This window comes from Astatotilapia calliptera, chromosome 2 (assembly GCF_900246225.1).
Source record: "Astatotilapia calliptera chromosome 2, fAstCal1.2, whole genome shotgun sequence".
NCBI lineage: Eukaryota > Metazoa > Chordata > Actinopteri > Cichliformes > Cichlidae > Astatotilapia > Astatotilapia calliptera.
Genome location: NC_039303.1, coordinates 24,308,402 through 24,377,439, shown reverse-complemented (window position 1 = coordinate 24,377,439; position 69,038 = coordinate 24,308,402). Strand labels below are relative to the sequence as shown.

General features: G+C 40.0%; 3 protein-coding genes across 7 annotated transcripts; all 3 read right to left on the bottom strand.

The window, feature by feature from the left end:
• Positions 1-16,209: 16,209 nt before the first annotated feature.
• On the bottom strand, positions 16,210-30,412 carry LOC113034619 (homeobox protein MSX-2-like). Of its 3 annotated transcripts, none has more exons than XM_026189347.1 (6): positions 30,024-30,412; positions 27,652-27,728; positions 26,823-26,947; positions 18,298-18,475; positions 17,539-18,188; positions 16,210-16,982 (listed from the first exon to the last, which is right to left on the bottom strand). In XM_026189347.1, the coding sequence occupies exons 5-6, from the start codon at positions 17,840-17,842 to the stop codon at positions 16,546-16,548; spliced, it is 741 nt and encodes a 246-aa protein (XP_026045132.1). In that variant the 5' UTR covers positions 17,843-18,188; positions 18,298-18,475; positions 26,823-26,947; positions 27,652-27,728; positions 30,024-30,412; the 3' UTR covers positions 16,210-16,545. The 3 variants fall into 3 exon arrangements, with proteins under 3 accessions (XP_026045132.1, XP_026045150.1, XP_026045141.1); XM_026189365.1 differs by having other exon boundaries at positions 30,172-30,412; XM_026189356.1 differs by having other exon boundaries at positions 17,539-18,475.
• A 5,641-nt stretch (positions 30,413-36,053) lies between these two features.
• LOC113034606 (cytoplasmic polyadenylation element-binding protein 4-like) lies at positions 36,054-44,100 on the bottom strand. 3 transcript variants are annotated; one of them, XM_026189315.1, is made up of 11 exons: positions 43,866-44,100; positions 41,859-42,978; positions 41,652-41,750; positions 40,694-40,787; positions 38,556-38,579; positions 37,989-38,165; positions 37,626-37,715; positions 37,411-37,529; positions 36,788-36,902; positions 36,521-36,702; positions 36,054-36,389 (listed from the first exon to the last, which is right to left on the bottom strand). In XM_026189315.1, exons 2-11 carry the CDS (start codon positions 42,921-42,923, stop codon positions 36,162-36,164), a joined length of 2,193 nt encoding a protein of 730 aa, XP_026045100.1. In that variant the 5' UTR covers positions 42,924-42,978; positions 43,866-44,100; the 3' UTR covers positions 36,054-36,161. The 3 variants fall into 3 exon arrangements, with proteins under 3 accessions (XP_026045100.1, XP_026045117.1, XP_026045108.1); XM_026189332.1 differs by having other exon boundaries at positions 40,694-40,784; XM_026189323.1 differs by lacking the exon at positions 43,866-44,100 and adding an exon at positions 43,418-43,851.
• A 4,081-nt stretch (positions 44,101-48,181) lies between these two features.
• stc2a (stanniocalcin 2a) lies at positions 48,182-54,644 on the bottom strand. The gene is made up of 4 exons (XM_026189303.1): positions 54,307-54,644; positions 52,160-52,302; positions 51,339-51,550; positions 48,182-51,128 (listed from the first exon to the last, which is right to left on the bottom strand). Exons 1-4 carry the CDS (start codon positions 54,446-54,448, stop codon positions 50,765-50,767), a joined length of 861 nt encoding a protein of 286 aa, XP_026045088.1. The 5' UTR covers positions 54,449-54,644; the 3' UTR covers positions 48,182-50,764.
• Between the last annotated feature and the right edge of the window lie 14,394 nt (positions 54,645-69,038).

Below are 69,038 nucleotides of genomic sequence, written 5' to 3'. Positions count from 1 at the left end.
TTTTTATGTGTGAGTGGTTATCATGTCAGTATTAAGTAGATCAGGGGTGTCAAACTCAAATACACAGTGGGCCAAAATTCAAAACTGGAACAAAGTCGCGGGCTAAAGTTAATATTTATTGAAATATATTTATTCCTCCAGATATGAGAATGAATCTTTTCTTATGGACTCAAACACGTTTTGCTGAAAAACTGAATATGGAACAAACAAAGCTTAATACTAAACAATATATATATTAGCTGTATAATACCAGTAGGCCAGCTCTAATAGTAATTTGGTATGGCTTCACGGGCCAAATGTAATTAGGCTGCGGGCCAGAGTTTGACACCTATGAAGTAGATCAACAAAAAAAATATCCTAAGGTACAAAGACAGGTCTGAAAATGAGTGAAAATTTACAATTATCCAAGGCAAAGAAATGTGTTGCGTCACGAATGGCAGAAAATTTTAAACAGACCACAGTGGAAGACAAAGTGAGTAAAATCTGGCAGATGGCAAATAAAGGTTGTGTTTATGTGGCTCAGGACCATGTTCATGCTGTTTGCACCGTAGAATGTTACACTAGGACACTGCGTGACTTTCTTACCCTGGTCGATGAATTCACACACACAAAAAAAGCCTAAAAACTTGCAAAAGCAAGTTTGGTTGTTTTTGTTTGTTTGCTTGAAATATATTTCAAGCAAACAAACAAAATATTGGTGTGCACAAATATGCTGTCAAGTATCACAAAGAAACTGAACATGAGTACTTAGAAGTCCTGCTGATTTTCTGCTGCTCATGTATGTCTGAGTAGTGATGTGCAGAACAATGTTAAGTATGTAAAAGTGTGGAATTCTCAGTTTCTGTATCCCATCTGAGCTTATTCTAAAACCTAGCCAGAGATTAGTTGATGCTGCTGATGGTGAAGAGGTGTATACTTTAGGTAATCCAGATTCTAGTAAAATGCTTTCCGCAAAATGCCATCACCACGGCTTTGTAGTCGCATCAATCACATATAAATCTGTGATGTCAAAGCAAGTTTTAAGATATTAAACTGTCAGATAACAGAAGAAAATAGTCATACTCATGTCTTTCTCTATTTGGCTTCTTTCTAGCAATCTCTCTTCAGGCCTTAGTAAATAAAAGGAGTACAAACACTCTTACCATTTAATTTTCATATTTTTCAAAAGTGCATGAGAGCAGCACAAGCATGACTCAGCACATGCAGTCATCAGCTCCAAAGCTCTCACATTCAGCACTGCTCACTGTTTAGCTCATTTAGGCCAGACAAACAGCAGCCATCATTAAGCCCATGAAGCAGGGCAACTATCCCCCAGTTCCCAGTAGATTTGGCAGTAATCACTCAGTTGCTCTGTGTCTGACAGCTCATTCAGCTGATGATGTTTTTTAAAAAGACATCTTCTCCTGCACAAGCTAGCTGATTAGCATTAGCATCACCACAATTCACCTCTGGGGCATCCTACCAGCAAGAACATCAACATTAGCATCATTAATAGCATTTTCTCCACTTAGAGCTGTCTCTGCCAGACAGCACCTCTTCTCTCCCCAACTAAGCTGCAGAGCGTGGCTGGAGTGGACAACATCCCTGCTGAGAACACTGTTCACCCTCCAAACTCATTTGCACCCAGCTTATTATTCAGTGTATAATTTGATTAGCTTCCACTGCTTTGGCTTGTTACTCATTTAATATGCTTCAGCAATGTTTCCTTCTCCACCTCAATGACAGTTTGTGATATGCTAGCAAGGCAATATAAGCCGTTTTTTAGCCAACATTAAATCTGCTTTCTATAGTGGATTGGGTCAGGACAAATCAGGTCAGTTTATTTTTTTAGCTCATGTCCCCTGGAGGTCACTCCATGAGACAAAATGACCAACCACTGGTTTGTGAAGTTCCGATCTGGAACCTCAATGTTAGCAACATGGCTGCTTTTGCGCTGCCTTGCTAACACCAGAAGCGATTGTATTTGGAAGAAAAAGTGGAGTGCTAAATCCTCAGCTAATGATAGCAAGCTTGATTAACCATGGAGATTAACTAGCTTTTGGAGTCCGCCTCAGGACCGCCTCACCTGGAAATGCCATTTTTGGCACCAGCCCCGGAGGTTGCTGCCTGAGTCAGATATGACGCTGAATAATAATACCATCCACAGTACCTCTGTATGTGACTGAATAAATGCTTAAGCCTTGATTAGACTTTGACTACATTTGGGGCGATCGTGGCTCAAAGAGTTGGCAGTTCGTCTTGTAACCTGAAGCCCCGGCTCGGACAGTCTCGGTCGTTGTGTCCTTGGGCAACACACTTCACCTACCGCCTACTGGTGATGGCCAGAGGGGCCGATGGCGCAATATGGCACCCTCGCTTCTCTCAGTCTGCCCCAGGGCAGCTGTGGCTACAACTGTAGTTTGCCTCCACCAGTGTGTGAATGTGAGAGTGAATGAATAGTGGAATTGTAAAGTGCTTTGAGGGTCTCGAAATGCGCTATATAACTGCAATCCATTATTATTATTTATTGGGGTTAGGTTAATTGGTGATTCTAAATTGCACACAGGTGTGAATGGTTGTCTGTCCCTCTCTATGTTAGCCCTGTGATCCTTGTAATCTGTCCAGGGTTTACCCTGCCTCTTACCCTATAGTAGTTAGGCTCCAGTAAGCTGGATAGACTTTCTGCATCTGTAAGTACGCTAGGGTCCACTTGTGTCCAAACGATGGAAATTTTGTCATCGGATGAGTATGTGAGGGTCTGTATGGATATGGGTGTGCTGCTAATTTTTCTTTGTTTTTGTTGTTTTTTTCTGAACGCGTGGACTTGACTGACCACAAAGAAGTTACATTGTAATGCACCAACTACAGTGCATGCCAAGTGGTGAACATTAAGCACACTTCAAGCGCTTTACTCATCTTAACGTTTTCAGTTAAAAGTTAAAAAAAAACAAAAAAAAAAAACCAACCCAAAACTAAATGAAAGCATTAAGCAACCTGATGGATACAAATGCACAGACAATGCTGTGCAAGTTAATGTTACATAAGATGTAGCTCAAAATTTAGTTTCTAAAGTCAACTAGATAACAATCACTTCTGATTTTGCTTGTAAAATGAGCTGTTTTTTGCTAGCAACCACTGAGTCATTTGCTATGTCTACATGACAAAGAAACCACGTGTTTTGCTTTTGCAAAAGGAAAAGATGTTTCACAGATGGGTAATGTGTTACTCTTGCACATAAGTGAAACCCCCATATGAGGTGGTGAGAAATGCACTCTCATTTGAAAGCAACTAGTTTCTGCTTTCATTCACAGTTTCTCTAATCTGGCAACACGAAAAACCAGTGACAGCATAGTTTGACATTTTCATCAATTGTACCAGTTTCTTGTGAACTTTTTCATTTCTCTAGACCCATACCATTCTTATTTATAGTTTTTAGATTTTCGCTGGCAATTAAAGGGGTTCTCCACTATTTCACACATTTAGTTCAGTTTAGTCATTACTAAGGTCACTGTTACAGCAGCTGTAATAGTAACCTTAAGGAGAAGTGGAGGGGCAGTCAGCTTTGATTTTAAAATTTTTGTATTAAACCTTATTAACCTTAACCTTAATAATAACCTTATTATTCATCATAATTAAGTATGTATAAAGGAAAGAAAGCCTATAATGAAGCTCTATAATGAACTGCACAAAGCAAAGGGAAAAGCTTATTTAAACTGTTTTCAAGAGTCAATGTATTACCTGATAAAATGTGAAATATGAATGACAATTTTTTAAAGGAATGACTGAATTAATGGCTGAGCAAAAAAAGTTATTATGATAATTATATAAATATGAGTGTTGTATATATATTATATATATTGTCATGCATGTGACACAAAAAACGAATAGCGAGGTAAGGGGATGAAAAACAACAACCCGAATGAATGTAATGCCAGGCATAAATTTTAAGTCCTGCTCTATGCATGTGAAAAGGAGATTAACAGAGCGGGAGGACAGTACAGGCGACCACTCAGCAACAGACATCCCACTCGAGCGATGGCACTGTGACAAGCTGAACAAACATCCCCAAGAGAGAGACAGAAAGAACAGGAAGGAGGAGTACGGGGGGAGGGAGATAAGGACAACGAGATGAAAAGACGGTTTGAGAATTAAAGAAGAAACTGGGAGCAGATTGAGGCAAGGTCTATAATAAGAGAGAAAATTACAGGGCTAAAGAAGTAAAGAGTTAATCGTAGAAAGAAAATAAGTGGCTTTTATTGTATCTGTGTTAACTTAGTTGATCCGGATCCATATGCTGGTCAGGGTATACGAGGAGTCGTTTACGCTTTAGTACAATACCGCCACCATAAAATGTTATCGTCTTCACTAATACAGTGGTGTATAGACAGAGGGGTGAGATCATATTGAACTTGTGCAAACATTTTCTGCTTTAACCTCCATAACTGGAGCAAATGTGTTCTATTTGATCACAGGGTTCTTTTTTTCAATCATTTAATTGGAGTTTGAAAATGCAGGTTTTACTCATCGCTACTTGGCTATACATATATATATATATATATAAACACCCAGCACGCCCCTGCGGGCGGTTTATCCTTCAAGCTCGGGTCCTCTACCAGAGGCCTGGGAGCTTGAGGGTCCTGCGCAGTATCTTAGCTGTTCCCAGGACTGCGCTCTTCTGGACAGAGATCTCCGATGTTTTTCCCGGGATCTGCTGGAGCCACTCGCCTAGCTTGGGAGTCACCGCACCTAGTGCTCCGATTACCACGGGGACCACCGTTACCTTCACCCTCCACATCCTCTCGAGCTCTTCTCTGAGCCCTTGGTATTTCTCCAGCTTCTCGTGTTCCTTCTTCCTGATATTGCTGTCATTGGGAACCGCTACATCGATCACTACGGCCGTCTTCTTCTGTTTGTCTACCACCACTATGTCCGGTTGGTTAGCCACCACAATTTTGTCCGTCTGTATCTGGAAGTCCCACAGGATCTTAGCTCGGTCATTCTCCACCACCTCCATCCATCCTATCCTATCCTTCCCTTTATCCTTCAAAGGAAGGATATATATATATATATATTAGGGGTGCAACGATACTCGTATCGATATCGAACCGTTCGATACAGTGCTTTCGGTTCGGTATGCATATGTATCGAACAATACAAAATGTTACATTTATTTTATCAACTTTTCCTCTGACGATGCTGTCTGTGTTGAGAGCTCAGTGGATCTGCGTTTGACTACTCCGCCTAGGCTGCACTGTCCAGCGCAGATCCACTGAGTGCAGCGCAAGCTAGCGAGACAGAAGCTAAGCTTGTTGCAACATGGCAAATTGAACCTCCCCCACCCTCATTCATATCTGGCATTTGGAACTATTTTGGTCTTCATGTGAAGTATGACCCTGAAGGTAAGTGCGTCATGGACAAAAGTAATACAGTATGTCGAATGTGCCACGCAATCCTCAATTACATGGGTGGGAACTACTGCGTTAGCGCAGTTAGCTCGTTAACGTGTTGACGCCGTCCAGCCCCACGCACGGGGCGATCCACGGTAGCTTGTTAAAGGAGATTTGCCGTGTTGTGGCATTAACAGCACTAGTGGGAACACAAGGAATATGACTGCACATTTACGCCGACATCATCCTAGTGCAAAGACAAGTGGAAGCAGACAAAAACAACAAGCACGCATGCTACAAACTTTACCCGAGTCATTTAGACAGCCGTTAGCACATGATTCTCCTTATGAGAATATACCCCAGAAGAAGTGTATAGTATAGCTTTTATTTTGGAAAGAGACATTTCTCCGTAATAAACTCTCTTTTCCAAAGATGAGTGATTTCTCGATCCGATAGATTTATTATTTTATCCCCTTGTTGTTTCAGCAACATTAAATTTAAAAACTGTACGTTTGAGTTAAAATATATATTTATAATTTTAATAAATGACAAATTAAAAAAGCGTGAACATTTTTTGTATCGAAAAAATATCGAACCGTGACACCAAAGTATTGAACCGAACCGAACCGTGAATTTTGTGTATCGTTGCACCCCTAATATCTATATCTATATCTATATATATATATATATATATGTGTGTGTGTGTGTGTGTGTATATGTTACAATGTTTCTGTTGTAGTATTTTTAAAACACACAATATTTTATGCAGTGACTGAATCAAGACACCAGGATTAATAATGAACTGAGTACAAGATATGACCAAAGAGAAGAGTCAGGAAAACACAGTCTCGCTCAGATGGGCCAGAAATAGAAGCATGTCAAACATTTATTTTTGCAGTGTGATGGTACGATGGCTGTGCAACTGTGCTGTTTTTTTTTTTAATTCCATAGGAGGGAAGCAGACAGCGGACACAATTTTGTCTATTTTAAGAAAGGACTTGTCAAGCGCAGCAGGAGGCTCTTTTACCCTCTGGAAAGTTCAGATGGGACCACACGAGCATAAACAAATGTGCGCACACATATAAAGAGAGCGGCACAGCTGGGGGATTGTGGGAACAACGATTGCAGAGCTTTCTTTTGGTCCTATCCGAGTACCATAAAATGCTTTAACCCTTTCACGTAAATATTTAATGGCACATTGCACTCCAGCCCCCTGAAAACTCAGGATATTCTCTCACCTTCATTTACCTTATTACAAGATAAATTTAGACAGGAGAGGACAGCTAACAGGATATCGATGGCATCTACCAAAGAGCATGATTTTATTATTACTAAGAAGTGAAATGAAGTTCCTATAGGAGAGACTACCTCAGCCATCTGTTCTGTGATTCAGCAGCAACATGACAGAGAATAAAGTAGAAAATCCCAAACAATTCACCAGCTCACCAAATGGGACTTTAACCCATATACATGCTGTAAGCCACGTCAGGGCTTACTGTGTAAATAAGAATGTAATAAGACTCCTATACGGAAAGAATAGAATAAACAAAGCATCTGTATTTAAATGGTTTGTATGAACACCGGGGAGAGGAAGTGGAGATGAATGGTTTTTCTGTGGACTGCATCAATCGTCTTTAATTGTCCCAGATTGAAGTCTCCCCTCCTGTTTAGACCACCTACTGTCCATCAATAATTCAATATGTGAATCCCCAACCATGCTTGCCTCATTATATGAACTACCAGACTGACCAGTGACCTGACTACAGCTAGCATATGTGTACACTTTTAATAATAATTGTAGATAAAAAAAAAACAAGGACACACTACTCACAGTCCTTTCGTGATGTTTTACTACTGCCCACATGGTCCAAATTACTCTAAGTTGGATTTTGAAGTCTGCCAAGTTTCCATAAAACCATTACATCAGAGACATGGCTGTGGCAGCCTTATCTCCTTATGTTTACTTCTCCTGCCATCTAAGGCTTACAGAATGACTCATGAATGACTTTTGAATCTGTATTTATTTTTTTAATGTAAGTCTACAAAACATTTTAGTTAATTATTTTAGGCCACGCACTCAAATTGAATTCTACATTTTTCACTTTTTTCTCTATCCTTTTAAACCTTTTACTCTTAACGCCTAAATTACATATTGCGTCTCAGTTGAAAATCTTTACCAGGTACGCTGTGTAATTTGTTGAGAAAAAAATGGTGACAATGGAAACCCAAATTATCAACTCTTTGATTGATTGATTAATTGATTGAATCTTTATTTTGAACATGTTGAAAAAGTACAACAACATAGAATTAAAAGAGACAAACAAACAAAGCAAAACAAAAGGAAAACGAGCAAACACAACTACAAATAACTTTTATGTTCATAAAAGGAGCAAGAAGAAGCGTAAGCTTATTTAATCCCATCCCCTTTCCACTATCTAGTAATCAATAGACTACAGAAATACCTCATTGCAATTACATTATATGTTACATGTTTTTTTAAATTTATATATATATATATATATATATATATATATATATATATATATATATATATTACCAAAAATCAAAGTCAGATTTGTTCATGTGAACCCTTACATTAGTGAACATTATGTACATTTAAAAGCTTGATTTAATTTCATTGTTATCTAGCTGAGAAATATGTTTTAACCATAAGGGCTTATTCTTTCTGGCCCATAAGCCAGAATTGGCACGCCAAAGACTCCAACCCAGCCCACTGGAAAATATGAAGGAGGACATAGATTTTGGACATATTTTCATAAGCTTTAAAGAGCTTTTCCTACTGATAAAGACTCCCCAATTCCCATTCATATTGCACAAAAGTAACTTATTAACAGATTAGTATTTAAATGATGATCTAATATAGAAATGTCTATTTTCTACTGTTGGTCCACAGAAACTGAATAAAAACTTTGCTACCAGAACATTTTTACACATACAGTTTAAGCTCAAAGAGCCACACTAATAGATTCCATTTATTTACTACAGCTGCATTTCTCCATCATGTAAAAAACTGCTGTTGTAATTGCTAAAATATTTTTCTTCTGTGTAGATATCTGATGACTCACAGAAAGAGGAGTCAAAGAGGTCACGGTTGGCCATATGTGCATCCCTGCTTTAATCAAAAGTCAAAACAGAGTAAAAAGTTACTACCTAGCTCGCCCTTATCCATAATTACCATTAAATATATGTAAACCAGCCTTTGTGTTTCTGTGTATGTCATGACACCTAGTGCGTTACTAAGTTATCACAAAGAGATGGGCAACTAGGCCTCCTTTAGTACAATAGAGCCCGTGGGGAAGATTTATGAGTCACAGGATCTCAGGAGACAGCAAGGAGAGACAGATCTGTGAGGAAACACAGACAATGGTGAAGGCTAAAGATGTCACTGCTCTAAAAAGGCTCAGACACGGGGTACAAACCTCCCACGGGGCAATGTATGGATGTCACTGGGAGATGCTAATTCAGTTGACATTAGTGTGTCCTATCTGCAAGAGTTACTTCAGAGGAAACAAAATAATCTAATCTTAGACGCACAGCATGTCGTAGGCTTACAGTGAAATAAATGAGGAGAAAAACACTTTGTAATCTATGTGCGAATACGATACGAAACTGTAACAAATACAAAAGGTTGTGCTGTTCTTTCTTTACAAAGGTCAACAACTGTAGTGCTGATTCCAGCTTTGTTCACCTCAGTGCTTCAAAAGAGAGCTGGGGCTTGAAAGCAGAAGACCTACACGAAACAGTGTCAGGACACAAAACATCAGGCTGCTGCTTTATAAGGAGGGAAAGAGCAACGATAACCTGGGAAAAAAATGCACAGCAGCAGAGAAAAAAAGCTCCAAGGTGAAAAAAGGAATATGTTTAAGGTTAAGTTGAATATATATAAAAAGAATATCCTAGAGGTTTTTTTTGTCTCATTTTTAATTACTTTTTAGGTTGTCTTGTTGTATGCCCCAGATCGTCACAAAAACAGTCATAACCCATGTGAAGCTTTCTGTCTTATAACCTTAAAGCCAAAGCTTTTAGGTGTTCCTTTATGTTTAAATAGGTCATCCTGTTTGGCCAAACCTGCTTGGGGGCGATATCTCTTGAAAACCAGCTGAAAGAACGAAACAAAAGACACAAAGTGCTAGAGGTGGAATTACTGGAAGGATAGGACAAGGTCTGCCTCTGTGTGTGTTTGTGTGTTTTAGTTAAGATCAAGTTCCACTGATAAAGAACTTCTGAACTTGTTAGTTTATCTAAGCCACAGTTTGTGCAAGTGAATGGGAGTCTAATTACACAATGACTGCATCATCGTACACCAGGACTGAAAAAGAAAAGGAGGCAGTAAAGCAGAGGACAAAAAAGTGTTCAGAGACGCAGATGAGAACCTAAGAGTGAACGGCAAAGATGGAGGATAGAGCGGGGTTGTTCAGGGAAACACCTGCCTGCAAGCTTTGAAGACAAGATAAAAGCATGTCATGTCTTTCACTGCACTTTGAACAATACAAGTGCCAGTGTGCGGTGACTCTGAGTGCATGCACCCCAACTTTTAAAGAAAACTGATAAAAATACACAAAACAGGATCAAAAATATTCAGGGATTTGACAACACCCGCAAAGTATTCAAGTGAAACAACACAACCAGATATAGGAATGCACTGAAAATACAGAAAGACATCATGTGATCAGTGTCAGTAGCTGCATGAGTCACCGACAGTCATACCTTAACCGTGTCCGTCTCTGTTTAGTGTCAGTCTGTGCTACACTGTGCTATCTCTATTTTCTTTTTAAATGCTCCACGTGTTGTCAAATTGGTGAAATGTTTTCTTGGTTTGCTTGTGTTTTTTTCACATGAAGCGTACTGAGCTCTTAGGCCCTAAGAGCTCATACTTCACATGAAGACCCTAAGAGCTTGGTGTCCCTAAGACTTAGGGACACCAAGCTATGCTTTTAACTCCCCTGACCTGCAAGGTTTGTACCAAAATCAAAAATTATCACCACACTCTCTCCCCTCCATCCCACCCCTCTTATGTTTGTCATAGCTCACATTTCTGCTTCCTTCCTGAGAAGTGATCCTTACATTTGTGTGTTTTTCTCGTGTGCAGTGAAGCAAGCACTGTATACCAGGATTGAGTGCGCAGCTGAATCTTAAAATGTTGATCTTGGATTTCAGTTTGCCATACAGGCAAAGACAGCAGAGGAGAGATGCAGGGAGAAATGCCAAATTAAGGTTTCTTTTTTTTTTAAGGAATGGATCTTACTGCTTCATTTAGCCTAAAACAGATTTTTACCAAATTTGCAGCCATGTTTAATACAGTACTGTGCCAAAGTCTTTAGCTACCCCTCATTTCTTTATATTTTTCTAGAAAAAATGGGAAATAGGTGCAGCAATTTACTGAAACGTGCAAACATAAATTGATATATAATAAGGCAAAAACATGCATACATTATACAATTCTAACAATATTTGGTGTGACCACCTTTATTCTTTAACACATCCTGAAGTCTCTTAGGCCACTTCCATCTAATTTCTTTAGTTAGTCTTTAGGAATAGTCAAAGGAGCTTGCAAAGAAAAGCGTCTGGACTTCTTTAAGTTGCTTGAAGACGTTTCACCTCTCATCCGAGAAGCTTCTTCAGTTCTAAGGTCAAATGGTGGAGAGTCCCAGATATAAACCTAGTGGGAGTAACCCCCCACAGAGGGACAAAAGGACCCCCTGATGATCCTCTAATCGCCTGAGCCAAGGTGTGAAACTGGGCTCACCCGAAACTCTGGCTGATTGGGACCCACGCCCAGTTTCACACCTTGGCTCAGGCGATTAGAGGATCATCAGGGGGTCCTTTTGTCCCTCTGTGGGGGGTTACTCCCACTAGGTTTATATCTGGGACTCTCCACCATTTGACCTTAGAACTGAAGAAGCTTCTCGGATGAGAGGTGAAACGTCTTCAAGCAACTTAAAGAAGTCCAGACGCTTTTCTTTGCAAGCTCCTTTGACTACGATGACCTGGATGACTGAGAACCTTCACAGACATCTTTAGGAATAGTTCTCTGGGCTTCTTGAAAGCTCTTCTTTGGATGTCTGCTACCTTTTGTTCCATTCTCTGTCATGAGATTGTTGTAATATACCTTCCTTTTATATTACTTATACTACTACCTCAGCCTTTTCTCCCTGTTTCCCTTCCTTTAGAATGGCTTCTTGACAGCCACCAAGACCTTTTCTGATGAGCCTTCTGCAAACAATGGATGGATCAACTGAAGGTCTACATGCATCTCTTGGGTTCTGTGTCAAGTCTTTGCTGGATTTTTCCTATTTCTTAAGGATATAAGTAACAGATACTGTTCTTTTGCTATATATAGCTCTTTAGGCCTGCCACTTCTGTTTCTGTCCTCCCCTTTCCAGTTTTCAAAATCTTTTGAGCACACACTGCAGACACTGCCAAGATATGGCAAGGTTTCAGCTAATAGCTTTTTGAGGATCATCTTTTTGGTATAAGAATGATATTTTGTGCCTGTCAAACTGTTATTGTTGGCATTTTTCTTAGATTCAGCTAAATAAATGGGAACACATTATGTGTTTTTCTTTTTTTGACAGATTGCTGGTAAAAAAACGATTTTACAAAATCAGATTGGTTCTTTGCTAAGTCGTCTTTGCTAAGTCATCTCCTATGTGCAGACACAACAGTTAGGTGCCTTTTTATGCATGAATCATTCATAGGGTAGTGCTAAGTGACTTAAACAAAAAAACAAATACATTCCTCTGAAAATGGTCAGTTACAAAGAAAAATCAGCCGAAAGTCCAAACAGTTTTAAAGACCTTCAGAAATCCTAAAGAACTGCTGATAAAGACCTTTGAATTATTATTATTATTTTTTTTTTAAAATACCTCCTTAGTAACAAAAGTTAAAGAAGTGACGGATGGCTAAAGACTTTTTGCACAGTACTGGACCTGCTTAATAGGTATAATTAGACAAATGCCTATTACTGCTTATATCTGTCAAAATAAAAGTGTGGAGGGGAAGGCCACTTATTCTCAATCAAATTAAATCTCACTCTGTGTGAGCAGATCCAATTCAACAGTGATGCAGTTAAAAGGATTGCCACACTGAACTCTAGAAATCCCCAAAGCCCAAACTTGTGCATTTTACTAAAGACACAGTGGAACAACACAGAAGAGTTTCATCTTTTATTTACCAGGTTACTCATGATGAATTAAATTATCTAACAGCAGTTACATAACATGCCATTTTCTATCCAAGAAGATTTGTCATCAACCAAAACTATTGAAAATTATCCTAAATGCCGAGAATGAATTTACTGATATTGTTATTAGAATCAGAAGGACTGTTTGGTGTTGTTGGTTTCAATGAGCAGCAATAGATGGAAAGCTGCTACACCTAGTGGATTTCTGGCAGAGCTGCAAGAATATTAGGTTCAAGTAACAACACCTATTGTATGCAGTGACTTGCTGACACAGTCAAGGTGTTGTTTGTTGATAGTCCTAAGGTTTTACTTAATCGTGATCAATCATTTAGATCTTACCAGGATCTAAACTTCTTAAATACAACCTCAGATGAGAAATAACAGATGGCACACCACACCATGTCATTACTTCTTATGAAAGATTAAGCCAAAGTTCAGAAGCAGCACGATTTAATAACATGTAGAACCACCTTTGGCAGCATTACCTTGGAGTAAGTGTTTTCTGTCTGACTTTATCAGTCTCTCACATCACCGTGGAGATATTTGGGTCCATTACTCCATAAATCGCTGTTTCAGTTCATTGATGTTTGTGGGCAGGTTTATGCAAAGCTCTCTTAGAGTAGTGCCACACAATATCAGTCAGGCTGAGGTCTGGACTTTCACTGGGCCATTGCAACACCCTGATTCTTCTCTGGCTCAGCCATTTCAGCCATGCAGTAGAATTCTTCCTTTGCTTGAGCTCATCAAATCAGCTCGCGCTTCATCAGCTATCAGACAGATGGCCTCACATTTGACTCTAGAACACTTTGGTATACAAAGGAGCTCATGGTTGACTCAATAACTGTAAGGTACGGAGATCCTGTGGCAGTAAGACAAGATCGTGCCTGACAGTTGATACGAGATGTTTGTGCTGATATGCTTTGTTTGGGTTTTGCCACACATGGAGCTGTGCATTATGGCCAAACTTGTACACTTTAGTCTAATCTGTCCAAACATTGCTTGAACATATTTTTCAGAAGTCTTGCCATTTGTTTTTCCCCCCACCACGAAAGGCTTTCTTCTGGCAATCCTTCCAAACGAGCCATACTTCTTAAAGATCATTGCTGAGGTCTTTTCTCTTTGGCATTGTATAAATAGGCACTCACACTTGTTGATGATCATTTAATCAAGTGCTACTCACCATCTTAATTTCTATTAACTGTTTCCCAAACCGTTTCTGCGTTTTGGCTTAATTTTATATGTCCTGATATGTAAAAGAATTGAAATTGGAAGACAAATTCAAAGAGGTTCTTTCAATTTAACTTGTTTTGTTAAACTGAAAGAACATAGTGTTAAACATAGTGAATATACTGGGTCTCAGGGGGATGTTGACCAATAGATTTTACTTCACAAAAATATTAAGTAATTAAAAGCAATATGCAGACCTTTAGAGGTTATAGTCTTGTTTGTCTACCAGTGCATCATCAGAGTTATTGGTTGTTTGGTTGTCAGATGTGTCCCTTGTATTCATATTCTCTTATTCATACCGACTCTAAAAAAAGTCTTCCAAACACACTTAAATGTAAACTATGAAGGGTAAAACTGACAGCGGTGGGTTAAAGCAATTGTAAATGTAGGTTCCTTTAAATTTCTAATACAAAAAAAAGAGTATTTCGGTGAAAAGTTCAATGCATATATAAATATGTGAGTATTGTTTTAACATGTGAAGTGTTTGACCCTTTGCTCTCTTGGCTGAGGATATTAGAAAGACTGTATGACCCGAGCCCTCGCTAATTACCCAAGAAACTCAAATTAGCTTTGTAAGAATGTAAATAACCCTCAAGGCACATTTCCATGAAAATAACATCATGCTTTGTCAAATTTGCACATCTATCTTGTGGCGATTTTCATTTACATTTGGTGTTTATAATGATTACTGTTAATGTATCTATTCATTATAAAACATAACGTCTCTGTTTCTTTATCTGATCTCAAATGGGCTGTGATAATTTCTTCTGCCTAAGTTTCACACTGAAAACATTTGAAACTGGAGACTGTGGCCAGTCAACGCTATTAAGGGCCTTCCTATCAGCTTAATGCCGGGTTTAATTTCAAAATGGAGGGAAGCAAATGGACTGTGAAATATGTGCTAATGGTAACAAGACTTCTCCAAGTTTGGTGAAGGAAAGAGGCACAGAGACAGAGAGACCATGTAATGCCCCGTTCTGTTATCACTGAGTCTGCACATATAATTTCACAGAGTTTTGGAGTCAGAACTCTGAGACAAGCACAATTAAACTACAGACTGCAAAGGGACAGCCTGCTATAATGCTGTGTTAGAAAGTTCACAGAGAGAGTTCGTTTAAAGTATACAGTTTAAAAATAAGGCTCACATCAAGCAAATAAATCTCTACCTCTGTGAGATCCAAGAGCAATATGAAAACACATGTTTACAATTAAGACAATGTGAGACGTGCTATTTGCTGAAAGCATTCATTTTTGTTTATATAATTTCTCATCTTTAGGGGGAAATTTGGCTGAATAAATATTCATTAAAGAGTGCAACACCTCTTCCCTTGGACCACCCCGCTGTATATCCACCCATGTATAGAAATTGCTACTTCATTATTCTTAATGTTAGAGATTAGCTGGCAGCTGTAGTTTTTATGCCGTGCTTTCATTTTTGAAGTGCAAATCCCTGAAGCACATTGGTAAAGTGAATAGCTTGAGTAGTTTGTTTGATTGGTCACACACACAAGTTTCTTATATCAAAGAGTCCCTGAAAAATAAATGCAGAAATTCAAGATATTGTTAAAAAAAAAAAAAAAAAGCATATTTTTCCTTGCATAATAGTTTGGAGCCCAAACAGCAAAAGAGCACAAGACATAACACATTTTAGGGATTTAAGATTACAGCACTGCTTTTAGGCCCAAATAAAGACGCTAAATGCTCCAAATTCTTGCCAAAAGTTGAAGTTTATGATGCCTCTCTATAGCAATAAAGCAGCTAGGATCACTTTCATCCAGAATGGAACTGAACCATTTATGATCAAAAGTTAAAATCTCTCGTAACGCATTGATCTTTTTACAAGATAATTTACACCCAAAACAGCATAAGTGAGAAAAAGAAATAATGATATAATGACGACTTTCTGGGAAACAAAGACAGTATTAGTTAGACGGTAGAGCTCACAATGCATTCAGAATAGGGGAAGGAAATCATCGAGGGAAATGTTATTTTTGTGTAATTGCAGTTGAAATACGTTATATTTTGCACTGACCTTAACATTTCTGTAGAAGAAAGCATATGAGGCGTGTTAAACGAGATGAGAAGAAAAGAGCCTCTTCCTGCATGTGTGGTAAACAAAAGGAGGCCACTGAATTTCAGAAGCAGATGGGCCACCAAACAAAGAACTAAACACAATTTGGGTATGAACAGAAGACCACATCAAAAGAAGCAGACAACTGCATTAAAGTAACCGCACCAGGTTACCAATTCTACCTTGTGTTGTATGCAGGCTACAAATAAATACAGCAAACGAGGGGGCGTGCTAAGGATCTCAATTTAATATCATATACATAAAATATTAACTAATGAAAATGAAGATATGTAACATCAAGTATGTGACTCTAAAACTATTACAAATAAATATGTGTGACTTGAGTATTCAATGATTTAAAGGTGCAGTGAAATATCCCTGCATGTTGAAGGGTAACAAGTGAGAAACACTTTAGAAAAAGGGCAGAAAAGACAATCTGAACAATATGTATTCTGGTATTATGTTTGCAAATGGCAAAGAGGGACCTTCGGGATGCTGTATCCTTCCATAGTCTTTTGCAAATAGCAGAACACTTGTAAATCCTTCTTAAGACAAACAATGAAGCTTAAAGTCCACTTCAGGTCACATGCAAACAAGTTTTGCATAAGGTGCATGATTTAATGATACACTCTTGTCATCCCTTTTAGCACAATCTGTCTGTATATTTCTTTTTCGTCTCAGGAGAGGTGGAAAAGGCTGTAGCCGACCTGTGAGGCGTACATAGCCAGATGTGCAGCAGGGAGAACAGGGGTGCGGCCGTATGAGTAGCCCAGTCCATAGAGCCCTGCCGAACCAGCGTGCAGGGGAAAACCCAAGGATGAGTATCCTGGGTAGAAGACAGCTTTGGAGCCTACACCAGCTGCTAGTTTGAGTTTCTCTACTTCAGCCTCCTGAAGCCTCTTGGCTTTGGCCCGTCGATTCTGAAACCAGATCTTGACTTGGGTCTCGGACAGGGACAGTGAGGAGGAGAACTCGGCCCGCTCGGCGATGGACAGGTACTGCTTCTGACGAAATTTCCTCTCCAGGGCCAGAAGCTGCATTGTGGTAAAGGGAGTACGAGGCTTACGGTTGGTTTTGTGCTTCCTCAATGAGCAGACTGTCGGACTAAGCTGCCCTACAGGATATATGGAAAACATGAAACTAAATCAGCTGTCAAAGCAAACAGACCTTTAATTCTTTCCTTTTCAGTGGTTTAACACCAAATGACTAAACAGGAAAAGTAATGATCAGAAAATTAATGGACAGCAATACTGATGGAAAAGCCACGCTTCTCCTGTATCCTGCTTCTTAGAGTATTTACCACTATCTAAAATTTTAAATAATGCAAGATGATTATCTTTAAACAATGTGAAACTGGTGAGTAGAAAAATCATTATGCAAAATTCTTAAAAACAAATCAATATATTTCTCTTTTTATTACTCCTTCTTGTTCTGTCAAAAATTTTTGATTTGTCTATTGATTCAGTATTAATTATGCATAAAAACTCTTTCTTAAAATTATGAACTTGAAGCCAGCTGTGGGACTTTTCCTCCAACTTTACACATTTGCATTACAAAAGTTTAAACTGGATGACTTACAGTACTCGAAGACCCTGATTTAAAAAAAAAAAAACCCTGATTCAAAACTGAACCACTAACTAGTAATAAAACTGGACTGGAAAATGACTTACGTGGGGGAGTAGACATCTTAATGGAGCTGGATATCCAAGAGGGAAATTCCTGTTGTTCCAGTGGCTCTGATTTAATAGATATTAAGTTTTGTGTGCACTCATCTGTCCGCTGCGCCTCATCCTCCTTCAAATCATAATTTCCCTTTTCTTTGCTGGTCACAGCCAGCGGCCTCGTCTCCGACATGAGAGCTTCAACGCTGAAGGGAAGACAGGATGTTTGTGCCATGCGCCCGAGCTTCAGCTGCGTTGATCCTGCATCCTCTTCTGTGGAAAACTCATTTCTTGAGTCCCCAGACGCAGACATTTTTTCTTCTCTTTCTTTTCAGTATTAGAATTTAAGTACAATCCATAAGACACTTTTCTGGTCCCAGAATGAGACCGGTCAGAGAGGAATCTGGAGTAGCTTCTCTTAAGCTGTCACAAAGCTGACAGAGTTAGTGCTGGAAAAAGTCTGGCGTGCATTTGGGACTTTCAGCCAATGATGAGTCTTGATCCCAGGGTTTGGGGGAAGACTTGTGATTGGACGTTGTGTTTAGGGCACTCTGCCACACCCCTAACCAGACAGCAGGTCAGCTTCGCATCAGCCTCATTTAGCAGTAATTACCATGGTGGAAGATTGTTTCCTGGCTGTATTTCTTTCACTCTGCAAACTGCATACCCTTAGTTAACATTGAAAAAGCTTGCACATAGTCATGCTTGATGTCTTGAATTAATGCAGAATCATTTTAAATGAGACAGAGGCCGAATACAAAACCTTACTAATATATGTAAATCGATTCCCTGGCTGCTAAGCTCTGTCCCGTACAGCAATTAGGCTGGTAGATTGGCTTGCCGTGTCTTCAAGCATCAGCGTCTGTCTGTAGAACTGCATTTCCATTTGACAAAAGCTGACGATGCTCCTAATTCAAGCCCCAACGCGCAGACCCTGCCACACCGACTGTTGGAGTAATCACAATGGCAATCAATAACAATCATGGTGCTTTCAAAATTCAGACATCACACAGCAGTTACACACTTAAATGTGAGAGTCAGTTGGGCGATGGATTATGGTTTTGGGCAGGCTTTAAAATGACTGTCATTACATTGTTATTATTAACACCTTGTAATTAGGCCTGTGGAATCCGGTTCTTTTAAGCAGGATTTAACGGTAATGATGGAAAATTGCTACCTTCCTGAGGTGTGTGGCGCCCGCTGCGATTAGTCCCAGTCTCTGCTGTGTGGATGGAGACAGAGGTGTCTCGTGCCTGTTTGAAGCTCATACCTGTAGGGCTCCAAAGTATTAGGAAACATCACGAGAAGTAACGGCGTTCCTAAATGCAGCCTCGAGCCACTCAGTGAAGAATACCAGCGCAGTGCATGGGTTTTACAAGTGACACAAAAAAGTGACACACACCTAACTTCATGCAAGATGAATGTGCTTGCTGCATACTCTAGCTCTCTCTGTCTGTCTCTCCCTCACAGACACATGTCCGCACATCGCAAAGACCTCCTGTGAAGTGACTGGTGTGTGCTGCTGTGTCCAGTGCTCTGTGATCAGCCCTCACAGAGAATGTGTGCTCTCTGTAATCATCAGGATTACAGTGGCATCAGGGTCTCAGCTCCCCAGCTCCACAACACAGTTACTCTCCATGTGAAGCAAAGTGCTCACACAGCACGAGCTTAGTCTCCTGTAATACGCACGTGCATCTTAACAAAGGAGCCTCTCTGTCATTACAGTGCTTTTCTACCGATTCCCTACCTACAGGTTTATAATGTGCACGGGTAACTGGGTGTGAGCTTATATTTGAAAATCAAACAGAACTGTTAGACTTTTGGTAATCAAGAAGGGTATAGGTGAATAATGGTGAGAAACATCATCACATACCATCATATTTTATATTAAAAGCGGGACACATAAAACTGATAAAACTACAATAGTGTTTAAAATTCTAAATGATTAAAAAACCATGCATTTGCACGCATGTTTCTAATAAATAATAAAACAGGAGGACAGAGGGCCATGCACTTTAAGGCGGGACAACAGCCCTGTTAGGCTAATATATGTAATTGAAGGAGCATTTGATAGCCAACTGCTGGCATATCCTATGTGAACACTTCGCAACTTCAATTAAACCATACACAAAAATCATCTAGAGTATTTTAGTTAAAATTACAGAAATAGTAATAACAGCATCAGCTGTAACCCACAGAAGTTTAATGCATTCAACACACAGTGGGAAATGTTTTAAAAAAGGTACCACCGTATTGACTTAGAGGCAACGAAATAACTAAACCAGGTTCAAGGACAATGCATGCAAACACATGTAAAAGAAAACACATTTTCGTGAAAAGAGCTTATCTTGAGGTCAATCTCAAAATTATATCATTTCCCTCAGTACTTTATTTTTCCAACATACATAATGCCTAAATAAATTAGGACATAACCCAGGTATACCATAAAAAGAATACTTTTATCCTGAGTATCAAAGAGTTGAGAGCTTAACTAGAGGAAAAGAAATATCACAGCTCCATCTTACAAAGAAACATTTGATAGTTAACCTTCATTTGCTTTAGTCGTTTTTTGTTTTGTTTTTTTTGTCTAAAAAAGAAAAATTCTTAAAACACAGATAAATGCCCTATACAACATGTCACCAAAACACATACAGAAATGTAATTCTGTATGTGTTTCTTCAAGTGATGAAGCCCATGTTACTGACGGTGCCACAGACAGTATATAAGAGAGTCTGTTAGGGAAAACCCATTTTAAAAGCCTCAAACTGAGTGTTTCATTCTCACCATCACCACCAGCAAAATAACTGCTTACACTTTAACAGCAACTGAAGTAACTTAACCATTTTCTCTTTTTGGTTTGTAATTTACTTGAGCTGCATTCGTTTTGCTGCAAGTTTCGGGTATAGATGCACTCAGACTCAGATATTTGCCCTTTCCTCGTCTTACGAACAACCGCAGCTCTATAGTAATGAGTAATAGCTTTCTGAAGTCACCACAGCAACACCGACACATGTAAGCTGTACCACACGCCAGCATCTCACAGTGACGAAATAAGACAGACGACAGCTCACCTTTACTTCAGTCAAAATAGAAAAACTGTAAAGCTACATGCTTTTTTTTTTAGCAGTAACACAATTTCCAGGACTTGTAGCATGATGTTTAACGGCTTTATAGTTAAACACACTAACTACAGCCATACTAACTATATCAAGATGGTAGTGTTTCTGGGGGCACAGTCTGGTAATCATTGTACCAACTAAGAACAGCCTTTATGGCCACAGTGTACCCATTTCCTGAAGGCTGTTTCCAACAGGATAATATACCATGTCACAAAGTTTAAAACACACCAAACATGACAGTGAACTCATTGCCACAATAATGATTCCATACATTTTTCTGTAGTTAATTTGTAGCCATGGAAAACATCAATAAATAAAATCCCCCGAGTAATTAAAAAAATCCCCATCTCACCACAAGTTACAGCTTCCCTATATGCTAATGTGCATGTGACACTCTAAGTCTTACAGGAAGTCAGCCTTTAACCCACATGTGCTGCTAAATCAAACCACAACAAGCATTCAGTAAAAGTATCTCACAAATTTCACCACAAATTCATGATGCACCATAGTCTTAAAAGGTCACATTTATGATTCTTCTGAACACGGTAGCAGATGGGAAACATCAGCTTTTAGTGTGATCACGATCGCAAGTGGCAGAAATATTATGTGAAAGAAATAGTAGAAGCGAGTGTGCGGATGTGTTAAACTTAGCACTGCATATTACAAACAGCAATGAAGTCAACTTTCATGTTCATCGTGTATGTAGCAATTCCCACAATACCCACCAACTACAAATATATTTCATAAACCTGATTTACGTTTCCCATTGTTTTATTTGGGGCTGCTTCAACTTGGTATGATTATTGACTCATTTACCTTTTATTTATTTACTTTTTACTAAACTTTAAGAACAAATGAAAAAAAGTTACTACAAAATGTATTTGATATGGAACAAAATGGTTTATCACTTTAGTGTACAACTGTATGGGCTTTATGGTACCTATGGCATGGCATTGCTAGCAACTCCAGGCAGCACAATTTGTGAGATCATTTTTATTTATAATTGACCATAATCACACTGTATATTGTCAACAATATATAGATATAATGAAAAAAGCACATCTTTGCTGCAGTATGGGGTAACATTAGGATCGTGGATTATACTAAGGACTTTTAAGGGAAACGACAGAGATAAGAGTGGACTGCAGCACTGTAATAAAGCTGTAGATGATGATCACTGACTTTCTGTTGCATTACAAAAGGACTTAAATGGCTACCCTGGGTCTGTGTTTTAAGCTGATAGCAAACTAACGCGCAATACTTTAAAGTGATGGTGTGACATTTAAGCATGGTTCTGTCTGATGGCCAAGTTAAGAGCAAGCAGTCACAGTACCCCAAATGCCAAAAGCACACAGCTGCAATTTACCATCTTGTCAGTGCGGTTGTAACTTCTGCTATCCCAATTACAAGCTAGCCATTGCATAATTTTTCTACTGTCAGTGCAAATAAAAGCAGGAGAAACCTAGAAGATATGTAGTTAAGTGATCTAATGGTCAGGCGCCCACCAGAAAGTCCCCAGAGCTATTTGGTCCCAAATACCTTCATCTGTTAAATTTTCCACCCACGTACCCCTACATATTTGAGAATCATTGGCCAACAGCAAAGAAATCCAGCAGCAAAATATCAATCTAATCTTCAAAAATGTAAAAAGGAAAAAACAACAACTTTAACCCACTTTGGTTTTATCTTTCTTGCCACACAGTCAGTGCTCAAATTTGCTGACAGTGTCAGGCGCTTTTTCTCACATTAAGCTGTCTCAGTCAGGATGTGGCATAGAAGGTGTTAAAAAGTAATGAATCATCCAACATCACGAAAAAGTAGAAACACCACTGCAATGCCATCAAGGGTAATAAGACTTTGCATTTTATAGAAACTAACACAGGTTTATTTTAAGATAAGCATGAATTTAAAGGCCAAAGAGTACATATCGCCAGTTCCTGCTAATAGTGCAGCGGATAACTGAAACAATCTACAAGCACCAACATTTGCATATTTTTCCCCCTTTAGCCAATAATTTTAAAAAAGAAAATCACTTTAGCCCCTTGAATTTTCAAAATGTCAAAACTTCCCAATTCAGTCGTCATCTCTATCTTAGAAAACAATTGTTTGACTTATAGAAGTTTGTACTCTTGATTTATATGCTTCTGATCAAAAGTAACCATAATCTATAACTATAAAATCTCTCTGCATGTATCTGAGTGTCTTAGTTTCAGGTAAAACAAAATGATTGAAATGAAAAGATTTTCCCTTCCCCCACTTTTGTAGCACTATGATGCATACAGCTAGGTTCAGACATTCACCCAGCGCCAAATTCTTCCATCTATTTCAATGAATTTCATGTATTCAATGCATAAAGGTTGGCTGCTCAGCTTTCTTATGTTCACTCTCACTTCATGAGAGGTTATCCCAGACATTAGGTATGAAGTGGGGTTCAAAGCTTCTTCTTGTGAGGTTACTATTCAACTAATCTAACTACACCATCAGATTTTCATGCAAGTGTCTGCTAAACTTTTAGAACTTTAGTGTTTGCTTTATTCTTCAGTCTACTATTTTAATCTATGGTAAATGCACTTATGCAAACACAAGCTTTTGGGTTCAGTATCTTGCCCAAGACATGCACTGCAGGAGTCAGAGATCAAACGAAAAACCTTCTGAAATCCCTCTAAAGCTGCATCCACACTACAGGTGATTTGCAGCAGTGTGGCGACCTCAGCCTATAAAAGATTAATGACATTTGTGTCTTAAATCGACCACATTAAAAACCCCAGGGGGTAATCCCAAGATTCACTTTTCTCAACACTGAGGAGAGAGGCTGATGTAACTATCAGTGAGAAGCACAACGCCATTGACTGACATATGATCAGTAGTGAATATATCAGAAAATACCCAGTTAAGCAGAGCCTGAAATGTCCACTAGCGACCAGTTACCAAACAAAGCAACACGTGACCAGCTTCCTGTGTGGATGCAGTTTAAATCCTATGTCACCATACACAGCAAGCTATTGGGGGGCCACGGGTAAGACAGGGGTAACTATTGAGGAGTGTAACAGGCCCACCAAGTAGATGCGAGTGAAGCAAAAAGTATAACTTGTACTACTACAGCCCACTCCACTGCTAGCAAACTATTATGAAAAAAGGCAAACTTCTGAATAATATCAGACTTCCAAACTCAACTTCCACATGGTAAAGTATATGAATTGGCTAAAATCATTAAAAATGGCAACTCTAGTTTACATTATCTGAAGAATAAATAAATAAATAAAGCCATGTTGAAAATGCCCACTATCTTGAGTTTTCAGGAGACTAAAGGATAGTCATCATAGTAAATATGCCACTTTGGGTACTTGTATCCACTTGTGAATGATTTCCCTGTAATGTTTTTAGCTGTACTCAACTACATTATTTCCTGAAATAAAAGAAAAGCGCTGGTTTTAAAGTGGACTGACATTCCAACGCCTCTGACCATGTAAACAATGCGGCTAACCAGTGATCAACAGGCTTGGCAACACCGTCTGAAGGTACAGCTGCCAGTCTGCCAGTCTCCTCGCAGACCGCAGCTCTGATTGTTTGAAGGCCTCTATACCACCCCAACGCACATTTATCCTCCATGCTTTAAGAACACCCTCAATAAACTGCCTGTTTACTATGTTCAAAACCACGCGCCCTATTTGCTACAGAGCACATCAAATTATGAACAGAGGTTATTCAGATTCAGATTCAGAAGACTTTATTTATCACCAAGGGGCAATTAAGAGAGTAACTTTGCCGATCGTACATACAATACACAAACATCACATGGGGGAGACAGGTCAGGCTAGGTAGCTGGCCGGTCAGCTGCACAAGCAGCGACCCGGAACCGAACAATGGAAAAATGCACAACATCGGGAAGGACAAGGAGAAAGAAGAACTCCCCTCAAACTGAGCGTAACTGAGATATGTGAACAACGTTAGGCCTCTTTTTGTAGACTTGTATTGACATTGTGCCTAAATCGTTTTTTCAAGCTACATTCTTTTAAACCTGACACAGTTATGATTCTGTCAATTGGGACTCTAATGTACAAAAACTTGTGCAATTTTTGTTGTGGGGTCTTCAGAAAAAAAGTGTTTACTTTTAAAGGGCTACCTTGTCATCAGACTTGTTTAAAATGACAGGCTGCTGGTCTGAGAGACACATGTTTGAATGCATGTGTTCTATAGTTTGGCGGCTGAGAGGTGATTGAATGTATACCAGTTTAACCCACCGATGAGCACTTTGCATTCAGACCTTCACCATTTAATTTCAAGGTTATACAGCAACATAGCTAACAATCTACTGTGTAAAAATTTGTGTCACACGCAACATCATGTTAAGACATTAAGAGCTGTATTTTTTAGCGCACACTATGGTCGCAGAGACACAACTTTGCTGAACTCTTGCTGAGATTGCTGACACGGCTGCCCTGATATGTGTGGAGGGAAAAAGGGTAAAACAAGTGACCTCTGAACACAGAGGCAATGAGGCTCATCAATCAAAACATTAAGAAACTGCGGAACAATTTAAATTAAATTGTGCGACTCCATGGTTTAACAGCAATTATATTACACTTAAAATAATCACTGCCACATGCCTCTCAAGTTGATATACTAATATCAATCCTGTCAAAGAGAATCAACTTGAAACGTTTGGTTCTAAGTTCAACATTGAAACCTGTGGGGAACCAGAAGAGGTCAATACAATTAATAAAATTCTTATTTTTTCCTATTTCTACTAATGAAAAAATGTTTACTTTAAACTAGTGAATCAATCAATGAATACAGTGAAAACAATTTAAAATTTTTACTTTTGACTTTTTTGGTTTTTTTTGCTAAAACAATCACAAACTATCTTCTTTCTCAAAATGTAAAATAACAGGCGCCGAATGTGCCCTAAAATTTGAAGCTTTTATTACACATTACAAGCAAATTCTTAGTCTGAGCAAAACAACTCTCTCAAGCAAAGCACAAGCCCCGTTAGCCCAACAAAATGGTAACAGAAAGCCATTTATTAACGTGGAAATCCTTTCTATGATTATTTTAAGTTCACACATTAGAATTAAAAAGAGTTATTTTTTGGAGTGTTTGACAAAGTCTAGATTCTACTTAACATGAAACTTGTCATATGCATCTTTTTTTTCCTCCAGTTGAATAGATTTATAACAAATTTCACAAAGTTGTCACTCCACTGATCTCTCCCGCTTGTCATTTTCTGTCATTAACTCCGGGGTGTTGTAGGACGACAGGCAGGGTACACCCTGGACAGGGCACTTGTCCTTAAACAGGTTAAACCACAATAAATAGCAATAGCATACATGTGGTGTGTGTACCCTTTTCTGCCTCAGTGATTTTCCTGCAGTTTGAAATCTTGTAAGATCGTGTGATATCACGAAACCAGGCAACTAACCACTCTTGCTAGATTGTATCATGTCATTTCAACAAGAATATATTTAACAAGTGTTACGTTGTTGAATTGCATGCACATCATACATGATTTAATTGCATTCACCATGTTTATATATTCTGATTTTGTTCAAATTACAAGTTAGACTCTTATAAATTTAATAACCACCCAATTTCTCTTTTTTGAGTGTTTCCAATACAAGCAACTTAAACATTTATAAGGTTTCCTGTTTTGGTTATAAAATTGTTGCTGCTGAATAACTGAAAACCAAAAGACCAACAAAAAATAATATGAGAGGCGGTGGTGCCCTCTGGTGGATAAAGGTAATTCCTGCAACATCCTGGACCATGGATGAAGTCGGGATCATCAACTTTGATATCTTTTTTAAAGAAAAATTTGGTTGCACCTAAGAAAATCAGTGCAACCGTGGAAAAAGGTTAGTCTAGAGCCCTGTTAAAGGCGCTGTCATGTTATGTAGACTCAGTTAACATTTAGTCAGTAAAATATGTATAATTTGAAGAAGACTTCTGCACAATTATTTCACTGACCGATTTAATAAGATAACAGTTTCAGCTAAACACAGTAAACGGTGGTTCTCTCTGAGAAATGCATTTCTATGCAAACTGCTTCAAGATCCAGCAACCTGACCTTTAACAACACTTCTAACACACACCCAATGCTTAACAAAGTAAATGTGGCAACCGATGAGAACAAAGATTTAAAGAAACACTTGTGCTGAGTACTAGCAAGTTGCCTACTATGTTTGTGGGCCACTATGATCCTCGCAGACTCATTTGGCCTTAGTGAGAGCATCCAGTCTCTGTCTGATAAGCTGATTCTCCTCCAACATCTTGGAGATGGTCCTAAGAACAAATTGCTTCGCCTATCCAGTGAAGGGGAAAAAATCAGAGGAAAGGGAAAAGAGAAATGGTGTAAATAGATCTTGCCTTATTCGTGGGTCTAGAGGACACAAAATACACATATAACTTTTGGTGAGCCATATTTATATTTCTACATAAATATAACCCAAAACATCAGATTTCTGAATTAATTTCTGTGACAAGCAGAAATTAACATGACCCTCAAATACTGACTGTAAATTTGGAAGTACATTAAAGGCAGGTGTCCTATCAACAGGACCACAACCGTGTGTAAATAATTTTATTTGAATAACATAGACATTAAGTGATCTCCACAACTCACATTTGACGAAAAGAATAAATTTTTTTTGGTTGGTTTTTACATGCTGTAATGTTTTCAGTCATATTTTTGCAACAAGAGAGAAAAATTCAAAGGGTTCACAAACTTTTTACTGTAACTGCATGCCTGTTTAGAAGTCCTGATGCACAGTTTGAGCCTTTATTTAACTTTTGAAAGTTAGAGTTTAAGGAAAGATCAGTCACGCTAAAGTTAAATTACAAAGTAAAACATAAAGAGGTTTTCAATATACAGTGAGCCTGATAGAAGACAATTTTTTGTTTGCCATTAAACCCCAAGCTATTTAAAATTACACTAATTTTAACTATATAAACTTGTTTGGTACACATTGTTACCATTTTTCTGCTGCACACTTTGCACACCACCTACCTTTTCTTTCTCGTTTGTTGCTTTGCCAGTGGATCTTTGGGAGAAAAAGAAAACATCTCCATCTGCAGTGTCAGCACCTGACCGCAACAATGACAAACAGGATGAATATTAGGCTTTTTTTTATAATAATAAGGGATTGCATTTATATAGCGCATTTCGAGACCCTCAAAGCACTTTACAATTCCATTATTCATTCACTCTCACACACTGGTGGAGGCAGCTACAGTTGTAGCCACAGCTGCCCTGGAACAGATTGACAGAAGTGAGGCTGCCATATCGCACCATCGGCCCCTCTGGCCATGCCCAGTAGGTGCCCAAGGACACAACGACCGAGACTGCCTGAGCCGGGGCTTGAACCGGCAACCTTCTGATTACAAGACAAACTGCCAACTCTTGAGCCATGATTGCCCACTTTCTACTTCTTCTTACAGCTACTCTCTTTAGAAATCACCACTACAGATCATCTGCATGCATCTCACCCTATCTCACACATCCTCCTCTGTGAAATTAACTCTCTGCATATCCTTCTTCACTACATCCATGAACCTGGTCTGAGTTCTCTTTTCCTCCTGCCAGGCAGCTCCATATTCAACCTCCTTTGTCCAGTATATCCACTATCCCTCCTCTGCATATGTCCAAGTCATCTCAGCCTCGCCTCTCTCTTTGTCTCCAAACTGCTCAACCTGAGGTGTCCTTCCTATGTACTCATTTCCACCGTCTACAAACCGTCTCACTACCATCTTGCACACCTTCCCTTTCACTCTTTCTGCTATCCTTCTGTCACAAATCACTGACACCTATCTCCAATTGCTCTACCCTGCCTGCACTCGCTTCCTCACCCTACTTGTGAACTGTCCCTTACTTTAGATGGTTGATCCCATTTAAACTCATCCACCATCACTTCCACATATGATCATCATGTTCGACTTGGCCATGATTTGACGTCAGATGCCCCTCCTGATGCAACAATCCCCATTTATCCAGGCTAGGGCCTGACACTAAAAGAACACTGGCTTTGTGTTAGACTTTTAGTTTCAGTCTAGGTTTATAGTTTCACCAGCTTGATATTAAGGAGGCCAATGTGAAATGAGCTGGCCCTGGGGGTGGACATAACAGCAAAAAGCTTAATACAGTTATGTAAACAACACTAACACTCAAACACAGTCAAAGACAAACTTCATACAAAACACTTAGTAATGGAAGCGGCTAACAGAACAATACTAAAAATTACTGAAATCATTCTGTAAAAAATACAGTTTTAAGTTTTTTTTTAACACTTGTGTTAAGGAACACTGATTAATACTGGTGAAAGCCAAAAACAACTATAAATATACTGCACATATATTTCTTTTGCCATTCACTCATCCCTCAGTGCTGTCTTTTACATATTTTTAAACTATATTTTGAATAATAGGACATCGCATGAATTAGGACATTTAGAGAGCACAAGACATAAACACAGCCGCTAAAGAAAAGAGGGGTGAATGTGAGAGTGAGCGCTCTTATTTCTGTTCAGTCCGGAGCAGTGTCAGTATTATGCACAGGTCTTGGAGGTCCAGGCCCACGCAGTCAAGTCACTGTGGCCCTTAGCTAAATTGTACTGAAACTTTCAACTGTAAGTTACACTAATTCATACAATTTGGCACTGAAAAATACAAACCACATCACCGACAGGCTTTTGCAGTGCAAACTCAAATTAGGTATTTGGTTTACAGTAGTTAAGTGTTTCTACAGCAACTGAGTGAAGAGGACACTGAAATGGATGGGCAGGCCGGACTTTGGGAAGATCATTCATCAGCTTGCGCAGCTAGTTTTAAAGCATGGCCCTACTTGAAAATTGCAAAACAAATGTTACACACGGCACACTTACACTCAATTGTCCTAGTGTGCGGTGAGCTCACTGATCTACTTCTGCATCCAAAGCAAATTTTCTCTATGAGTTAACTATGCATGCATGGTTGTAAATATATGTGTTTTATATGTAACCTATTTACTTGTATTGGTAAATAGGCTGTAGTCAACATTATTTACACATTGGTACTGTATATCTGTCTATATATACATAAACACACAGACGTACATTACGTGTTTTGTACGTATCTTTATGACTGCATTATTGTACTTGTACTGTGTATTGTGACAGGAATATTCTTTCTGGCTCCAAATTATTTACCATCATTATTATTCATGAAAGACATTTTTCATAGATTATAGGCCAACAAGTCATTTATACCTTATTTTTATTTTTATACTAATTTTGGGGAGCATATACCGGAAATCACAAGACCTGTGCTCTTTTTTAAGCTAGCAACAGCTCACTTAACTGTTCAGCCTTAATAATGCTACATAGTTAGCTTATTAGCTAAAGTTACCCAAAATACTACACTGCCTTTCTCCTCCTTGGTTCATTGCTGCCTTGGTATCATTTACTGCAGGCTCCAACATCGACCTTGCCGGCGTTTTGTTGTCCTTTGTTACTTTTCCGAGCAAACTGTGGCTGGTGAGTCTGGGTATTTTTACTTTCAAGATGGACCGAGGCTTTGCGCGTTTGTCTTTGCGGCGCTTGTTCCCAGTCTTCTCCCTCGGGGTCTGAGAAAGGGACTCTGTCTTATCCGATTCAGTTCTTTGACTCGAGCTCTGCTGTGACCCAAACTGGGGGACATACACAGTCTTGACTCGCCGCATCTCTCTTTTTCACACCTTCTCACACTTGACGGATGACACTTTGTGCTTACTCTGCCTTTTTCTGTATTGTGCTTGTAACGACCAGCAGGTGGCAGTGTTATTCGAAAAATGTGGATGCCGAAAATAGCCAGAATACTATCTCTTGAATTAACCTTTAGATGTATCCACACAAGAATGATTCTAATGTTTGAAGTATTTTGTATTTTTAACTTTTTTAAAAACATTTTTAAAATGAGAAAAGGAAAAAAAAAATACACAACAGCAACAGAACGATGTCAAAATCCGTTTTGTGTGTTTGTGTGAGACAGTATATACATGTGTGTGTAACTGTCCAGACAATTCCTCTCTCTTTTCTAGCCTTTTCCGTCACTGAATGTAGTTGTGACAACCACCTGTTTCAGGCTGTAATCCCTACACACAGGTACGTTGCATTTCCCACACCGACATCTGACTATCAGGCACGTGCAAAGGGGGGGGGGCTAGAGGGGCTTGAGCACCCGCCCCTTTCCTGATGAGTGCCCAAAGTGCCCTTTTGTTGAGGCAACTTTTAAATTTTTTTAATTTTATTAATTTATTTTTTTATGTGTGTTTGCGTGCGGAGTCCTGTCTGTGCCCCTCAACAATAATATTTAACTATTAATCACAGTTTTGCTAAATAAAAGGATCTGACTTGCATCAGTCACATGATCACATTTAACCAATGATCACCCTTGACGGCAGAACGCGCTGGTTACGAGCCGGGAACGAGCTCACAAAGAGCACGCGCATTTTATGCGGTCTGGAGCTGTAGGAGAAACACAAGTTAACTCAGAGACACAGACTTACTATATTTCTTCCATACAGACTGATGCGACAAAACCAGTAAGTAGGTGTGCAGCGTACACTGTAGCCTATAGCACCCAAGAGTATCAGCTTATTACGTACACGTTGGTAAGTTGTCTTGTAGCAACTGACGAACTGAAACAAACGAGCGTGCTGTGTGTGCAACAGCGTGACAAACATTACCTGTCTTTTTATTAACTGCACAAGTAGTGCTGGTCATAGCTGCTGGCTATCTGTGTAAGGCTGTCATGGGTCTGTTGCTCTGTCACCGTTTTAGAGAACATATTTAGTAAGTAAGTTACAGCGCTTTTCCTGCCTTTCTGGAAGGATTATATTTCACTAAAAAATGATCTAATATGCATGTTCACAATTATGCATTATTATAATTATAATATATTAAAAAACACACACTGTATTTTAAAGAACATACATTAAGAAGCAGATTATATTCGATTTATATTTTAAATAAGACAAAATTTGGATTTTACAGCAGTAAAATTATTGTATCTCTACAGTTTAAAAATGTAATAAGCTTTGCCCCTGCACAGAGTGGATAGTGAAACAAATGGAATCATCATAAATACATTATTTCATATTTATTACTTCCCCCTCCTCATTGCTTTATTATTGTAGCTCTAGTAATAAATAATAATGTAAGGATTCTGGATCAGCACCGAGATGCCCATAGTATATACAGTATTCTGAAGAAGGTCTAAAATGTCACTGTGTGTGTGTGCATGTGTTTGTTTTATGTATATGGATTTTTTTAAATTATTAATCATGATATAACATTGTCCAGACATGCCTGGTAAGGACATGAGGAGGGAACAGTAGGAGCTGTGTGAGGCTACTAAAGGCAGTGCTATAACATTTTTCTGTCATCATTTTATTATAGATTAAGTGCAAGAGTTGTTAGGTGTGGATAATTAAATTATAGTTTATTGCAATAGCAAGTTGTGCCTTGTTCTCAGATGGACAGCAAGTGGAAAGTGATATATGAAAAGATGGGATGGAATGAAGAAGAGAAGCAAAGAGTGATTCACAGGCAGAGCCGAGTTTATTTCTCACAGTTTTTTGTTGCCTTATGGTTCCAAGCGCTGTCACCAATCTTTGCATTTTGTTATTATCTCATGACACTTGTTTAATCAGCTACCATCTCTATGGACTTTTTAATGTCTACAGTCTCAGATCAACACAGCCCTGCCCTCCAGCACTATCAGCTGCAGCAGCAGCAGAAACCCCTCAACAGCAACATTGTACCCATCAGGTAAAACATCAGCTACGTTTGCTTTGCCTTGTTGCCCATATTAGATTCTTGATGAATGTGTGTTGTTGTTATTCAGCCTGGTTCAATGTGCCCCTTTTTAACTTTGAGCATCCGCCCCTTTAAACGTCTCTGCACGGCCCTGTCTGACTTTACAATCTTCATTACTTGAAATTTTGTTCTCTTGGCTTGCCCTATCTGCTTCTTCTCCTGTGGCCAAGTTGTGGTTTTTCTCATGCCACAGCTTCCCATTGCTTCAGTGATCGATGTTTGCAGTTGGGAACAACCATCCAGTTGACTTCTCATATGTGGTGTGGCAAGCTCCTTTGAGAGCTCAGTGAAAAAGACCCGTCATGGATTTAAAATACCATTCTTGAATTTGGGGCGCTAAGCCGTGGAAAAGGTGTAGGCATTCAGGGCGGCAGCGTCAAGTTGTACAACAGCACCATGGGCCACCTCTAGGTTCTACACTGGCAGATATGTGTGCCATCTGGTCCATAGTATCTACACCTCCTTTGGTCTTATAGAATATGATCAATTGTGTTCCCCCCCCTCCCCTTTCTGGTATTTTTATTCACAATTTAATTTTGATACAATGTGCTCAGGAGTACAACACCCATTCCTTTCCTGTTGACATAGCTGACCATAGTAAGTTTGCACTAACAATCTTCTATGCTCCCATACTGTTTGCAAATTTTTCACTTGAATAAATTTAAAAAGAAAACAAATGCAGCTACACAGGCAAAGATTTTCAGGACAGAAGACTAAACAAGCAACAGTCTTTAAATACTGCTTAATCTGAGCAGATTTAACCCATGGCTGTGCCACAAAAAAAAACAAAAAAAAACCCCCTTTCACAACAATGGCAATAGATGCGCGGTTCCAGTTTAGAGAATTTCCCGTTAACACACAGGACAGATTCTTCCTCACAGCGTTTTTTTTTTTTTTTTTTTTTTTTATTCGTTCAACATCTCACATTACAAATACTTCAAATGTATGCATACAGTTACAAACAGTTGGCAGCAAATGAATATATGACATTAGATCTTTGTTTTACTTCAGTACTACAAACCAACTATAAAAACTGACGTCTGTATTGTAGCGCAAATTAATCGAGAAAATATAAAAATTGGAACTTACATATAAATGTGAAATGACTTTAAAAAAAAAAAATCAAAATGATATCAGGTAAAAAAAAAAAAGTTAATAAATATAACCTTCCCATCATTTAATTAAAAACTATTGAAATTTTGCAATCAAGTAATACTAACAGACATAATCATTTTTTTCCCATGTGAAAATGTGGAGCACAGATACAGCAATTAGAAAAACTAGACACGTCAACGAGTTGAACACATCACCCCAAAAAAAATGACAAAAAAAAAAAAAAGAAAAAAAAAAACTGATCAAAATGACAGTAATTCATTTCAACTGAAAATATAGCAAACGGTAAATACATTATCGACCTATTATATACACAATGTTTTCAATCACAGTAGCATGGTTGTAGCAAAATATGTTAATAAGCACAAAACTAATGTTTAAAAATAAATTCAGGTATAAATTATTTTTTTCCTTTTGCAGACATCAGCATGAACAATAGGAAACAAAGGTGTGTAAATGACTGCATGGTTTATATGGATTGAATGACTTACACTGCGGAGAACTGTTTCTGGAAAGAATAAGTATTGCACATAATGGCTCAAAGTTAACTTGCAACATTAAATCACATTCAGGTTATGTCCCAAAGCATGCCACATCACAAAGGGGGTCAAAGTGATCAAGTCTCCTCACCTATGTCCTACTGAGTGTCCTCTATGTTACAAAAAAAAAAACAGACCTAAAGTGTTGTCACCGTGTAGATTGCATAAACATCACGTCTGTGTAAAGGAAGGCAGACTCAATCATGTAAAGAGAGGCTACAAGAGAGGCAATCTCAAAGAGAAATAAAGAAAGTCAAAGAGAGAGAAGAAAAAAAAGGAGATCTAGTGCATTATATTAGGTCCTGCATTATCACTAGTCATTTTATTTCTTATGCATGCCAAGAATAAGTAGAACTCACAGGCAGTCCCAGAAAGAGGATCTAAATATTCAAACAGCTGATATCCACTCCGGTGATAGAAGGGAAGATTTCACATTGATCAAAGCCAAAACATTTACCCTAATGATAATCTTAGTGACTACACCTAGGAGCAAAATATCAGATTATATGCATTTTCAAGACTATCAAAATCAGTTTAGAAAGGTCTTGCCATGCCTTAGGATCCTGTAATGATGTTTATTAGGACAGAGGAGAATCCATATATGACTGGCTAATGATAGCTTTATATATTTTTTGTTGTTTTGTTTTTTTAAATCTACAGAATCACACTAATGCACCAGACAATTTTCAGATTTACCAGCACTTAAATATATAAAAGCTAATTGAAAATTATATTAATATCATTCTTTTTTGTTAAATTAAGTTTACCATAAATGCAGATCTCTTAGTAACAAAGGTACAAAATTATTTTTCACCAAGTGAAAAAAATGAGGTATTGCAAAAGGAGTTCTCCCATCTGTGAAAAATGTGCCTAAAATGACTATTGAAAAAAATATTTAGAAAAGTAGTGCATAATAAATGTATATATGTTCATGACAAAATAATCAGCTATAAAACACTGTACAAAAATCAGCAGGCCATGTATAAAATAATATCTTTATCTCTGTGACAGCAAATTCTAGCTACTACCATATCCAACCACAACACTTGTGAGAGAAGCTCCAGTCACGGTAGAGCGTGCAGTGGTACACCATGAGGACAACTCAGGGAGACTGGACTGTGCATTCCCATTAGTTTGTATTACATTAGCATGTTAGCTTCCAGTGCTAATATCCCTGACAATATAAAGTGAGTAAATACTACTGCCAATACCTGAGCCCTGAGGGCTGTGTCTTTGTTAGCTGAAACTCACAAACCAAAACTCCAGCCATTCCTTAACTGTACGAGAACATTATCCTGATTACCCTCAGATCAATGACTGTTTTAGGTGATGCGTTTAGGCCAATCTTTGGTTTGCCCTTTCTGGTTACAAAGTGTTGACTTTTAAACCAAGACCTGAAAACTCATGCTGACAATCTTAAACATGTGTACTGAACTGAGGGGGAGATTTTTTTTTGTCTTTTGTGACGTGGCCAGATGCTATACGCTGAGCTGCTTGGAAAACTCAATCATCCATCCATCCATCTGAAACAGAGTTCCACCACTGTTCACCTCAACCATTTACATTAAACCTTTGGTAAATTGTACAGTTGTTCCCTAATCCTGCAAGCAAAAAGTAAGAAAATGCACCCTTCCTAAACTCCCATAGTTAGTATACTGATTTAGGTGTGATGAACCTCACTTAAATTTTATGTTACTCTCATCAACAAATGTAAGCAGCTTTGCCAGCTAATATGAAAAAAAAAAAAAAAAAAAAAAGGGAAAGAAAATATAGTCAAGTCAACAAGAAACACAAATCCAAATATAATGCATCCATATGCTCATGCACACTGAAAGTCAAAACATAAATGGGATTTCACTCTTCTTAGCATTTACTTTTTGTGGGCCCAAGTTTAAAAAAAATAAAAAAATAAAAATAAATTATCAATATTACCATTTTTTTTCTCAACTTAAAAGAAAAGTGCATTTATTTTTCATCATAGCCCATACCCCGCCCTTAACTACCCCTTTCTCTCAGTCCCTCCCAGGTCTCTTGTCTCAGTTCCAGCGGAAGGAGATGTGTCGTGGTCGGTCCCCTCCTTCCTTCACCAGCGGCTTGTGGAACTCGCGGCCGGCGCGGGAGTGGATTGCTGCCCAGCAGTACTCACAGTAGTACTGCAGACAGGTCACATTGGCGCAGAAGAAAGGAGCAAACTTCCCTCCGCAGCGAGTCCCCTGGCACTCATCGCACAGCTGGTCATCCAGGACGTATGGCTTCACTTCCACCTGGGACGGGGGGGGGGGGGGGAAGAGAGAGAGACAGAGAGGGGGGTCTGGTAAGTGGGAAATTTATATTTTGAAACATACCATCTACATTTTCAGGATACGAATATGGAACTAGAATCGGATCAACTCACCCGTTTATCAATCTCCCCATGCTGCAGTTGAACAAATCGGGCACTAATGGCTGCAATGTAGCTTTGCTGATTGGAGAAGGCCACTCGCCCTGCCCCTTTTGGATACTTCAGTTCAGGATCTGTGTCGATCCCAGCATAACACACTCCCCCATACAGACGGTCCATGATCATGGCAAGCTCAACTGGAATAGCAATGAAACTTAGAGTGATTTTAACAGTTTGAATCTCAGAAGCTTGATACATTTATTAGTCACTTCAAATGTATACCTGCACGCAGGGGACGAGGGACACCTCCTACAAAGATAGTCTTCCTTGGGTCCAATGGCTGAGAACCATCCATTACAAAGTCACTATCATTTAAATTCCAGGGCCGGATCTGGACCTACAAAATTTAAAATGCATAATAATTTCCCCAGTGTCCTACTTGTTTCTGACCAAGATACATTTAGAACTGATAATTTTAAGGCCTTGGTGCTCATGTAATATAGATTATAACAGTCTGAATAGTCTTGTCGGTTGCGGCAGGGGCTTTTTACAAGAAGCCTCTTGTGTGCTGCATTTAGCATACAGCAGAATGCAAAACATTTGTAATGAGGATGGACACCAAAAAAAAAAAAAAAAAAGCCCACTGCATCTACGCTGGAAGTGATTCGCTTGTTTCACAACTTCGAAGTTGCTGGCTGGTCATTTGCAGGCTCTTATTTAACTATTTAACCTTAGTTAACCCCTCTAATGTATTTACTACTGTTAATATTCCAGTCAGTAATATTCTTCAGTCTGGAAGTTGAGGAAGGATTGTTAGGTCCTGCACGTTTGGCAACGACACATGTGCGATTCACATGATTGCAAGTCACTTCTGGTGTGGATGCAGCTTTAATGCTAAAACTCACCGGTTTGTCTTTGATGGTGGGGCTGGAGACACACAGGTAAAGCTTGCCATCCTCCTGAATGCAGGCATCAATCAGGGCCTGAACAGAGCTCTCATCTTGAAACAGCAGGAATGCATATCCTGGAAATATTGGGCATTCAGAACAATGAGTGCTCACCAGAAAATAAATTTTAATCTGAACGGCACAAAATATCAAATTAAACTTTTCTGATGCACCTTTGGGTGGAAAATAGGACTTGCTTTCTGCCTTATGAGGCCAGTCCACGAAAAGATGACCAAACCGACGGAAACTGGCAGTGATTTCATCTAGAAAACAAAACCCCCCCCAAAAAAAAAAAAAAAAAAAAAAAAGAACAGTTAGTCAACAAGCACATCAGCAAACCTATTTAAAATGGCACTGCATATCACTACCATGCCACAGGACACCATTGATACAGTAGCTGAAATATAACTTGTAAATATATAACTTAAATCTAGAAATGCCATAAAACACGTGAAAACACAAAAAAGTTGTTTATATTTCATTATTGTAAAAACTGCAGTTAGTCAAGGACCCCCTTCAGGTTTAACATGACTCACCTTCATCTATGTCTGGGGGCAGCCCTCCAACAAACACCTTGCGCGAATATCGCTCCACACGTTCACCATTAAGGGATGCAAAGCAGTGGCCTGGACCGAGGCCAGCAAGCCCCTGGTCACCTGACTCATCATCTCCAAAAGAGCGCTCATCCTCCATGGGGAACAAAGACGAATGACCTAATCGAGAGAAGGATCTAATTAACACATTTTAACTTCCAATCAGAATTAATCCAAATAAGTTCAATCACAAGAAATAATAAAAAATAAATTAAAAAAAACAAAAAAAACAAACAAAAAAAAACACAAAGGACAATTGCCACTTCTTATCCCGCAATAAAATTAGGATTACTATTAATACTAGTTCTTGATGGACAGCCTGCAAAGGTGTAAACTCTCTGAAGAGGAAAAAAGGATCTCAAGCAGTGAAGACAGAATAATCAGTGATGCAGACAAAAATCAAGCAGACAAACAGAGGCAAAAACAAAGCAATCATGTCAGAGGCAACTGATGCTGTTTAAATCACATCGAAGAAATCAAAATGACAGACATGACATTAACAAGCTTTACCTCGTCTTCTCCCATAACTTCTTGCTGCATGTAAAACAAAACAAATTGTTTTTAGAAAAACATCACAAGATAAAGACATATAGGAAATTTCTATCAACCATTTACAATTAGTTGTGAAGGTCTGGACTCCAATTTTAAGAAACTTTTTTTTTTTTTTTAATCTTAGGACACTGTTGTCTGCTATGCTGACTTCAGCTGAAGTATTGCATATCATTCAATGGTAGAGGTGAATGTCCGCCCTAGTGAAAGAAGCTGAAGTTTACTGAATGACAAAAAAACAAACAGGAGCAGCTTCACAAAACAGAGATGAAATGATTCCCAAATGGAGTAGGAATTCTATTAATTCCCTTCTTTCATGTCTAAATAGCTGAAATGAGGGGGGGGTGTTCTTCATGTACAGGAAAAGGACAGCATTTAGTAAAAAATTTTTAGAAAAGGCCACAAATGCAACTCACATTGTCAGTACAAGTAAACTAAATGTGCATCTTAGGGCAATATACATTAAAATGAGGCCAAAAATGTGTGTTAAACCACTTCGTTTCACCTCTGTGAATATGACCACAGGAATATGATTTTGATTACTGAGAAGCCAAGAGAGATGGAAAAAAAGAGATGGAAAACATCCCAATTTAAAATGGCATGTATGACTGTATAAAAGATCAAAGACCAGGTTTAAAAAAAAAAAAAAAAAAAAAAAAAAAAAAGTACGCACATCCACGCTCTCGAATTAGCATTAACAGAACTGGCTGTGATGCAAAATGGCTCCCTTCTGACTGATGGTGACAAAAGGTAGATGTTTTATTAATAAGGGAGTCTGCGTCGAGATCAAACAAATGCCAGTGGAAAAATGCTGCATATGATTGTTTTCATAACTTAATAGAAGATAGGTAATGTTCTGCACTGAGAGACTCAAGACTGCGTTGGCCTCATTCAGTGTACGTGGTTAGATTTTAATGCATGTTTGGGGGAAACCACCAAGGCATTTATGTGGCTTTGTAAAAATCAGATTTGACTTTGTGCCCTAGTGTTCATTTATGGTTATCTAATTCACTTAGTCTAAGCCGGTCTTCGTAGCCCACAATAACTGCGCAAAGGAATTACCAAAATGGCTGCCGGGGAGCCATGGAATTGTTTTGGTGTTGAAAGGTTGCAGTCAAATAGTCTTTTACTGGTTGGAATTTTCACAACTTTAAGGAAAGGTGCTGCTCCTAGAGTTTAACACACCCCCCCCTTCCCCCCCAAAAAAAATATATAAACAAACAAATGAATGAATCTAAATCATGAAACAATCTTTAACAAAAGAAAGAGATAATGCGCCGAGGGTTCATGAAAACACCCGATCGGTATGACCAACGAGTAAAGCTGGGGTAGTTTTAGTTGATAGAAAAATAATGAGCAACACCTGTAAATCAGTGTTAAATTTCTTGCAGCAGCTCCACCCACAGCAAGCAGTGGTTCCACCTTTGACCCCAAATTATTTAAACTGGGTTTTTATACGTAGGGTGGACAACCTGCACGAAATGACACTGTGTCACATAAGGTGAAGCATCTTCAGATATGGGTTTTTGTAGGCCACCTTTTTTAGGAAGATTTTAGCTTCACGATAGAAAAACCACATTGACAACATTAAGGTTGCATAATTGCACAGCTAGTCTAAAGTGCACTCTGATTATCTTGGCACCGTGGTTGTCCTTAAGAATTTTCCTTCACATCCTGCCTTGACCTGATGTTTTCCATTAAGGTTGTTGGAAAGTGTTCAGGGAAAGCTACATTAACTTTTTGGGGGGTTTTGACTGTCTGACTGCAACCCAAGAATTGAAAATGATATAGGCATCCATATTGGAAAGGTCAATAATATCCAAACCCACTAATGCAACGGTTTGCCTGCAGTAAGCACGGATTTAATAAAGCTGAATAATATTTGTGGGTAGTGCCATTAACATCAAAGCACAATGCTGCAAGAGAAACATTCAAACATAACATATGCAATTACATATGCATTTTGCTACTCAAGTCCTGCAGGGGATATGGAAAAAATTCCTACGTGTCGAATAAACACAGATTTCTGAATACATTTATTTACAGCCAGCAATGAGAAAATCTAGCTAGGTCTCACTGTTGTTAGTGTGGGAACCAACCTTTTAAGGAATCCTGCTCAGCCCTCATAATGTCAATCAGAGAGTTCTCCAGAGATTGCATACTGAAACCATCAAAGGACCGTGTTCTCTCCTGCTGAAAGGAGGGGAAAACAACAATTAGCTTCCTCACTTCCCAAAATCACCATCTAAAGCAGTATAAGCTGTGAGATACCCATGATGCTAATAAGTATTAAAAGGAGAAATAAAAATTCATTTTTCCCTGTGGTGACATCCAGCACAGAGCACTAAACAGAAAATGGAGACAAACAAAGTATGTTACAAAGTCATCTGCATTCGCTTGTAATGTGACATCTTTCCACTGAATCTGATAGCATCTGATAGGAAGACACACTGCATAAAATGAGCCGGTGAGAGAGAGAAGAGAGAAAAAAAAGAAAAAAAAAAAAAAGCTACTTTCGGTTTTACCACATTGCAATCAATACAAATTCTAACCAAAACTGAGGAGAGTTGGATTTTTAAAAATTCTAAAAACAAAGAAAATCTGTGAGCAACACACAACTGGTGATAAAGACTACATAAGTAAAAGTGTGTCACTTTATATAAAAGCATATCAAGTGTGTTTAAAGCTGCAGCAGAGCGCGAGACAACTCGAATCAGGACAGTAGGAAACCCATGTGATCAACCAGATGATGAGACAGCTCTTTTAACCAAATGATCTAGATAAGATCTCAGTACACAATAAGTTTGAAGTCATCCGTTTAGCTGGCTTGCCTGTCACATCTCCCGTTTTGCTCAATGGTTCATTTGTTACATTTGATACAGTTAAGCAAGTATGACAGGATTACATACTTAGTCTGTTAAAAATACACAAAGCACATATACAATCACAGTCCATATCTGTTCATCATTTCTCACAATACCTACTGAACTTACTTAATTTAGATATTGAGTAATTCCCTTAACAACAGCCTGTGTTTTATTTTAGCTGTATGCCTACCTGGAAAGGATAAACACTGTCATTGCGGCTCATGCTGTCCTCCACCCAGCCCTTGTGGTTGATGCCAGAGCTATTTCTGGGGAACTTTTGCAAAGGAACCTGGAGAAAATGTTAATAATTGTATGACAAGTCTCTTTTATATCAGCAAATGCAAATATCTACTATGAATATACATAGTATGAGATTAACCATGACAGCCCTGTCTACCTGATTGTTAGGGAAGGACTTCTTCAGTGGCGAAATAGAGTTCAGGCCTGACATCCCGCCGCCGACACCCCGTCGGTAATCCCGAATCCCCTGTGTACCTCCCCAGCCACCATACCCACCTGGGCTCCACGAGGTGGATGTGGGAGTGGAGGGGCTCTGGTAGCTTCCCCAAGGGGAGGGAGGTTTGTTCTGGGTAGGAGCAAGGTGGGGCAGCTGTGTAAATGGTCCAGTGCGATGGGGATGTGGAGGGAAGGAAGGCTGGGGTTGATGAGGGCTAGCTGGGGAGCGCCTGTGCTGCTGTGGAACCCCTTGTCCCTGGGGATGGTAGTGCTGAGGGTGAGGTGTGGGAGGGTGATGCTGGGAGACTGGCCCAATCTGTGGGGAGAAACTACCTCCTGCTCCAAAGCCAGGGCCAGCATGGTGGGAGAAATTGTGGAACAGCAAATGTGGTCCATTAGCATTGGAGCCAGCGGGACCAAAGAAACCTCCAACGTCTTCCCCAACCACAGGAGACTGGGTAGATGGGACAGCAGGAGACCAGTTGTTGAAGCTGGTCAGAGAAGATGAGGAAGAAGTGGATTGTGCACAGCTTGTACCCATTCCCAGGGTGTCCTGGTAGTCAAAGCCACTTAGCACCGGAGACTCCATCCTCAGCTTCTCCTTGCCAGCACTGCTCTCCAAAGTACCCTTCTCCAGGGAGCCGTCGTCAGGTAGAGCTCCCTCAAGCTCTCCTAAGCCTCCACCGGCCTCCTGCTGGCCTGGAGACAGGGCCTGAGGCTGGGCCTGGACCTGAGATTTCTCCTGCATATCCTGGAGGTCCAAGGCCTTGGACTTTTCTGACTCCAGAATCTCATCTTGCATGTTAGTGTGCGGGGTTACTGCAGGGAACAGCCAAGCACTTCCCCCATTGGTGGAGCAGGTGTTGTTTACAAAGGAAGGGGGGCTGGGGGGGTTGGAAGGGTGGTGAGAGTGCTGGGGTTGCAGGTGAGGAGGGATCCTTACAGGGAAAGTAGATTTGTTGCCACTGCCGTTCTTCACCAGAACTCCAAACCCGTAGTCCCCCATTTAGGACACCCAGTAAATCTTAAGTTCACTTTTGACTTACTCAGTCTTCTTTATCCTAAAATGTGGTAGAAAATGTATGACAAAATTTCAAAAGATTGTTAGAGTTGGCACCTAGAAAATAAGAAAAAACACACACACACACACACACAGCCTTGCAAACGCAGTAGATGTGCTTGGGCTGCACCCTGCCTGGTCTTGTGATGCAATCAATGAGATTAAATCATTGACTCGCTTGGCTATGGGAGGCCTCAGATGAAATATAACACTAAAGCAGGAAGGCAACCACGGAAAAACAAGCGCAGGCAGCTAACAGTCTAAGCTTGTGAAGCTGACGTCTCCAAAAGGTCGTTACGCAGCTAGCAGCAAGCTAACAGCTGCTCCGCCACCTTCCATGTGCCCCATTAATCATGCAGTCACTTTTAAAGTACGTTTATGCATTGCAGGCTAACCACGAACGCTCAAGAGTCACGGCGACCAACACCACGAACACCTACCGAATGATCTCCCTTTTCCAAGCAATGACCTCCCGATAAGCAACCACTTAAATACAGGAAAATGTTGATGACGTCTCCAGTCTGTTCTGAATCTAGGGTAGTTCCCTTCACCGAGCCGCTAGGCTAGGATAATAGCTGATAACCGCAGAGACGTTGTAGCATACTGGCACAGCAGCCAGAAAGCAATAAACCAGTTCAGTCGCTGCAACGTCTCCTCGAATTTCCGTTAGCGTCAAAAACCTCAGAGTTTTTCGCGACGTGACATGTTGGAACCGGTGTGTGGCTCTTTAAACGACCTCGTCTGTTTCGTGTCCTGTATGTTCAATGTCACACAGCCTACCAATCCTTGTCATCATTTCTACATCCCGAAATACCGTGACGCAATTTCGACACCTACTCCAACGTAACGACAGACGTGTGTAAGCGTCGACATGTCGGGCATAGCTACCTTCAGTTCGGCGTCATGACCTTATCGTTTAGATGTTGCCATATTTTAGCGTTTTTTCCTTTTTCTGCATTTCCTATGCAGCCGGTGTAAATGGTCTCCACTCTCTTCTAGATGACAGCTGGACCAGTCGGGAGACACTTCCGTCTACAAGCCCTGCCCCCAGCTCCAACAGCTAGCCAGTGTGTGTCAGGATTTCCCCCCGTAGCCCCGCCTAAACAACCCTAGCTCTATTAGCTGATTGGCTAATTGCTAAGATGAACCACCCATCATACGCCTTCTCGATGAATGGCAGATACACCCAAGACGCTCTAGTCCCAAATAAGGATGTCTTGAAATTGTAGGGAAAAGTATTTTATATAAGGAAAATTATCTGTATATTTTTTTCTGTCTAAACCACAATGGAAGAGTTAAAAAAACATATTAATAATTTCAGTCACTTTTAGGCTTTTAGAGTAAAAAGCCAGTATTTGCAACCACCTTTTTCAAATGCAGATGAGATTATTTGGCTAAGCAAATGTTTGTAGTATTATATTGGCCCTGAAAAGCAGCGTACTTTGGTAGCAATAGATAGATAGTAGGGAGATTTTATTGATCTGCTACAATCCCTATCCACAGCATAGTCCCGCATAGCAATCTCGTTAAAATAAGCTGCTGCTATTTTCAGAATGTAATCGAGCTTGAGAGGTTCATTCATTTCACTTTGGCCAGTTGTCTTCTGATCATGCCATCATATCATACCTTCACTTACTAGATCACATTTTTACACAAGAATGTCATCTTCTACACCCATTATCCTCCTGCAAACCAAAAGTTTACATAGGTGTTTAATTTCCCTCTGGAGAAGCTGATTCATTAACAATGTAAATGGCCATTCAACAAGAGATGAAAGGTTGTCTTGTTCAAAAGGAGTGCACTTGTTTGCACAGCGTATACATTACACTTGTGGTAGTAAAATTACTTTTGTTTAGGCTAAACCTACTTAAGAAAAACAGGGCTTGTTTTTTTAAGAACACGTGTGCTTACATTCATAACCTTAATGGTTTTTATAATAGTATCCAAACAAGCAGACATAACTACTCCATTTCACTTCCTTTCCAACCAGATTACAAGTCAATGTTTGCCTTTACAGTGTTCCTAAACTCTTAAGGCAGACCCACCCTTCATTTGTAAGTGCTAACAGTAGTGACACACATCACTTCTTCCCAACCATGTCCTGCAGGGCCTGTTGGGTTGGTTTAACAACACTGCATTGTGTGTTGAGCTTTTGGAGTCTTGTGAAAAATAACAGGCAGCTGATCCGAGTGTTACTAGTTCAGTATTATATTAATGTTATATTATTTGTGTGTTTTAATGTATGCTGCACATTTTGTGCAACCATCTGCTACGCCATTGTGCCCATCAAGAGTTCAAGCAATATAAATGGTATCATTTTTTCTGTCTGGAGAGCAACATGCTCTGTATTGACAGTATAAGAAGAGGTGGAGCCTTCAGCTATGAGGCACCTCCGATTAGGCTTAGAGCTGTGTTATTTGGTAAACATTATAGTTTAGGTCGGCTCAGATGACCCTGGATGATCCCTTAGGTATGCTGGTATAACTCAGGCCTCATATGCTATTTCCACATTACTATTACATGCAGTTATCTTTGTGTCCTCTCTTGTTGGTCTTTGTCCTCTCTATCCTTTCTTTCCATGGGACTTTTTCAGGTATTTCTGGCTCATTTCTGTCCTGGCCCGACCAGCCTGCCGAATGTTTATTAGTAAAGCATGTATTTTCTTCAAAGTTAAGGCCAGCGACCACAATTTCTAACTGCCTCAAGATAACTGTTGTTCTGAATTACTGTTATATAAAAAAACTGACCTGAATTAAATTTAGGTAAAGTGAATTGCATCGAATTGAAAGTGTATTGAATATTTCCAAATGAGAGTAGGCCTTGCTGCAGAGGTTTCATGTGTTTCATGCAGCTCAGAAAATAGATTGGTGTGTTTGACAGCTGTAGCACACACATACAGGACATCTGTCTTTTTAAACCCAACAGTAGAAGGAGGTGGTGTGCACACTTTAACCCCAGATGGTTCTTAAATGATTCATCCATGAAACTTGGGCACCCAGTCATTTATTCATTAGTTCACATTGGAGCACACGGGGCAGACGTTCACAAAGCGCCTGGAACCAGCTTTCTCAGGTTTCGCAGCTCGGAGGCACATCCTCTCTTGCTTCTGTTCAGTCTTGTCTGAGATATGACTGTCGCTTCAATATTGACAGAGCTCAGTTGCCATACCAACCATGAAAGCTGGGAGATTTCTGGTCCAGTCAGCAGCCCATTGTTTGTCCAGGAGGTCATCCATCTCTGACTCAAAGCATGGTTGTAAAAAGCTTAGCGTGGCACCGCATAATCTCTCTCATGCTCTCTAATCCTGTTTGACGCCACACCGTACAGTTAATGCTAGCAGAAATGTTTTATACGCCACATAAATATAAAATCAAAAGTAGGGAATATGTTCACTGTGATATGTGACAAATGAAAGAAAAAACACAAACCCCCTTGATCCCTACTAACTTGATTTGGGTCCACTTGTCCCCTTAGAACAGGGATGGGCAATTACTCTTCCCAAGGGGTCACATGAGAAACTGGATCTGTTTTGGAGGGCCGCACCAATAAGCTGAAATGCTCAATATAAATTATTTATAAGCTTAGTGGTGTGACCCTCCACAACAGTCCAAGTTTTCCATGTGGCTCCTTGGGAAAAGGAATTTCCCTCCCCTGCCTTTGAAGAAATCCTCACTGCAAATCAGTTAAAAGAAATCTTTTGAATGACAGTCTTTATACTATGATGAAACATTTCTGTCATTACGGGAGTTATCGCTTCTGGAATCATTTTCTTTTAATCTGAATGATAAGAGGTTTCAACATATAGTTTGATAAGTATGAAGAAAATGGCGCAATGGCCTTTGGAGTCACAATTATGGACTGACACATTAGTCAGCATGCTCTACCATCAATATTATCACTGGCAAAAAACAAAGTGTGGAAACTGTCCACATCTTGGATAAGCAGTTAAGAAAATGGAAAAATAAAAAACTGGAAAAATAGAAGTCTGGCAGAATTAATACCACAGTGCATTAGACCTGTTCTTGAAACACACTGTGGCCCAGCATCTTACCTCTTGGGTGTGGTATGAACTACATATGAACATATGGAGAAGTTTAACATATAACATGCAATGATCTGAAGGTGACTCTTCTTTCTAAAGAAGGGACATTTTATGATTTGCAATGAAACCTATGTTAAAAAACGAAAGACACATACCTATTTGAATAAAAAATAAATAAAGTGCAAAAACAAGATACATCAATGAGGTTGGTATCAGACATACACAAACTCACGATGGTTTAAATCCATGTTTTAAGTCAGAAATGAACTTAAAGCTAATGAAGAGGTTAAAGCTGTATTCACATTTTTGACATTTTGACTCTAATCCTGGCCTTATGACGACTTCTCTGTATGCTGCCGATGTCAAAGTAAAATGTAAACCTGGAAATATTTTGTCTTTATTTCTTTCATCTATAAAACAATTTGTAGTTTCCTTTCAGAATCTCAACTTTTAATAATCAATCACCTGCTTCCTCCAGTTAGTTTTGTGTCAATAAGCAGAGATGTCGCCACCCAGTGGTTAATCCCTATCACTACCAACTGAGAAATGCAGCAGTGCACAGTGTGCAAAGCCGAATCACACAGAACTGCAGAGTGTCCATATCTGAATTAAGCCAAATTATATAGTATCACAGACATGCTGCTGCCTTTCTCCCCTGCCACACAGTAAGACAAATGGAAAAATAGAATACAGGATTTGTGTGACTACCACCTTTGTGTATGACCTACAAGTGACTTTAGAATGATTTTGAGCACCTGAATAAAAGGTGAAAGTCTACCTTTCAAATCAGAGCACCGTCTAAATGTTTGGTGAGGCAATGTACACTGTTGGGCCTTCTCATAAAAACTGACACCCTAAACCCAGCCCCGGCATTGCATACAATCCAGAGCTGCTGACGTAAATGTTTGGGCCCTTTCAAAAGAGAGGATATTTCCAGTCCTTGAAACTTTAAACACAGTCCGTATTTCACTGTCAGAAAGGAGGCAGCAAGTCAAATGAGAATAGGGTGTCTTTTAACCTGTGGGTACACCTGAGACGTCAAGGCCTTCTCTGCTAACTTACTTAGAGCTGAGTAAATGGTTTGCCTCTGGTGTCTGTTTGCAGTTTTATGCAACTTTAACATTGATAAAAAAGAAAGAAAATTGCCTTGAAGAACACAAAATGCAGACAAAAATATTTTAATGAACAATGTTCATCTGACTTAAAGAGTCCAAAGATACTTCAAGGGTTATAAACTCAACATCACCCAAGTAAGTTACAAGTCTCTAGATGATGTCCTGTAGTTTGAAGCAGTGAAAGCAGAGACTTTGTGCTTAACAGAGGAAAACCTGTGATGTAGTTATGGAGCACTAAGAATACAGGAAACCTGGTTAGTTTTATTTTCCTCTGAACACATACAGGGCAAAAAAAGCCATTCAAGCCACTATAGTATTACAAAAAGCCATATCAAACCTAATGACAGAGCGCTTAACAGATTGTCACGTTACAAACATACAGTACATTCTCATAGGATTAGCTTATGTCTTATGCTGGGATGTCACAGGAATCCCAACTTCCACAAAAAAATAATAATAATGATAATAGTAATAATAATACTAATGATTAAAAAAAGCCTCAAAGTTGCACTTAAGATCGTGTCTAAATGAGTGGGAGAATAAATCTTTATCTTTAGTATGTAGTAAAAGGAGAAAAAACTGTGAAAAAGCTTTAACTGAGCCACAAAATCTGAACATGTCTTATTTTTATTTTTGCACAAAGCACTCCTCAGCATGTGGTGAAATGTGTTCATAAACTGCACTTCCACAACTGAAGCATGTGACTGGCCTGAAATGGTCAAAAATCTGCATGTCTGTGCCCTAAAGGAGGAAAAGAAGAGTCCTCAGAGAAGGAAAGACAGAGTGAATCATCACATTTAAGAAAGAAAGAAAGAAAGAAAGAAAGAAAGAAAGAAAGAAAGAAAGAAATTGGGCTCGTCTCACTCCTTGCTCCACTCGTCTCTGCCTCTCTGTTTTGCTGGCTCTTGGCTGTGACCCAGAGGAATTCTCTGGTGGCCTCTGTAAATATAACATTTAGAATAACAGCGCCAGAGCCCCCGTGTGTGGACTTAACCCAGTTCCTGGGTCCTCGCTGTGTTTCTAACGGGTAGAATAACAGGCCTTCATGTCTGACCTAGGTATGGGACCAGAGATGAATAAGGACTAATTTATATGGGCCAGGAGATCTGGAGGGTTTCTGTCAAGCCTCTTTCCTACCCACTGGGACACCGAGGAAGGGCAGCATGGCTCGACCTGATTCAGTGAGGATGCAGGCCTTTTTGGTGCCGTCGTCGAAAGGAAATCCAGGCTGCTTAAAGGAAACGGTCTCTGGCTAGAGGGTGACTACTGAGCTAATGTGGTCTTATTTCTCAAGCTGCACTGGTCAAACACAAACCGACAATGCAAAATCCAAGACTTGGTGGCTCAACACCTTCGCAAAATAGCTTTAACATTAAAACCTCCCTCATGACACAGTATAATCGATTCAATTAAAATCACAGAGAAGCGGTCACGGTGGACATTAATGACTTTAGGCACGCTGATGTTTATGATTTTTTTTTGGGGGGGGGGGGGGGGGGGCATTTGAAATCGAACATCCTCTTTGCCGCTGATAGCTGACAGTCACACATTTGACATTTCAGCTGCTGTTTGTGAACATGAGTGACGGCTCCTGAAACCAAACACACTGACACCGATCTGCAATGTCTCTGACACACAGTTTCCAGAGCTCTATTAACAATGAATGAGAGTGGTGTGATACTTGCATTTAAAGTAAGACACGTGAATAGAATATATCTAATACTCGTGAAGCATACAGATTCCCATTGACTGTTGCCCAGAGAGCGGTGCCAGGGTGACATCGACGAAGCGTCTCTGCGCTCTTATTTCTAGCTTTGCGAGAGACTTATCGATACATACAAGTGTGAACTAACTGCTCATATTCGTAGCATTACATTTTCATTCTCTTCTGAGTGGACTTACACTTTGAAGAATGCACATATTTAATGGCCGTCATGCACTACAATTCATATGTGCCAGAACTGGACTTAAATCCTGTACAATTTGTATTAATCATCAAGTATCTATAGTTATAATACATATCTCCACTTTGAAAACAGCAAATAGTGTATGTTACATATCTACAGACCTTTGTGTGATGGGTGCAATACTGTGAAGAGAATGACAGACAGCACACCATATACTATGTCATCAGTATTGCATATTGTAACTATATTTATACATGTTCATATAAATATAGATATTCTATGTACATATTGATATTTCAACTTTGCATAAAGAATAAAATAAATAATACAAATATAATCAAATCTTACAGTGAGTATGATTTGAGAAAATGCTATATTAGAGCCAAAATAGTCCTAACAGCTGAAATAGTCAACAATTGTTATTCATTTTTAAAATAATAATGATAATAATAATAATGATAATGTGGCCTACAGTCTGGCATGAGCTACACCATGATTACCCTGCACATTTACCATGTGGGACTGCTGGAATGACTAGAAAGGGCGGAATAAGGATAGGAAAATTCGGGGCTTGTTTCCTTCAGCTCAGTCTATGGGAATTTGTGTGTGTGTGTTGAAAGGTGTGCGAATATGTGTGTGTTTGTAGTTGTGTGAAGGTGTACACAAGTCTGCAAGTGTGGCTTTTAAATGGTGTAGGAGGTCAAAAGTCCATTTCCTGAGCTTTCACCTCCGGATGTCGGTGGCCTTGGGGTCTTCCTCCTCAGCCACCACTCCAGCTTCCGGACTATGACGGCGGGGTCCCTGGCTGCGGTTACGTGGGTGAGAGCTGAAGCCTGCCTTACCAGCTTTCTCCTTTTCACCTTGCCGCGGCAGGCGAGGGTGCTCCGGTTCAGGCTGTGAAGGCATGAGGTGGCGGCGGTTTTCGACTGGGGTGCTGGCAGGAGACGGGGCCATTGAGGTGCAGAGGCTCAAGCTGTCGCAGAGGGCCCCCCAGTTCTGCTCACACTGTAGTCGGACGCTGCGTGACAGCGCCTCCTTCACTTCCTCTCCACAACTCAGGAGAATATTCACCAGCTCTACATATGGACTGAGCAGAGAGAGGCACATTAGGTTTGGAAGTACAATAAGCGTCTAGCAAATGGATAGACTTCACTGAGATGCATCTTTACAATCAACAGAAGAACAAATAAAAATATCCACAAAATCGTAATTTTTTTTCAAAAAAGATCTGGGATTAAAGAGAAGGGACGGCTTAGAGAAAATACCGCTCTAAACCTGGTCCAGATCAGTCCCTTACCCTTTGGGGAATAGATCTTGGAAATGGATCATCTCCACCATGACGGCCACGTTCTCCTTAGCGGCAGAGCACAGGTTGTGTTTGATGTAGCACTCTCTCTGGAGCTGGAACACCATCTCCTTAATGGACACACACTTTCTGCTGATGCAGCCGAACTTGTGTCGCAGACCATGCGCCATACATTTCAAAGCATCCTTGATGAAGGACTTCCCCTATGTACACATAAAGACGGGTTCCCTTTAAGTTCCTAGAAAATCAGCTATAGAGCAAGCTCATGTGGTGTTCCTTCTCTCTTGCATGTATAGTACTTACACAGATAGCTTTGGCATTTTGTGGGTACCGTACATCTATTTTAGTAGTTTTGGAGTGTATTTTTGGTTGTGTTCTATAAATGGTAACTACACTTTATTCACAAGGAAAATGGACATGTAATTCTGTAATCAGTAGTCAAATACCGCTGTTCTTCTACTGAAATCTTCTGAAATGTAAGTTCCTAGTATGTGACCCTATAGGCATATTAACACCCCAGTCAAGCCTGGGTTGGCAGGGTTTCAACCTCTGCTATGTATGAAAAGGGAGCTCACTGGGCTTCTAGCCAGCTGGCTCATGACGCTTAGTCCTAACTGTACACACATCACTCCGCTGAAAGGCATGTGAACTTGTCAAGAAAGGGAAAAAGAAATAGATGATTAGTTCAGGGCATGTATGATCGCACTTCTAAAAAGAAAATTGATGATTCAGAAGCAATGGACTAATAAAAAGGAAAGCTGCCTCTTGTTTTACCATTTTCTTTTTTGCTAACAGACGGATTAGTTTAGTACCTGAGAGTCAAATTTGCCAGCGTTGTGCAGGAACGTCATGCAGATTTCCTGTAGCCCTCGTATCTCGCAGGAGTTGTTCTCAAAGCACTCAAACACACCGCAGCCGACATCCCCTGCACTCACCAGGCAGTGCTGAATCTCAGCTGGAAACAGAGAACAGGTTAGAGGAGGGACCTTATCATCTGCTCTCAGCATAGAAAGCACACAGACCGTTACAAGCGTGCTGGCAACGAAGACCATACAGCTTGGAGGCACAACTCCACTTCAGTACCGATTGCTGCACAAATCATAAAGCTGATGTGGCGTATAACTATTTCCACAGATGCTGTTCGTGTGCGTTCTCTCTAATAGAGAGAGAAAGAATGCAGGGGAGGGTGTGTGCAGGGATGAGAGGAAGTCTTAATTTCCCCAAGCTGAGGGGTTCCTGCAGAGGAACACTTGGTGACAGATATTACTGTGTCATTCTGCACCACAATCCATCTGCACTGCCTAGCATTGAGATAGGATGGTGCATTGCAGATACAGCCTTAACTACTTGTGGAGGAAACACAAGCAGCCATTTCAGTGTCCCCCCTAAATGTGCATCAACAAGTCTTGCACTCTTATATTTGCAGAGCCAATCAAGTGCATACTGAAAATGCAACAGCAGTGATGCAAGCACAAAAAAGAGAACTTTTCACATTTACATCAAAGGCTTGTCTCTTTCCCCCTTTCTTTTGTTTTAACTGCAGGCATCAGATACAAGTATCAAAAAAACAAAAAAAAAAGGGCAGAATCACATCACAAATCACAGTGGGACCCCGTATCAATTTTAGATTAATGTGGCAGATGGCAAGTTACCTCGTGAGGCAACAGAGCATTTACAGTTCAGTCTGGCTCTGACAACCGTTAACTGTTAACTTAAGTAATACATCATTACACAGGTGATAAGTTTTGGAGCTGGTAACTGATGGGCGTGAGAACAGTTTTTGTCTCACAGTCAGAGTTGCGCCCTGTTTGCAAGAAAAGGAGACTCTGTCTCGACCACAGCAAATAAAGGATTAAGTGTGACTTATTAGAAATCCCGCTTGTCAACAAAGAGCCTCTTTTTTTCGTGGTAGTGGTGGTGAGGCTGTGTGTGTGTGTTTGGAGGAGAGAGGGGCGGGGGCTGCTACGGGGGTTTTGTAGGCACTGAGTTGAACTTTAGTGCGCAGGAAAAGTGAGCCGCTGTCAGCAGTGCTTGTTTTGGCATCACGGGAATGTGCTTGGATCGTACGAGCTTGGCCGCAGCTTGCATTGAATTACACAGTGGTGTTACCAGGGTCTCTGCAGAGAGAGAGAGAGAGACCTGCATTGGAGTTTGTCCCCATTTTTTTTTTCAGCGTGGAGGAAAGATAACAACTAGGCTCTAATATTTTGACACAGGTTCACATGGTCGGTCTCGACCAAGACTTGGGGTCTGTGAGGGTAAAAAATCACTCAATATAAAGTGCAAGTTCCAGGGAAAGAGCAGCAGTCCGAGAAGGTGATGGTGGTGGTGGTATTGGGGCTTTGTGTTAATTGGGTGAAGCATACTTCCCCCCCTTTTTTTAATGGTATTTAATAAGCACTACTGCCTCAAAGGATTGGTTCAGTAAATTAACTCCAGCTTGCCTTCAGCGCAGACCAAGTACCGCACTAGTGCACTCATTACCGCTCTACTAACCTGCACACCTCACCCAGCACTGATATCAGGAGACAGCCTACACAGCGCAGACATACATATTTACATGTATTTTTTTTTAAGCAGCTAACCACTGAAATAATCAGCTGTGGCACGCGCGCACACATTAACAAGCGCGCACGCACACCTAGATGCGCTGCCGTATACGTTGCCTATTACCTTGCGCCGTTCTATTAATAGTTTACTAACATACTGAATTTCTATCTGAGTATTTACAAAATATCGTCTTTCGCAGGTATCGAAAAACGTCTCTCGAGTGAAACGTCGGGATTTAAGTTAAAATAAATAAATAAAAATAAAACATTTTATTTATTTATTTATTTTTTAAACGGATTTGCCAAAACCGACTAAACGTGCCTCCTGCATGGTTTAATTGTGCAGCCACGAGAAACACGTGTCCGGTCAAACCCCACGACTCTTACCTCTATTGCCACTCATTTCTTACCTGTGTTCTGCAGCGAGAGGCGTCCTTTCTGGCTCGCAGGTTTCTCCGGGGGGGTGTCATAAATGTCAATATTATCCGTTCCCACTACTTGCTCCAGTACTGACAAAACCAGCAGCAGCAGCACGGCCAGATTGACAAACATTGCTTCTCCGACAATGAGCTTCTATCCCCACTGCAAAGATTCGGCGAGTGCGAGTGTCTCTGCGTGGGTGAGGGTGCACCTTGGATCGACGGAGCTGCTGCTCGGTGGCTTATGGGGCAGCTGTTGGACTGAATGCACGAGCTGGAAGTGATGCTGCCTATATTTCTAAGAGCCCCGGGTGTCAATTTGGATGAAGGAGTTAAGCAGGTGTTGTCGGTCGGGGCTTTACAACCAATCAGAGACGCAGAAATCCACGTCCAAGGTTTTAGGGGAGTGTCCAGCGAAAAGTCCCCTTTTTGCCATAAAAACTGGCCCTCTAAGGCAATATTCATGAGTAAGCTGACTTGAATTCTACAATCAGCATAACCCTCAGACATCCAATATCCCAACCAGACGTTTAATAGTCTTTATCTAGTTGATTTGATCTAAGATAAGCTGCAGTTCCTGCTTTTTATTGCAGCAATGAAAAGTAAACAGAAAGTCTGCTTATGCCATGGAAACACTTACATAGGATACACAGAGCAGTGGGAGATTCAAGACGCATTACGCTTACCAATATGCTGGAAAATGTAACATGTGTAATGTCCAAACACTCTGCAATAAAAAAGCAATCTGATGTCAGTGGATCTGCAGCTTACTACTCATTATTCTAAGGCAGCTTTTAAATTAAGCGCAGTGTCGACAACATGTGTGAGAACACTACTTCCACAGAAGGTGGTTGCAAAGTTTGCTGTGACAGAAACGCTTAATGAAATTTAACTGCCTGGCAATTGCACACCAGCCTATTAATAATATACACTGATTTTAAGGTTAGATTATAATAACTTTTATGACTGACTGCTGACTGCTATAAATAGAATTCCTTAACTTTTTTTTATGGGGAACTACATACAGAGAGCTCTGTTACACAATTCCCAGTTTAGTCTGTGACAATGAGTTCCTACTCACTACTACAGGGAGTGATCTAAGAATAGAGGACAAACACTGGCAAGGTTGCACATTTGGAGACGCTTGAGGAATCTTTTTCAAGAGCAACACTTGAGGATGCCATGTGGAATGACTGCAAGCTCACTGCAGAAGGAACATTAAGTCTCCATATTCTGAATTTTTCCAGTGACCTAATGGCATTGCTGCTTTTCAGGTAAAGCCCTCTATAGGAGTCGGTAGAGTGATGCAAGCATGGGTGCATGGCTTGGGATGCCAGAGGGCTGCTACATGTGGAAAAAAGAAATGGCAAGGACAGCAGGAAATGACCGTCAAGGTGCAGCATGTGGGAAATGCATTTATATCTGAAGCCTCCAGGGGGCCCACTGATACTAATTGTCTGTTCCTTTTCATTTTTAATTACAGCACAGCACTAGGGCGACCATTCTGTAATGAACCCAGCTGTCTACACTCACACACAGGAGGATGAACGCACTCACGTCCACAACCTGAGCAACTCTCCTCTTTGCCTAACGTGCAAGGAAAGGAGACCTCCTCAAACCACAGGCATCGGTTGACTATTAAAACCCAGAGGTGTGTAACAAACTACGTTGGGGGTGGAAGGGTGGGTGGTAACGGCCCATCTACGACCAGAACCCACGGTAAATACATTACGCCACTGCTCAGATGCCCCATAAACTATTGGAAGTTGTGTGCATGTGTGTGCATGTGTGTGGGAGAGTGAAGGACAGACAGAGGAAGAGACAGACAAGCATGCATCTGATTGTGGCAGCCCAAATTTCATAGATCTGTGACTTTGAAATCTGTTTATCATAACATTTAATTTATTTTCAGGGAAAGAAAAAATCATTTTCCTGGGAAGCTCTGGCTCTGACTGTTGGAAAAAACTAAAAGGAAAAAAAGGAAACTAAAAGAAAAAAAGAACCTAGCCTATATTTAGACCATCAATGAAATTAGCCTAGAGTGGGAACTGGACTCCCGCTTTAACCTAAACCAAAATGATGATCACTTATAGCTCTAAATATAGATAATTATTGTCTCGAGACTGCAGTATCTATCGTTTTAATTGAGGTTTTTAGTCAGTGGAATGAGTTTTGGAGAAGTCACCACAGCTGAGAAATGGGAGGTATTTTGGCTAGGAGATGATGCAGCACAGAAAACCTCAGCATTTCAATATTCCCATTATATTCCTCTTGTGGATGTGGTAGACTTTTTTTTTCTGCCATGAATTTATGACAATCTTGCCCCACTCTGTCTTCTCTACTTGTCCTAATACTCGATTTTTTTTGAATATGCTATTAATATTCAATTCAAACACACAGCTATATAGAATGTACAGTGATACATAGTATCAGAAATTGGCTTAAGCTTGATGTGCACGGAATGGAAATTGCAACGCTCCAGTATTTTAAAAGTCCAGCCGACTTCCATCACGTCCACGCAGGAGGGTGTATAGCGCGCAGTGGCACGTGTCTGGAGAAGAGCTTGATCCGTTTCCAGTTGTGTCTGTACCACAAAGTGAAGTCTCCTGCTCAATTCACGTCTGTTAAAAACTGCCCACGCTGTCCACACACCCTCGATTTGGCCCAATCAGGGCACTGAAGTGGACCACAGGCTCGTAATAGCGTGTGCATCACCGCTGCCTACTGACGCTGCATTCAGGCCGTATGGGAAAAACAACCTCTGGAGAGTTTAGGCACAAAAACCTAATGACCTTTCTGCTGTGATCATTGGCATTTTAACAGCCACAGTAACTTTCAGCAAAAGTGTCACTCTTGGCACGTGCACTTGCTTCTTTCTGCAGCTTTTTCACAGGAATACCTGAGTCCTCAGCGAGTCAGTGCGCATCAGCAGTTTGCAAACTTCTTCTGGCATGCCTCGCGTTGGAAGCAGAAACAACTTCACTTCGTTCACCATCCACCACATTAAAAAAATCAGTCGTTAAGAATAAAAAAAAGGATCAAAGTTGAATAAAGTGAAATATTTAGGCAAATACAATAGCATCAACATTTGTTTCACTTGGTTTCACTGTGTACACCCCATTTGCAGTGGCTCTATGTGGAGCCTAGTTGGGCCTGTCATACAGTTTCAGAAACACAGACAACAGAGAAATCACCAGCTGATGGACACCTAGACATGTAAATTTTTTTCATTTATTTCTTTTACCTACAAGATAAATGCAGTTGATGCTAATATCGCAACTCGAGAGATGGTTCACAGGTTTTGTGGCATTTTCATCCTTTTCATATAATTGTGCATCCCAGTATTTACAGATAAGATAACATAAGACTTTATTGATCCCACGACAGGGACATTTTTGCATTACCTCAGCTCAGGTACAGATATCTGAAGGAAATACAAAAATACAGATAAGTACAACCAATGAAAAAAAAAGTTACTTGGTGAATGGTGGAGAGACGAGGACCTCTATCGCGCAATGCATATTTAATGTTTTACTTGAATGCAACACAAAACACCAAGCATTGGCACAGAGAGCCAGAACATTCAGTGGTTTGACAAACCAAATGAATGACATGACTTAAAATGTTGTGCACAAGGTTAAAGATAATCTTATGCTGTGATCAGACATTGTCCAGCTGCAGTATAGTTTCAAAACACAGCTGTAAATTCGACTGAAAAATCTCACATAAACGTCCATTTAGTGACTAATCTGCACCTTTAGTCCAATCGCTTTGTCAGTAGCAGGTTAGGTTTACTACTTGGTACCCACTACAGAGGTTAACATACTATGTTTTAAGTAATGTCTTGCCATCTATAAAGTCTACAGTGCTGATTTGAGCTATTTTCACATTTTGGGGATGTGACAGTGATGCTGCGCATCAGCCTCCAAGCACTTGTCATTTACATCTTGACTGCACACTTGTATATCTACATGCATGCATGCAGAGCAGTGACGGTTTGTGGATGAGAGACATCTAAAGTGTGAGCATCATTGTGGTCTGGTTCACGTGGCAGCTAAAGCTGTTATTTTTACTTTTTAACTGTGTTTTGTTTTTGGTGTATTAAGAATATTTTTCATGTTTACATTGCACGAAGGCATTGTCTTCTTGCGGTGACAGCGTCCAGAAAAGAGACAAGTGTGCTTTGACAGCCGTAACGTTCATTCACTTTGACTGCTGTACTGTAAACATACAGAAAGCGGACATGTGTTCTGAGTTGGGACCCCTGGGGCCCTGGCAAGTGACCGACCAATGAAACCACAACAGAGAGGCCAAGCTGGGGTGTGTGTGCAAGTGTGTGCGTATTTGTGTGTGAATTAGGGGGACGCTTCACTGCGAGAGAGGTTTCTGTGACAGCAATTAATGTTACTAGTTTACAGACTCTTTACGGTGCTTTACGGGAAGCATGTGTGTGTAATTTGGTTACAAGTTCAGGCTTTGTTGTGGAAAACTGCCGGACAATAACTCCTGAGTGACCCCACCGAGGATTGATTCGAAACCTTACGGTATCCCGTGCTGTCAAAACAGTAACTTAAGAAAAAAAAGCCACCTCAGGTGATATTATTTCTGAACGTGCAACTTGTGTCTGTTTTTTTTCTTTTTAATCTACACGTAAAGTGCAGTTTTATGCTGACAAAACGAGGTTCCCCCGAGGGCGTAATACAAGACTATCTCGCTGTTTTTCTTTCTTTGTGCTAAGTACAGACATGTGCACAAGTGGTGCCAGTCTTCTCAAATAACTCCCAGCAAGAGAGATAAAATGTAAACTATACCTTTAAAACCAAAATATATGCTAATAAAACTGCTATATAACAGTTTTTAATACTGAGTTAGTCGCTTGTGCAAACCAACCCAACCAGTGAGCCACTGGAACTGTGTGATGACATATGACCTCTATATCACTGACATAATTCTACTCAAGCATACCACGTCTTTACTTGCTACGTTGTCTGAGGGCTGTTAAATAAAGCCACAAAAAAACCTTAATAAAAACGATGCTGTAAAAAAAAAATCTAAGCAGTAAATCAAAGCAGAATTTTAAACTTTGCTGTGTAAACATAACTCAGTAACTCTCTCAGAATAGAAAGCGCACGAGAAAGCAGGAGTGCTGGGCTGGGAGAAGAAGAAGCTGTGAAATATCACATACCAAAGTCTTCGAGGAACCTGAATATGATATCTTAGTTTCTAAATCTGGCTCAGTTTATGGCTGTGTGCATTTGTGTGTGTGTGTGTGTGTGTGTGTGTGTGTGTGTGTGTGTGTGTGTGTGTGTGTGTGTGTGTGTGCGTGCATGAGATGTTGCCTCCTCTCCTTGCATCTCCCAAACCCTGACCACATTCAAAACTTATTTTATAAGACCATTCCGAATTTAGGTGTGTTTAGATTAAACTTTTTTTGTGAGTGTGCATACAAATTCGCAGTATTTCAGCAGCAAGCTGCAAAGCTTTTCCCGGTCTCTTGGTGTGTTAACTCACCTGACTCGTGAAAAGAGAGGTTTTACTGGCCCAGCTCAGCAGGCCAGCTCTGGGCTGTGACTCCAAGTGGTGTGAAAGCACCACATCGCAGACCATCACTTAACTTGCCTCAAACAATGTGCTATTATAGAGTTTGCTCTGTATGGGTTATATTGCTACAGTGCTGGCAGATTACAAAGTGCCCCGTCTCATTACTGTCCATATAAGCCCACAGGCCTCGCCAGCACAAAGGAGTTATTGAGTGATAAGGGGAAAGAGATGGACTGTAGCTGCCTGTGAGAGCCCTCACCTTGGATGCGCTAACCTCGATTAGGTCAGAGGTGATGTCATCATGGCTAGAGACACAGGTGGGCATGCTGGGACAAAACGAGAGCAGCTGGGACACAAAGGCCCTGTTTAATGAGAGTGAGACATGAGGCCGGAGTGGACTACGTGGGTGGCACATAGTGTCATAGCTGCTGAAAAGACTGGTGAGCAATTAATCATCTGATTCAAGAATTGGGCAAAGTGTTTATTATGTAAGGTCAGCTTTGACATCATCGTCGAAGCAGAGGAAGTCTTTCTGGGTTACACTTCTGTTTGATTGCACTGATCACCCAAAATGTTCTTGATCCCATAATATTGGAGGGATGCTATATTTATCGTGGTGGTCAGGTCCAACAATTGTGCAACATAATATGACACACTTACCCCTCATTAGAAATGAAGGGTCCTTTGTGGCAGCCTGACAATCATTAAAACTTCTCCTCTGGCTTGGCTTGTTTACTCTCTGGTAATTACAAGGTGATTGTGTAGCCTGTGACCCATATTCAGAGTCAGGTCAGCCAAGACATGGGGGATATTCAGAGAAGTGCACGTAGAGAAAGAGTGTTAGAGTGGATAGTCATTTGGTGCTGCCTCATTAGACTGTGTTAGAAGACAAGCTGGCTCACAGTATTCTTGCATTGGAACACTGTAAGACTAAAATGCTGGTCCTGGCATATAAATGTGTTTGAGAGGGCATATGGCAACCTCATTTATCAATTTATTCACTTGCTAGTAATATGGAAGATACGTGAATGAGCTGACTGTGTGACGTATGCATATATATTTGAGGTGAAGTCATATTGACTTAATTTAGTTTCTGAAGGATTTTTCAACCACACAGCTTCTTCCATGTCATTCATTTCATCTGTCACCACATCTCCTGGCAGCACGCCTACCATGACAGATCACTGCCCTTTAATAAAAATGTGCACACAAAAAATACAGACACACAAACATAAACTTCTTGCAGTCCGTGATCCTGTGGCATATCTTGCTTCGGTACAATTAGATTTTTGCTGTCATTACATCATTATTGTAGAGTCTTTATCTTGAGGTGACTGTTGTTGTTATTTGGCACTATATAAATAAAATAGAACTGAATGTAATTGAATTACAGAGGCCTGTGTTCAGTGGCTGAAACCTCACCTTGATGGATTTATAAATAGGGTTTTGTATTAATGCTGAAATACGTTTTACACTTTTCAGTATGTTTATTGTGTAATTATCATCACATAGTAACACCAGCCTACATGGAGGCCAGTGAAACCTGATGTTAGGCCAACCTGTGAAAAACTAATAGGTTGGATGTCTCCAACATCACTAAGGCTGGCAAACTAAATTGAATTTTGGCGTGTGTTCGGATTTTTTACACATAAGGGCACTGTGAGGTCTTGGGCACTGGGTGTCAATCCAGGGCTATTAAAAGGTATCCAAATGTGAAGGGACATTTAAATCCATTTCTTTACTCAAAACACAAAGGAAACAACTCAACAGAGCCCTAAACACAAGGCTCAAACAAGATATTCCAAGAAATGGCACTTGATCAACTGCTGATCAGCGGCAGTTAAATAATTGGCAACATGCATTTCTCCCAGTGCAAATACTCTCGCGTTACATGACCTTTGGACAAACTGACATGTCAGAAATGTCAGTACACCTTAAAAACAAACCTATTAGTCATCCATCCGTCCATCCATTCTCTTCCGCTTATCCTTCTCAGGGTCGCGGCGGGGCTGGAGCCTATATCAGCTGTCTTATAGCGAGAGGCAGGGTACACCCTGGACAGGTCGCCAGTCTATCGCAGGGCTAACACATAGAGACAGACAACCATTCACACCCACATACACACCTATGGGCAATTTAGAGTTACCACTTGTCATGTTAGGTGTAAAGCAATATTTGCTGCTATAATTTACAATAACGCTAAAACCAGAATCCAAAAACAAATAAAACTAAAATTGCTTAAATACGTATTACTCTTATTATTATTGGGGTTTTTTTGTCTTTTTTATAGTAGCACCAGGTGTATTAGTATCAGTAATTCTGGTGATATCAAACGAACCCTCTGTTGTTCCATTTCTAACCAGAGTCCAAAAATCACAATACGAGTACTTCATGGCAGAATGAAGCAAAAGAATTTAGTTAACCTCACGATAACCAGCAGGATAATTTTAGGCTTTTCACCAAAGCCCCCATTTAAGTTGAGAATCAGCAGCCAAAAATGTCTAGAAAAGCTACTTCACTCTTGGTGTGTAGTGCCAAACCTCAAAGTGAAAAATTGTGAATTTTGCCAAATTCTCAGCTTAGCTTTATGTGGGTTTGAAGAATCGCTGGTATATAAGCAGTTACTTTCTGTAGGAGGAGTAGCCACACTTTTATTTGGGTCGTTGATTAGCTTATGCTTCTCAGATACATCTTGGACGCAACATCCGCGAGCAATAATAACCCTGGTAGGCAGCTCATTAGAAAAGTGTTGTTTGACATGGCTTGATTGGAAAGCATTGTTTCTATTCTGGCGCCTGCATATGCAGAAAGCATTTGACTGTTATTGTGTTCATATAACCAGCTTATATATGAGTACCTGTCTTTAAGGAAAGCATTTTATTGTATTGCTGAGGATGCATTTACCACTTTTCTTCTTGTTTGGAAAACAAAAACACCAAGTAAGGAACTATTTTCTTATAGTGGTACAAATAAAGCACACGATATATTTAGAATAGTTGAGGTTAATTAGCCAGCTCATGAATTAGTGGTTGGGTCCAGATCAAACCAGCATGTCACAGATGTTTGTGAACCTCAGTGCCATGAGGTTACAATTGTAGGATGTTTTGGGATATTTGTTGTTTACGATGTGTTTTCTACAGTTAGGGGTAATTGATTGCCGTGATGGTGTGTGTTGGAACATGTTGTATTTTTCCATAAGGCCAGAGGCTGAGAGGGGGCAGGGCTGATGCAGCAGATGAAAAGCCTTCTAGGACCGTGTAGCCTTCCCAGGAATTCACAGAATTCCAGTTCCTAATTATGACATCCGTAGAGCAGAAGTCCAATAACCCCACCACCAGCAGCAGGACTACAACACAGATTACACACAAAGATTTGTGCAAATACATGCGCACACATGCAAAAGTGCACTTATACTAATTACCACCCTTCTAGCATCATCACAGAGGAGAGATTGAAAGTGGCATTGTACAAGAAAGGAAAGGATGCAAAGGAAGGCAAAGGAAGAGCAACTGGTCTTCAAGGGTCTCCTTGTTAAGGGTTGACTTATGAACTCTCAGATAATAATACTTCCAGGTCCAAGCCTCCTCTGTTTAGCTGGACTCTTGTCCCAACATGCCACAGTTCCCTCATCTTGTTGTTTAAAAGATATAATACCTAAAAAAAATCTTTTTTTCATTCAACCCTTCACAGCTTTTTATTAGCACTATGTGTGCTTAAGCTCAATTTGTAAAACTTCACAAAAACAGGAAGCATTTTGTTCAAAAGAGCATCTGGGGTCAGGGTCTAGGACACTAATATTTTAACCCAATGGCCAACTAAGAATTCATAATGAATGTTAAGCTTACCCGTGTCTTTTTGTAGAATATATGTCCAACCATGTGGCATTGGTGCCATCTTGGTACTTGTCTGTCAGAACTTTCAAAATGCTGTGCTGACTGGACCTCAGTGTGTAGTGTACTGTTATTTAGAACTATTTAAGCCTCACCCTAAAAAGGCATTACCTGTGGTGATACATAGGTATTTTTAACCTAAACAGTCCCCCTGTAGCTAGCGACATGGTGGCAGATCATTACATGCCATCTAGCTTAATTTCACCAACTCATCAGACTGGACTGTTATAAGTTAGCTAATTATTGTTAGTTATTGCAACTGAGAGAATTATGACACTTTTTACATCTGCGTAGTGTACCCATGAAAAGCTAATTACATGCTAATTCTATTTCTGCTTTTCTATCACTCCATGATTTTTAACAGTTCTGGAGGTATGTTTGAGAAAAACCTTAACATGGGTATTTGTTTATATAACGATATACTTATTATATCTCACAGTTTAATGTGTATACAAACCATTTGTGTTATTTATATTATTATTTATATTTATATTATTAGCACCTATTATTTTTTTTAAAAACATTTCATATAAATTACTTAGAATTAAAATATACTTTGTTTTAGTCATTCATCATTTAGAAATATAAACTATGTTCTCTAATAAAGCAGAGCTGCTCACTGAACTACTGAGCTAAGCTAACATTAGCTGTCAATCCTTGCTACATAGAATTTAAATAACAACTACATTTTTACTTTTCTTTCTTTTACTTGAATTAAGCCTGTAATGTCTGACTATTTTGGCCACATGATGGCAATAAACTTTAAACAAAAAGCAAATGATCACTTTTTACCTTGACATGGTGCACTTTTTAGATAACTGTAAAAAAACCATCTGAAATGTTCAGTTTTCATTTGAGCAATTATTCACATAAATCATACAAACCAAAGTCCAGTATCTATTATGTGTCAGGAATCGCTGCGTGACAGGCAGGAAAAAGACCCCAATGCAGGACTGGCGAGACAAATTTCAACTCCAGGCGGCTTTATTGCTAAAATAAAGAAAACAAAATACAAAATAATTCTGAGAAGGAAGAAGCCGGGATTCATGAACTAGACTCAAATGGATCACACAGCAAATGGGAGATTGCGACGAGGAACAGCAAGAGACTCAGACAATATATAAATGCAGTGAACAACATGGAACAGGCCACAGATGCGAAGACTGCTAACACTAATCAGACTGAGGAGACAGTGGAAGCAAAACTGAACATAATACACGTGGAACACAGGGTAACAAAATAAAACAGGAAGTAACAGAACATGGGAGCAGAAACCCAGACTTGACTCTGAAGGTGAACAAATACAGAGACTAAGACATGGAGATAACAGAAGATAAACATGGAGACATGACTAACACGTAGACCCAGACAAAGATGCTTGAGACAAAGATGCAGACAGAAGGAAAACAGAGATGAGGCCAGGATGGACGGGACACAGAAAAGAATTATCATCTAAAGAGAAATCTAGAACTAGAGTCCAAGATGACAAACTCAGAAGCACTACTATCATACACAGGGAGCATGAATATAATAACTATCACAAATCCCAAAGAATAAATCTTGAAGCCATAAAACTCAAAACTTTGGGTCACCAACCCACGGACCATGACACTATCCTTTCGCTCAGCTTTTTGGAGGAAAAAAGCCCAGGCTTTTCAATTAGATGTGCTAAAAAGCAAAATGAGGTTGTTTACAGTTGTTTGAAGTCGTTTGAAGTTTTACTTCAAAGCTTAAAACTGCAAGTGTGCATGATGGACAGAGGAACGTGGCAAAGCTTTTAAAAAAATACTGGCTTTATTTCTTAGTTTGTTTGTTTTTAATGGATACAAGTACACACTTACTGCTTCCATTGGAATTAAGAGGGTAAGTATCCGCCAGGGGCTGCAAAGCAAATGCATTTGATTAATTGATCATCAGCATCTGTGTCCAGCTCCATAAAAGCAGAAGTTTGAGCAGTTTGCTGATCTGCAGCATTGAAGTGTGTTTTAACACAATGCTACAATCTTTCCAGGAGTGGATGCCTCAGCAAATTCACCACATGCAATGCACAGATCAACTACAAAAAGCCTAAGAGCTATAACTCAAACTCTACAGACTTATTTAATGGGGGTGGGGGAAAAAATCGATACTGTGTAGTATCGTGATATTTTGTTTGCTAATAATGTATCGATACAGGGACAGCAGAAATCGATATTTTGTTACAAAAAAGGTTTTTGTGCTCTGACTTCAGAGCATGTTGATCCTTTTTCTGAGCAAGAATCCTGACATTCCTTCGCTGTCCAAATGTGTTTAACTTTTTTTTGGCAGCAATAAACATGACAGTTTACTTATTTTACTTTAAGACATGTATTATTTTAATTAAGTTTAAAACTTTTTTATTTAATGTAAAATTATATTTTGTTTTAATTTACTTTCAAATTCTTCAGTTGCTGAATGGGCTGCATAGTTTTCATAAATTTCATAGTTCAGAACAGCTATAATTGTACCAGATGGTTGCATTCAGTTAAGTTGGACTAGATTGTAATACAAACCGTTCTGTTTGTCAACAATAAAACTGACTGACTGAGAGAAAGACTGAGTGCGAGACTTTGTTATTAGATAAAATGAATATTGATAAAGTTTACCTTTATATACAGAATCTGAATATCGCAAAATATTTTAAAAAATTGCAATAATATCGTATCGTGCGTTAAGTATTGTGATAATATCGTATCGTGGGATGTATGGTGATTCCCACCTCTATTATTTAACATGTTAACTGTTAAACTGCATGACAGTACTATCAGGAAAATGCTTAACAAGTATGGTTGCCAGAAAAAATCCTCCTATCTCTAAAAATAACATAGCAGCACAACTTAGGCTTGTAGATTTGAAACTCAGAAGACCACAAGACTTCTGGATCAATGTCATTTGGACAGAAAATACCAATGTGGAGATGTTTGGCCATAATGCTCAACATCAACCAAACACAGCATATCAGGACAAACAAATTGTAGTAACTGTCAAGCATGGTGGCGGTGGGGTGATCATTTGGGCTTGTTTTGCAACCACATGACCTTGTTTTCATTGACATTGGGTCAGCCATGAATTCCTTTGTATTCCAAAGTGTTGTGAAGTCAAAGGTGAGGTCATCTGTCTGACAACTAGAGCTTGGTAATATGTGGATTGTGCAATAGAACAATAATCCCAAGTACAGCAGCAACTCTACAACAGAATGGCTGAGAAAGAAAAATTGAAAAAGAAATTAATCAAAATGTTGCAATGGCCCAGTCAGAGTCCAGATGACAACCCTGACTGTGCTGGTACCTTAAGAGAACTGTGTACAGATGAATACCTGCGAACCTCAATGAACCAAGGCAACTGTAACGCGGTTAAAGGACCAGGGCGCCTGACTGCAGCCTCATAGACAATGAGCTATCAGAATAAGATTCGACTATGGAGCCTGAGGGTGTGAATAAAACACAGGAAACAAAAGTAGAGCTCAAATATATATATATTATGTTTGTTATGAGAAGTGTATAGACGGATGTACAAAAGAAATAGAAACATATGCATGTATATCACAAACAAAAATAATGTTGACAATACAAAACAGCTTAGTAGGTTCCAAAAGGAGGTGGGATGAGGTGTAGTCCAGTATGTGATTTAGTTTAGTTCCATGGACCTGTGATAGGTCATGTGTCAACAATTTGTGATTCAGTCCATAGGTTCACAATTCCTACCGCAACGTAGCGGTGGTCGGGTGGCTCGCCATCTCGCGCTGATCAGGGCAGATCGCGGGAGAACAAAAAAAAAAAACCTGACCGTTGAGTCGAGTGTGAGGTAGTGTAAAGATGAATGAATCGGCCGGGTTATTGCACGCTGTCAACTGGCCTGTAGTGCAAAATTTGTCGATATCTGACAAGTACGCCAACCACAGGGACAGCAGCAGCCAGAGGAGCAGGGACATACAGCTGATTGACCCGGAACTTATACAGGATTCATTCCCGCCACAATAAAGGGACTGGCGGAAGTGGGGTCAGAGGTTACCGTAGTTACACCCTCCCCCCCTAATCTCATGGACGACCTCGTACATGGACTAGGCTGGCAGCGAATGACTGGTTGACTGAGGTGTGAAGGCATCGTCTCCTCTTCTTCATCGTCTTGAAGAGCGAAGGAGAAGACAGAACTTAACCCATGCAGGAAGGTCTGAACGCTCTTTAACAGAGGCTTACCAGGCTTGATGTATTGCAGCCGATCAGGAGGATTCCTGGTGCGGGTTGAATGCCTCAAGGGTGGTTCTGCCTCAGGACTGAGAGGCTCTGATTCAGTAGGTGAGTGTTGTGACAAGTTACTTCTGGATCCTTCCGAATCAGAAGACAGACTTTCTTCATCGTGAGAAGTTTCGACAAGATCAACTGGCTCAAAGCCAGCTTCCACGGTTCCGCTAGCAATAACTTGTTCCTCTTCAGCAGGTACAGGTTCCTCTGAGAGGATAGCATTCTCTTCCTCTGTAGCCAATACTACAGGGACATCGGGCTGGTTGATAAGTGGCACAGGTTGCGGAGTATTGGGTAAGTCGATGGTTGTTGTGAAGGTGACAGGTTCAGCAGAGAAGGGAACAGGTAGGTATGAGATTAGTTCCTCTTCGTCATTGTTATCAGCATCATCAGCACGTACAGGAGACACGGGTAAGACAGGCATTTTCCTCTTCTGCTTAGTAAGCATTTCCTTTTCAGGTGGTAAATACCCACAGGGCAGTAGGAGGTCTCGATGTAAAGTTCTCAGGGGCTTGTCTTGGCCTTCGGGTCGAACTGTATACACAGGAAGAGTGCCGGCTTTCTTCACTACAATGTACACAGATGACTCCCATTTATCTGCAAGCTTGTGTTTGCCTCTTAGCCGCACGTTCCTCACAAGAACTCTGTCTCCAACATTCAGCTGTGATGCAGTGACATTTTTATCAAATCTGTTTTTGTTACGTTTCATCACCTTTTCTGAGTTTTCGATGGCCAGCTTGTAACTTTCTTCTAGGTGGGACTTTAGTTTGTCCACATATTGTGTGTGGGATGTTGATCCTTCTTTGGCAAGGGGTAGTCCAAAGGCCAAGTCCACCGGTAAGCGAGGTTGGCGGCCAAACATAAGCTCATATGGTGAAAAACCTGTAACATCGTTTCTTGTGCAATTGTATGCATGCACCAGGGGTTTTACAAAATCTTTCCAATGGGATTTCTGTTGAGCTGTGAGTGTTCCTAGCATATCCAGTAATGTTCGGTTAAACCGTTCAACAGGATTGCCTCTTGGATGGTATGG

Excerpts from the sequence above, each read along its gene's own strand:
- stc2a (XM_026189303.1), bottom strand. The coding sequence starts at position 54,448 with ATGTTTGTCAATCTGGCCGTGCTGCTGCTGCTGGTTTTGTCAGTACTG. Across the intron at positions 52,303-54,306 it reads CCTCTCGCTGCAGAACACAG|CTGAGATTCAGCACTGCCTG; the intron begins GTAAGAAATGAG and ends CTCTGTTTCCAG. Across the intron at positions 51,129-51,338 it reads CAAGATCTATTCCCCAAAGG|TCCATATGTAGAGCTGGTGA; the intron begins GTAAGGGACTGA and ends CTCTCTGCTCAG.
- LOC113034606 (XM_026189315.1), bottom strand. The coding sequence starts at position 42,923 with ATGGGGGACTACGGGTTTGGAGTTCTGGTGAAGAACGGCAGTGGCAAC. Across the intron at positions 38,580-40,693 it reads TGAGCAGGATTCCTTAAAAG|CAAGAAGTTATGGGAGAAGA; the intron begins GTTGGTTCCCAC and ends TTTTACATGCAG. Across the intron at positions 36,390-36,520 it reads ATGGGGAGATTGATAAACGG|GTGGAAGTGAAGCCATACGT; the intron begins GTGAGTTGATCC and ends CCCCCGTCCCAG.
- LOC113034619 (XM_026189356.1), bottom strand. The coding sequence starts at position 17,842 with ATGTCTGCGTCTGGGGACTCAAGAAATGAGTTTTCCACAGAAGAGGAT. Across the intron at positions 16,983-17,538 it reads TAAGATGTCTACTCCCCCAC|GGCAGCTTAGTCCGACAGTC; the intron begins GTAAGTCATTTT and ends TATATCCTGTAG.